This window comes from Myxine glutinosa, chromosome 1 (assembly GCF_964187855.1).
Source record: "Myxine glutinosa chromosome 1, kmMyxGlut1.1, whole genome shotgun sequence".
In the NCBI taxonomy this organism is placed as follows: domain Eukaryota; kingdom Metazoa; phylum Chordata; class Myxini; order Myxiniformes; family Myxinidae; genus Myxine; species Myxine glutinosa.
The window spans coordinates 348,917,621-348,989,709 of record NC_136261.1 but is presented as its reverse complement, the minus strand read 5'-3'; the positions used below and the strand labels follow the sequence as shown (position 1 = coordinate 348,989,709).

Genomic DNA, 72,089 nt, shown 5'->3' with positions numbered 1-72,089 from the left:
GTATCACAAAATGCACAATTCTTTTGAATATTTGGGCTAAGCCGCCCCACTAGATTAGAAGTTGGTACTTCGCTTATTTTTCAAGATATTCATCTCACAAGGTTAAGACATACATGGCATTAGACATACATGGCGGCGGCCATCTTGGATTTTGACGTGGGTTGCACCGACACACCAAATTCGGATGCACTCCTTCACTTACGCACGCACGCACGCACGCCCGCACTGAGGGGAAAGCCATAGTCCCCCTTTCGCTACGCTGTGCGACGGGGGACAATAAGGAGTAGGGCCCCATTCGCCATTTTGAAAGCCTCCCTCTCCAAGAGACGCCATTACGCGCCCTCCAGTCTGCCCCATGGCCCTCCCAAATCGTTACGCGCCTCGGCCAGCAGCAGCAGCCTTAGCTGCTCGCAACCTCGCTGGGCTTCCACCCAAACGCCGCCATACGCCACGAGGTGAGGCCTGAAAAAGGGGGCGGAGCGCCAGGAAGAAGGTGTGGCCACGTCAACCCACCATCAGGGCGTGGCCGGTAAGCGATGACCAGCCAACCAGGGCTGAAGTGACATCGCCGACAGGCGTGGCTTTTGGGGCTCGCGGAGCGATCGCATGGTTGAGTTATATAAGCGAGCGCAAAGCCCTTTCACAGGACTTGCCAGCGAGGACTTACAGCGGCAGCGTGTATTAAGAGATCTGGTTGGAAACGCGCTTTGCAACAGGACTGCGCGTAGAGGACTGTCGCCATTGCAAGAGAACTGGTTGGGAGAGCGCTCAGAAGGGAGGACTGTGAGGACTGCAACGAAGCGTGCTGATTGAGAGGACATTGGAGAGGGGGCGTTTGGCGCGAATAGTATGCATATTACGTACGCAGTGCACCAGCCTCCCCCCCCCCCCCACCCCCCCCCCCCCGCTATATAAATTGTCCGTTCGCGTTTCACTATACGCGAAGCTGCCTGCCGGGTTTCGTGCGTTGGACCGGAGCCGGGCTTGAGTCTGGACGCGTTGGTCACCATCAACCATCTACAATCCCCGTGTGAGTGTCTGAGACGGGCCTGTTTGTCTGGGGAATAGAGTAAGACTGTTTAAGGCTGCCCTGTGTGCTTCTTCTTCCTCTTCATATCCTGTACATTTCTTTCATTTCCTCTTCGCCTTCTTGTACATTGGTAATAAATTGCTTTGTTCTTCCTATTTTCTTGGTTTCCTCTACATCCGATCGCATCAGTCTTTTCTCCATTGGGTAAACGTGGCACGATCGGAACCGCCATAATCGGGTTTAGTTCTTGTTGACGGCCCGAATCGCGGCTCGCTTCGCTCGGCGTGTCCACTAACGCCGTGGTTCGGGCGGGAGTTATTTCCCCGATTCGCGGTCGGTGTTCGTAATTAGGTATTAGGACTAAGTTGACCAATAACCCTACCTAATACTGACCGGAAGGAGCATATAACTTCCAGGACTCGGGTCGGCCAGATAAAAGGACAAGGGGATTAACCCCCCCCCCTTGCCCCCTTGATAAGGGGAGAACCGACGTCCGAGATCCGCAACAATTGGTGTCAGGGAGTGGGATTTGGACCCGAACCAAATTTTTTATATCTGAACAAATTTGGTCAAAATTACGAGCGGCCAAAATTTTTATTAACATCTAAATTTTGAATCATGCCATGGATAGCCAAGGCGATCGGATGCCGGTGGGGGTAGATGAAGAGGAGTTAGAGGCAACCCAGGACCCCTGGGAAGGGGGACAATTGGGAGAGATGGAGGAGGAAATTCATGAGGATGCAGGAGTAGGGGTTGCAGGCGAGCAAGATGGCGGCGCCTCGCACATGGCGGCAAGGGCCGTGCCCGCTGAGCAAATGGGGGTGGGCGACATGAAAGCCTTCATGGCGCAAATCAAGGCATGCTTCATGGTGCAAAGTAAAGAAATAGATGAAAAGATGGACAAATCCAGGGAAGAAATGAAAGAAGGGTTAAATAATTTGGAGAACAAGCTGGGAGAAATGAGGGCCAATAGTGAGCAAGTGGGAAATCAAATTGGGGGATTAGACAGCAAATTTGGGGGATTAGACAGCAAATTTGGGGGATTAGACAGCAAATTTCAGGGATTAGACAGCAAATTGGAGGGATTAGAAAGCAAATTGGGAGGATTAGAGAGCAGATTAGGGGGCCAGCTGAAGGACGTGGGTGGCCAAGCCTGAGAAATAAATGAGTGGTTGGCGAGGGAGAAATCCAGGTATGAAATAAAAGCATTGGGGAAGGACAGAGACCGCAGCTCAAGCGGGAAGGGCACATTGGTATGCGACGGGGTAGCGCGGCTTGAGAAGCGCAGGTTAATCGAGTTGCAGCAAAGCGAAGTCACGTGGACTGGTATAGAAATCGCGACACAGGGGATAGAGAAGCCGACGACCGCAGAATTAGAAAATTTTATTTTATTAGCACCATCGGTCGTCGAGCTTAATGAAGAGAAGGACATAATTATAGTGGAAATTGGGATTCAAGAGACGGCGGACTTTGAAGAGCAATGGCGGGAGGAAAAGATGGAGTATGTACAAAGTCTGTATTCGCATCCTGATGCCGTACTTATTAACCCCAATAAAGATTTGCAGCTGCGTGTGGAGAAGAGGATCCCGAAGGTAAGCCGGGCTGTATATGGCGCGAAAAGGTTTGGCGCGAAAGGACTTTTCGCGCGCTTGGGATCCAGACGTCACCCGGGCGCTCGTAGAAGGTCCGTGGAGAGGTGTATGAAAGAGAATGGCGCGCGTGTGAGAAAAGAATGCGCACCGTAGCGCGAGGGTAGTACAGAGTGTGATAGTGAGAGTGAGTGTGATACAGAGTGAAATGGATGGAGAGAGTGTGCGAGGATGCACACCTGAGTTGGTTGTGGAGCGTGTGCGGGGATTCACACCAGAGCGCGTGATTGGGTGTGCAGCAGGGGATTGCACACCCATGGGTAGGTGTGCGCTGATTGGGTGTGCAGCAAAGGAGTGCACATCCATGATTGTTACAGATGATGTAACAGGGTGTGCGAGTCGTGTGAGAGCGCCAGGATGTGCGCGGGGATGTGTGTTAACGAAGTGTGGAACGGAAGGGTATGCACGAGCGAGTGCTGTGACTAAATGTGTGGGATGTATGGGAGGTGTTGGAGCGCCGCGCTTTGTAAGTGAGAAAAGGAACGCGTAGTGTGAGCATGCGAGTCGAGCATCGTCGCTGACCGGGCAGCGGTTAGTCTGACGGGTAGCCGATGCGAGCTCTCGGGGCGTGGTGCGCTTTGTGTGCTGCGGGGGCTGGCGGGGATCGTTTCCACGGCCCCCTTGCAAGGAGCGCCGTGCACGATTCGGGCCGGGCTCCGCACTGTATGGTCGGTGCCGCGTCGTAGCGGCGACCGGCACAATTCCGGGGGAGAAAGGCCAGGTCTGACCTTCGCCCCCTAGCGGGGGCGGTGTTCCGACCAGGGGAGGTTGGGTCATCAGGCCGGAGACCGCAAGGGTCCGCGCCGAGATGGACCGTGGAACCTCGGCCCGAGTATGCCTCCTCCCCAGAATCGAAAATTCCGGACGGACCCAACCTACAGGAGACTGACCATCGCATGCATTGCTCGGTTTTTCGAAGCCGAGCAGTAAGAATATATTCCCGCACGAGAGGCTCGAGGGTAGTGGACATTTGGTAGCAGTGATGATAGGAATGGTAGTTGTACCATTCATTGGGGGCACATGAGCTTTAGGATTATGGGGTTTGGCAGTGCAAACTAGCCAGGGAGGGCTAGGATAAATGTATGGGGACCTAGAAATGACTTTAGGAGACTTGAGTTAAGTAGTGACATTGTACAAGTAGTGGGGCCGTAGAGTAGAGTAGTTGGATGATAACGACGGGGGATGTGCGTAGTATAAGGGATGACAGGGAAAGCACCAGTATTAGGGGAAATAGATTAAATGATGCTGTGTGTATGAGCTTGAAGTTTAGGATGAAATGAGGCATTGCGAATGAAAGTTCTTGGTAGTGCTGGTGAAATGAGGCAATGCTCGTGAGAGATGTGTGTGTGTGTGTGTGTGTGTGTGTGAAAGTGTATGAGTGGAGTATTGAGGATGTGTGTCATTGTGTTAAGTGCATTGGCTTGCATGGTGGCCAAGTGGAGAATGGTTGGATGGAATAAATGGTGTGGAGTAAATGGTGTGTGTAATGAGTGGTGTGGAGTGCATGGTGCGAAGGAGTGAATGGGGGAAGGATGGACGCCTTCACGAATACCCGGGGAGGGTAGTTTAAAGTTGGGTAGAGGGAGTAGGTAAATTTTGCTTGGATTTTTTTTTTTTTTTTTTTTGTATACTGAATCGAGGCTCGTGGAAGAGCTAACATTTATTTCACAAACAAATCAACCAGACAAACAAAATATACAAAAAGAGGGAGCGGAAGACAAGATGGGGAGAGAAGGGGAAGCACACAACCACAACATTTGAGAGAAGGGAGAAGTGTGGGAGGGAGAGGGCTTGGGGGGAGGAGGCGTGGGAAGTGGGAGGGGGGAGGGGGGGGGGGGAGAGGTATAAAACACAAGGGGACCGAAATTAGCGGGGGTAGAAAAGATCAAGATTTTGGATGGGGGAGGATAAGAGATGGTGGTGAACAGCTGTTTTAAAGACCTGGGAGGGTGGAGTGGGATTGAAGAGAGTGAGGGAGTTTGTTCCAGAGGCGGGAGAAAAGAGGAATGAAGGAGTGAAGGTGAGCAGAAAGTCTTGATTTTGGCAGTTTAACCATAAGAGGGTTGCAGGCAGATCTTGTGCGACCTGCAGGAATATTTGGGGGACAGAGCCCAGAGAGAGCTGGGGGGGCAAGGCCAGAGAGGAGTCGGTAGAAGACTGAAAGACCACCAACCTGCCTGCGGTGAGTGAGTGAAAGGCCCTTGGAGTTAGCTTCATCGCGGGAGATTCCAATGATTCTGAACGCTTTGGTTTCAACAGCGTGAAGACGAGCTAGGTGTGAGGCAGGAGCACCAGACCAGAGGGGAGAGCAGTATTCCATAGAGCTGCCGATGAAAGCCTTGTATGTGGTGAGGAGCTCAGGTGTGCCAAGGAAGGACTTCGCACGACGGAGGATGCCCAGTCGGCGACTGGCTTTGGAGGCCAGATTTGAAATGTGGATTTCCCAGGAAAGATCATGGCAAATAGTGAGACCCAAAAGCTTGAGTGACAGAACTTCTTCGAGAGGATTATTCAGAAAGTGGATGGGAGGGTTGTCCAGTCGGTCTTTTCGGAGAGACATCGTAAGAGTGTGAGATTTATCAGGATTGAAAGACATGTTCCATTTGTTTGCCCAGTCTGTGATTTTGTCCAGGTCTGCAGAGAGTGAGGAGGCTGCAGACTGCCGATCTGAGGGATGAGGAATGGAGCGACAGAGAGTAGAGTCGTTAGCAAAGAGATAGAGAGGATATTGACATCTGTGATGCGAGGAGTAGCAAAGTATTGCTTGGATGGGTGCATTCGTGTGTGGAATGGCTGGGCGTGTCGCCTGTTGGCACGTATAGTCTAGTAGGAAGACTAGGTCCCCCTGCACCCCCCGGAGATATACTTCTAATCAGTGTTTCTAGATTGGAAAAAATGTGTAGAAAATGACTAGCTATGGCCCCAAGCTGAAAAAATGTCCCACATACCATTTTTATGCAAATTACTGCTGCAAATTTTATGCAAAATTATGCAAATTTTATGCAAATTTTTGATGAGGAGTAGAGTTGAGGGGTCTTTGAGGGCTTCATCGAGGTGCTCTCGGTTGCAAGACTGGGTCATTCTGAGAAGCACAGCAGGGTCAGAGATCATGATGTTCTCCTCCTCAGTGAATCTCTCCATCAACAGCCTCTCCATTGCCTCACACACTGTTTTGAGGCAAAAGAGGGACTTTGCGTAGGCCTTTCCACTGAGAACACCTTTGAGAGATCCACTTGTTACTAGTTGTGCCTCAAAGAGAATCTCTGCATATCCAGAACCACGCACCTTGTGTCCAGTGAGCATCCCGATGTAGTTCATGGATGTGTGGAAGGGTCCAATCGTTACTACATGACTAGCAAATTCATTTGGCCAGCGCCAGATGATGGGAAGGGCTTTCATGCAGACACCCAGATCAAATGTATTCAGGACCCATCTCTGACCCACCTCAGCAGTTGCTGCCTCGGAACGCTTCAGTAGCTCACGAACAACTGCGTTGTCTGTGATCGGTCTGTGCCTGGTGCCTGCATGGCATGGCAATGGCCTGCAGCCTGTGCCTGGGCTAGGGGGTTTCACCTCTGCAACTGGTTCTCCCCCACCCAGCAAATCAACAGTCGACTACTGCACGCCTATCCACCAACCGATCACAGACAACGCAGTTGTTCGTGAGCTACTGAAGCGTTCCGAGGCAGCAACTGCTGAGGTGGGTCAGAGATGGGTCCTGAATACATTTGATCTGGGTGTCTGCATGAAAGCCCTTCCCATCATCTGGCGCTGGCCAAATGAATTTGCTAGTCATGTAGTAACGATTGGACCCTTCCACACATCCATGAACTACATCGGGATGCTCACTGGACACAAGATGCGTGGTTCTGGATATGCAGAGATTCTCTTTGAGGCACAACTAGTAACAAGTGGATCTCTCAAAGGTGTTCTCAGTGGAAAGGCCTACGCAAAGTCCCTCTTTTGCCTCAAAACAGTGTGTGAGGCAATGGAGAGGCTGTTGATGGAGAGATTCACTGAGGAGGAGAACATCATGATCTCTGACCCTGCTGTGCTTCTCAGAATGACCCAGTCTTGCAACCGAGAGCACCTCGATGAAGCCCTCAAAGACCCCTCAACTCTACTCCTCATCAAAAATTTGCATAAAATTTGCATAATTTTGCATAAAATTTGCAGCAGTAATTTGCATAAAAATGGTATGTGGGACATTTTTTCAGCTTGGGGCCATAGCTAGTCATTTTCTACACATTTTTTCCAATCTAGAAACACTGATTAGAAGTATATCTCCGGGGGGTGCAGGGGGACCTAGTCTTCCTACTAGACTAGTATGGTTATTCAGCATTCCGCCACTGGTAGTCTGTCGGCCAGGTGAGGCCGCAGGTAGGCTCTGGGAGCCAGGTTAGAGTTCAGTAGAGTTCAGCGGGGCCTGAGGATCCTAAGGAGAGGACCCAGGTAGCCCAGTGCCATGGAGGGCAGTAGTGGGGTGAGAGAGCCAGGAGGGCCTTCGCCAGGTAGGTTAGAGTAGTGAGGAGCTAGGCAAGCTCGGGTGGCAACGTTCAGTGGCGGAGGTGCGCAGGTAAGTAGGACCTGCTAGGAGAGCCACACAACCCAGCCCCGAAATTGTGCGAGGGCACAGTATAGAAAAATCGGGGGAGTGAGACCCCAAATTGGTAGAGTGCCACAGTATGGTCAATGGGAATTGGTTTTTAGAACCACATAGAGTAAAGTGGCCAATGGATTGGCAGGGCAAGACCCCGGGTAGATTAAAGAGAGCTAATGTCAATTAGAGAATAGTTAGGAGAAAGCCTCTTCGCACCATCCGCATCCACTCACCGAGGTGACAGAACTCCACACCAGATTTTGTGCAAATGTTTGGAATGAATGACGCATCTTGACGTGGGTGAGACATTGTTTGTGATTCCATCTCTTCCTCCTTAGGAGGGATTGATGACGAATTTGGATTAGAGGAGATATGGGGGACGTGACAGTAGAGACGAATTAGTAAATTTGTAAATTGTGTAAATACGGGGAAGGGCAAGGATAGTGTCGGCTGACATGGGGGGTGACGTACGAGTCGGGACGAGCTTTCTCAGCTCGCTTTCCCGCGCCCTTCATGTCACATTGCCTTGTGATTACGTGTACCCTTGCGCTCTTGCCCCCTGCTAACCTCTGCTTTGTCGTCCTTCCCCGCTCATGGACCATGGTCTTTTGTGTCCGAGGGGAGTGTGCAGGTGCCCTGAATTGTGCTGCCTGCACCGGTACACCACTATGGACCACACGTTCTGTGGCCTGGCACCTATGGACCACACGTTCTGTGGACTGGCACTTATGGACCACACGTTCTGTGGCCTGGCACTTATGGACCACACGTTCTGTGGCCTGGCATCTCTGCTGGGACAGACCTTTGCTGCCAGCAGTATCTGGCTTGCAGACCACTGTGTTTTAAAGTGGCATCAATGCCATGCAGGTGGACCACCTACGTTGGCCCTGCTGGCCAGAAATAAAAAAGCGGACGCGGTTTGTGCCCTTTTTATTAAAAGAAAACATCAAGCAAGAAGATCAAGCCAAGTTACATCGGCCCAGCAGCACAGGAAGCAGAAGACATAATTTTATTATTTTTGAAATGTTTCCGTGCATTTTCATTTTGGTGCTGTTTTATGGTGCATTTTATTATTGGTACATATGGGTATGGTGTATCGGTGCAGTGCATTGCAAATGGCATTTCCTCTTTTCAAAACCATTCTGCTTGTTCCCACAAAAGACAGGTCCTGGGTTGTAGTGTAAATAATAGTAGTCTTGTAAATAATGCTCCCCACCGGCTCTATGTGTAGTTTGAAAACCATTCCGTAATTCGGTTAATTGTGGGCGTGAGACAGTTAGATAGGATGCAACGCAGCGGGGGGGGGGGGGGGGGGGATATCTAATGTTAAAACTGTCGCACTCAGGGTAGTAGGTTAAAAGTAGAGGGTAACTACACCTAAGTGTCACACGAATTAAAAGATAATCCTATTGTTTTGGCTCGGGACAAGCCTAGGAAAAGGGGGGTGCAGTGTTGCGGTTTTGAGAACCCACACTTGTAAATATGACATTAAAGGGTTAAAGGTTGCACCCCATAGTTAGGCCACAAGCAACACGTAGGTCACCATAGGACTTCAGTTATTTCATTAGTATGTGTTTACATAAGGCCGTGTTTCCAATAGTTGAATCTGCGTTGTGTCAATCAAATAAGGAGTCGGGCCCCATTCATCCATTTTGAAAGCCTCCCTCTCCAAGCGACGCCATTACGCGCCCTACAGTCTGCCCCATGGCCCTCCCAAATTGTTACGCGCCTCGGCCAGCAGCAGCAACCTTAGCTGCTCGCAACCTCGCTGGGCTTCCGCCCAAACGCTGCCATAAGCCACGAGGTGAGGCCCGAAAAAGGGGGCGGAGCGCCAGGAAGAAGGTGTGGCCACGTCACCCCACCATCGGGGCGTGGCCGGTAAGCGATGACCGACCAACCAACCAAGGCTGAAGTGACATCGCCGACAGGCGTGGCTTTTGGGGCTCGCGAAGCGATCGCGTAGTTGAGTTATAAAAGCGAGCGCAAAGCCCTTTCACAGGACTTGCCAGCGAGGACTTACAGCGACAGCGTGTATTAAGAGATCTGGTTGGAAACGCGCTTTGCAACAGGACTGCACGTAGAGGACTGTCGTGATTGCAAGAGAACTGGTTGGGAGAGCGCTCAGAAGGGGGGAGAGCGCTCAGAAGGGAGGACTGTGAGGACTGCAAGGAAGCGTGCTGATTAAGAGGACATTGGAGAGGGGGCGTTTGGCGCGAATAGTACGCATATTACGTACGCAGGACACCAGCCTTCCCCCCGCTATATAAATTGTCCGTTCGCGTTCCACTATACGCGAAGCTGCCTGCCAGGTTTCTTCGTCCGTTGGACCGGAGCCTGGATCGGAGCCGAGCTGGAGTCTGGACGTGTTGGTGACCATCAACCATCTACAATCCCCGTGTGAATGTCTGAGACGGGCCCATTTGTCCTGGGGTATTAAGAATAAGACTGTTAAAGGCTGCCCTGTGTTCTTCTTCTTCCTCTTTCTGTCCTGTACATTTCTTTCGTTTCCTCTTCTTTCTTTGTACATAATTAATACACCAATCTTTGTTCTTCCTATTTTCTGGGTTTCCTCTTATTCGATCGCATCCGTCTTTTCTCTCATTGGGTAAACGTGGTACGATCGGAACCGCCATAATTGGGTTTAGTCATTGTTAACGGCCCGAATCGCGGCTCGCTTCACTCGGCGTGTCCACTAACGCCATGGTTCGGGCGGGAGTTATTTCCCTGCTTCGCGGTCGGTGTTCGTAATTAGGTATTTGGGACTAAGTTGACCAATAAACCCTACCTAATACCGACCGGAAGGAGCATATAACTTCCAGGACTCGGGTCGGCCAGGTAAAAGGACAAGGGGATTAACCCCCCCTTGATAAGGGGAGAACCGATGTCCGAGATCCGCAACAATATATATATGTATATATATTGTTACGGTTTTTAGAACCTTCACTCGTAAATTTTAGTAAATGTTTCCCTTATAAATGATCCCCTGTAAATATCCCCATCAATTGGCTTTATTAAAGATCGCACCCTAGTTAGTCCATGTACAACACGTAGAGAACCAGAGGACCTCTCTGTAGTTATTTCATTATTATGTGTTTCAGTTAAGGATCTGTTCCCAATAGTTGAATCTGCGTTGCATTAATCAAATAAGATAGGCCCCTTTAAATTTTGCCAGTCATCTCTCCCGCTCGTCAAAGTGCAGTAACAGTAGGATAGCGTTCGCTGCCGTTTGCCTTGGGCTGTTTCCTGGCACCAATCCGCAATTACGCACGCGGTCTCAAGCCGAGGAAAAAAGGGGGTGGAACCACAAGAACAAGGTGTGGCACGTGAACTCGTCATCAGAGGTGGAGTCAGCGAGCCCTTGCCGGCCAACCAGCGCCGAGGTGAGCCGACCGGTAGGCGGGTCATCGGAGCCGGCGGCTTGATACCAAATCGGACATTAAAAGCGGCTGCGAGGGACTGCTTCGAGAGACGAGTGAGAAGGTACAGATGAGGTGAGGAGATAAGATGAGGTGAGGAGTTCGGGCCGATGAGCTGGAGCGGAGCTGAGAGTGCGCCAAGGACTGCTTTTGGTACGAGCTGCGCCACGAGCTGCGCCACGAACTGCTGATGGTAACGCACTGCGCAGGGGACCGTTGATGATACGAACCTTGTTCAAGAGAGAGAGAGAGAGAGAGAGCGTTGGCACGAGCCACATATTACATACGCCGTATCCCAGTTTCCCCGATATATATATAACATCCGCTCGAGGTCCATGATATGCGCTCGCTGCCTGCCCGGGGTTTCCCGCCACGACGCGAGTCCACTCCTGGAGCCATCTGCCTGGACCCTTCTCCTCCTTCCAGCCATTCCTTCCTGCCATTCCCTGTCGTGTAAGTCTGTTTGTTTGTCCGGGGTTCTAATATAAGACTGTTTTAAGGTTTGCCCTGTGTATCTGCTTCTTCCTCTTCACTGTACATTCCCTTTCGTTTCTTCTTTGGTTTTGGTGTACATAATTAATAAATATCTGGTATTCCTTTACTTTGGTTTCTTCTTCCCCCGATCGCTTTAGTCCTTTCCCGATTGAGTACCTGTGGCGCTATTTGGCCAAACGCTATAGTCGGGTTTAGTCTTTTGTTAATGGCCTGAGTCGCAGCTCGCTTTGCTCGGCGCATCCAATCATGCTGCGGCCCGGGTGGGAGTATCTCCTCGCTTACGGATTGGTGGTGGTAATTAGGTAGTAAGACGGGTTGGGCTTACAACCCGACTCACCACCGACTGGAAGTGACGTCATACCCCCAGGACCGGTCGGCTGGCCAGCTTAACAGGACAAGGGGATTAACCCCCCCTTGCTAACGGGAGTGCCGTCCCCCGGATCCATAACAATATGTATGTATGTATATATATATGTATATGTTTATGTATGTGTGTGTGTGTGTGTGTGTGTTTATATATATATATATATATATAAATTGTTACAGACACGGTTAAAGATGTTATTTACCGAGCGGTTTGGTATGACCACGTCTGCACAAGTTACCCGATTATACTCGAACGTTGACCAGATCGCCCCACAGACCTTCAATCGGGAAATCTCTAAAGCGACCGAAAGAGAAGGAAAAAGAAGAAGAAGAAGAATACGGAGGAAGAACAGGTTTTATTATACACGCACAAGCAATGGATGGAAGAAGCAGTAACACAGCGAATCCTTAACTTACACTATTCATTTTTACTTAGCCCCAACACAAACGAACAGGACAGGACGTTCACACTTACTCAGGGGATAATTGCAGGCAGGTAAGCTTGAGATCGATCGCTTGGTCGGGAGCGCGCAGTTCGCAATCCCTCGCGGTTGTGGCGGGAACCCCTCCGTCGGGTATCCACCGCGGTAGACGTCCCGCGCTGGTTCGGCACACCTGCTCCCCTTCTTGGGGCGGGGCCGTCTCCCTCCTTTCAGCGCGTCTCTCCAAAGCTGGTCTCCTTGCCGAGTACCTCTCCTCTTTGGCTTGGAGCGTTTCGCATCTCACCGCCTCCCTTTGGTGCAGCCTCGTTGCTCCTCTCCCAGGGTCAGCTCCAGCTCTTCTCCAGTCATCTCTCATCTCATCTCCTCTCCAGTCAACTGGTAAAGCAGTCCCCTGCAGTCGCTTTTATCACCTCCAGCGAAATCAAGCCGCCGACTCCGAGGGCCCGCCTACCGGGTCACTCACCGCGGTGTTGATTGGCTGTTAGGGCTGGTTCACTCCTTCCCTCTTACGACGAGGTGGAGACACGCCTTTCTTCCCCAACCTTACCTCGTGGCCAATGGTGGTTTGAAGAAAACCAGCCAAAATGCAGAAGGCAATTGGAAGGGAGGTTTTGGGGAAACTGGAAGGGCCTATGCTTATTTTGTTTGATACAATGCAAAGTCAATCTAGTGGGAAAACACATACTTAGCCTACATGGAATAAGGAAATACACTATTTAAAAGATATATCGTGACCTCCGTGTATATTTCATGCAATTAACTAGGACGCTGACTGCGACCATTATTTACATTACAGGGTGGTACCGTACGTTTGTAACGTTCACATTGTAACGTTTCCATTGTAACGTTTTCACATTCATTACACTTCCTCCAAAATTGTTACACTTCTCAAAACCCGTTACACTTCTCAAATTCGTTACACACTTCTCAAAATCGTTACAATATATATATATATATATATATATATATATATATATATATATATATATATATATATATATTGTTGCGAATATGGAATTTGGCCTCCATATCCGCTTGTAAATATTCCCCTATTTTCCCCAATACTCCCCAACTATCCCCAATCCCCCATTCCCTAGTCCCATTGTCTGTAAACAACAATCAGTAGAGCCGACCTTCCCCTTATTCCCCCATTAAATGTCGTGCCCAGGTCCACCGCACCACACGTAGACAACTTTCGGACATCTTGCTAGTTATTCTTAGTCTATGTCAGTTAAGGCCTCGTTTCCATTAATTATGACTCTTCGTTGCACCAGAATGTGATTATATGGCACCAGTAGTGAGTTTAGGACCTTTCCCATACCTCCTCCCATCTTCTTCCCCGTCTACAACAACAGAGGGGCACGGCGCTGCGCGGGGGGGAGTGTGCGTCCTCCCACCGGCTCGGTTCGCCGCCATCGACAATGCGCTCCAGACGATGCGCTCCAGACCATGCGCTCCACGGGGTTACCACGAAGGGGCTCCTTGTCAGCTCCTCGTCAAGGGCGGAGCCTGGTAAACCCCCCGCACGCACCCAATGAGAAGCAACGTGCCGATTCCACGAGGCGGAGCTAACGAGCCGAGGGCGTGTCACTCCCCGCCGGATATACGCGGCCACGCGCCGGATGTGACGTCAGATGCGCCCCCAGCTGGAGAAAGAAGGACCTGCGAGCGCTGAAACAGATGCGCCCCCAGCTTGAGACGAAAAGACGCCACTTCGAGCGCTGTGCAACCTTCCGCATCTCTGGACCGGACCGGGTCGATCCTGCCCTGAGCCCAGGAGGACCTGGAGCCATCGACAACCGCTTTCCTGCCATCAACCCCCGTGTGAGTCAGCCTTGTCCCGTTTGCCTGTCGTCTGTTGGGGAATAATATAAGATTGTGTCTAAGTGCTTGTCTTTCTATGTTGTACCTCTCGTCCCTGTAATCTGACCTTCCGCACGAATATAATCTCCTCCGGAGGTCTTGAGAACCGTATCCCTGGTGTCTGTCATTATAATTCAGCCGTGTGTCTTCTTTTTCCTTATTGAGCCAGCGTGGCGCGGCTTCGTCAACGTTCGAGTACAATCGGGTAATTTGTGCGGACACGACGGCCATTCCGCTCGGCCCACCTTAACATCAAAGTCGTGTCTGTAACAATTGGTTGTCAGGAGTTGGATTCGAACCTGGGACTAAATTTATTTAGCCCAAATTTTGGACACCAATTGTGTTAGTACGGTAACAATTGGTGTCGAGGAGTGAGATTCGGACCCGGGACTAAATTAGTTAGGCCCAAATTTTGGGAGGGAAAATCGAGCCGGAGCGCGTACGGCGCTCGACCAAATCGATCCGGAGCGCGGTCCCGCGGTTACTGCGCTCGACGAAATTATAACAGCAAAATTTGGATTGGTGTTACGAAACTCGAATTTTGAAAGTCGCGCTATGGCGGATCAAGACGGCTGGGGTCCGGTAGGGGAGAGTGAAGCAGGGTCGGTCCAGGACCAAATTGAGGGACATGAGGGACAGGAGGAGAGCGAAGCAGTGAGGACGGCAGGGTCGCAAAATAGCGTTGTCACGCACGAGGTGGCCACGGCGTCCACGCCCGCGACCGTAGCAGTGACGCTGGTGGATTGGAACCTTTTTTTTATACAAATGAAGGCCCTTATGGCCCAGACTAGTGAGCAAATGAGGGCTGATAGTGAGCGATTGGAGGGCCAAATGGGGGTAATGAGGGACGAAGCGAGGGGTACTGGTGAGAAGGTAGACAAAAATTTTGAGGGGTTAGACAATGGGATAAAAGAGGTGAGAAATGGGTTAATGGGGGTAGAAAACAGAATGGCCGCTCAAGAGAATCAAATGGAAGGGATGCAAAAAGGGTTAGAGGGGTTAGAAAACACCATGGAAGGCAAATTGAGGGACATGAGGGACCAAGCGGAAAGGGAAGTTAACCAAATGGGGCAGCAGATAGAGGGGGTCAGAATGGGGGTAGAAACCAAATTGGATGCTCACAGGGAGGAAATGGAGCAGATGAGGGTGGCATCTGGGCAGGAGATGCAAGTGATGGGAGAGGAGATCAGAAGAGGAGTGAGTGAGGAGGTCGGAGGAGTGCGCGAGGAGGTGAGGCACTGTGAGGAGCACATGGAAAAGGAGGTGAGAAAGGGGACTGTAAAGTTACAAGGGGGCATAGAGGACCTGACGCAGGAGGTGGAACAGCTGACGGAGGGACAAAAAGGACTAACGGAGCAGGTTCAAAGGAACACTGCAGTATTAGGAGGTTTAAAAGCGACACAAAACGACATAAAAAACGACTTAATAGCGACAAAGAGGGAATGTCAGATAGTACGTGAGGGACTGACAACGAGGTTGGACGAGGTGATAGATGTAATGGAGACGAAGGACCGGCAGGTGAGGACGCACATGGAAACGGTCAAGGTAGCCTTGGAGGACGAGCTTGAGGAGACGTACCGGGGAATAAAAGAGGTGAGGCACAAATTAGAAGAAGTGGAAGAAGGGGTGAGCGAAATTAAGAAGCGACGGAGAGGGGATAACAAAGAGATAAAAGAGGAGATAAAAGAATTGGTCCAAAGTCTGTGTTTGGATCGTGATGTGCTCGTTAACCGGATGAGGGATTCGCAGGTGATGGAGGAGAAGCGAAGAGGAAGAGGACCCGGTGTAAGTGGTGACCAATATGGTCGTGCGTATGATGCGCCAGGTGATTTAAGAAGCTTGGGGGTCGAGATGGACCCGGGTGTTCGTGAGAGGCCGTTGGTGAGGTGTGCGACAGGCCTGGTGTGCGAAAATGGAGGTGTGCAAGAAAGTCCGACTCTGGGGTGTGTGAGGAAAAAGTGCGTGCCAAGGAGTGAGTGTGCTGGCGAGAGTGAGTCGGTCGTAGCGCGTGTGCGAGGGAGCACATGGAAGCGTGGTGTGGTGAGTGTTACAGAGGGTGTGACGGGAGAGTGTGCGCAGGAGTGTGCGCAAGAAAGGTGTGTGACGGACAGGTGCATGGGGAAAGAGTGTGCTGTCAAGAGTAAGGGTGAGTGCGTTGTCACGAGTGGAGGTGAGAGTAGTGAGAGTGACAAGGAGAGTGAGCTGGTTGTGACAGGTGAGCGAGGATGTACACCTGGGATGGAAGGATGTACACCTGGAATGGTAGAGCGTGAGTGGGAATGCACGCTGGAGTTGGTGGTGAGGCACGTGGTTGGGTGTGCGAATGAGGGCACACCTGTGATTGTCACAGAGGAGGTGACCGAGGAGGGGGCGCGAAGCGGTGTATTGGTGAGGTGTGCGAACAACGAATGTGTGCCAAAGTGTTCGGTGGTCAGGTGTGTGACCAAGGCTGTGAGTGGAATGGGTGTACCTGGGTGTGTAAGGAAAGGTACGAGGAGCATGGGCACGGCGGGATGTGTGAGCAAGGAACGGGCTGCGGGGTGTAAGCGTCCAGGTGAAGCATCGACGTTAGACGGGAAAGAGTTTAGAACGACTTATAGCCGAATCGGGCCCTCGGTGCGTGCCGGGCCTCGCTTTGAACGGCCGCGTCCGTGCTCCACTAGGCGGAGCGGGCGGCTGGATAGGAAGGGTCGTCATGGCGACCACGTTGTGTTGAGACGTGCCGGCAGGTCGAGATCGGGACATTGGATGGCTCCACGCCGAGGTGATGCGTGGGATCTCGGCCCGGGTAAGCCCCCGTCCCTGCACCGAGTGCCGGACGCATCCAGCCGCTGGCACAAAACAACCAGCATCCATTGTTTGGCTTTACGAAGCCGGGCTTTGGACAGGAATTGGCGCACCGAGAGGTATTAGTGAGTCGACTGGGTGATGAGGTTAGTGTTTTGGACCCAAAATTAGAGAAAAACAAAATTTGATGATTGGCAAGGGATTGGCAGTAGTGATTGGCAGATGATGGGCAGTGATTGGCAAATTTTTAATTTGTTGAAATTTGATGTGCAAAATTGGTAGTGAGAGACCCCCGATGTGGTGGGATGGCAAATCCACCATCCTTCCCATGTGGGGGCAAAGGAGCAATAGCTTATGGGGTGTATGGCAGTGAAAACTAGCCCGGGTGGGTTAGGATATTGTGTGTAGGGATCTAGAGAAGATGACCTTAGGTAACGTTAAGGTTAGTTAGTGACTGATACCTGTAGCGGGGACGCAGGTAGATTAGTATGGATGATAATGACGTGGGAGCGCAATAGTTTAAAGGGACGACTGGGCAGCGCAAGTTTCAGAAGGGCGTAGTTAGCTGAGATGATGCTGTGTGTGTGAGAATTGAACAGGTGTGATTGCACAGGTGTGCAACTGGACAGGTGTGATTGCACAGGTGTGCAACTGGACAGGTGTGTGGAGCAATGGATGAGTAGTGAGTGTGGTGGATCAGCGCGAAGGCGCTTGGGGAGAGAAGGGTGCAGGTGGCACCAGGTGTGAGAGCACAGGTGTGCAGGTACAGGTGTGTGGAGAGAGTTGGAGTGAGTGGTACGGAGTGGTGTGCATGGTGCGAAGGTGTGGATGGGGGAAGAGTGGACCCCTTTCACGAGTACCCGGGGCGGGTAGTGTAAGTGTTAGGTAGAGGGTGCAGGTAAATTGTGGTTGGATATTGGCATTTGTGGTGCGGTTGCAGAATGGTATTGTGGATGGGTGCATTAGTGTTGTGGAAATGGCTGGGCGTGTAGCCTGTTAGTGTGTGTAGTTGGTTGGGCACTCCACCACTGTGAGGATGTCGGCCAGGTGAGGCCGCAGGTGGGCTCTGGGAGCCGGTAGTTGTGAGTGGGTGCCTGAGGATCCCGGGTGTGGATCGGGTAGCCCAGTGCCAGAGAGGGCACCGAGTGGGGAGAGCGCCAGAGGGCCTGCCCCAGTTAGTTAGGTTAGGGTGAGGAGCTAGGTAAGCTCGGGTGGCAACTGCAGTGGTGGAGGTGTGCAGGTGGGTAGACCCGCTGGGAGAGGTACACGCCGCAGCCCAGAAATTGTGCGAGGGCACCGGGAGATGAATCGGGGGAGTGAGACCCCAAATTGAAGAGCACCACAGTTTGGCCAATGGGAATTGGTTTTTAGAACCCATAGTGTAAGAGGGCCAATGGTTTGGCCGGAGAAAGACCCCGGGTAGTGTAAAGTTGTAAAGTCATTTAGGAAATAGTTAGGATTGATGAACCTGTCGCACCATACGCAGCCACTTACCTGTGGTGATGATGATGACTCCACACCTGTGTTTTCTTTGTTTTGTTGCAGGAGATGAATCGCTGTGTGGATTTGTGAGACGCATCACGACGTGGATGAGACATTGGGGTGATTCCATCTCTCCCTCCCTAGGAGGGACTGATGATGAATTGGTAATGGCAAATTATGATGTTGAGTTGGAGATGGCAAATTTTGATGAGAGTTGAAAATGGCAAATTTGATTGGTTAGGAGGGAGAGAAGACGAATTTGGTATATGGGAGGAACGGGGAAGACAGTAGGGATGTTTGTTGATTTGTAAAGTAGATGTTTATGGGTAGTGTTGTGTTGTGTGGATACAGTAAGGGGTAAGGGAGGGGCCATGTAGGTTACCTGGTGGGGGGGGGGGGCGTACGGTAGGAACGTACCTGTCTCACCTGGTTCCCATGTGCCCCCAGTGTGCATCACCTTACATTGCGTGCACTTTTGCGCCCTTACCGCCTTACTCACTTGTTTCTTCTTTTGTCTCCCACCTCCGAGGATCTGGCTTTGGGGTAGAGAGAGAGGAGAGAGAGGTACTGGCTACGCAGTTGTGGGCCTGCACTTTCGCTGTTCGCTGCCTGGATCGGTACACCATATGGACCGCAATGTTTGTGGCCACCCACAATGGACCGCAGTTCGTTTGCGGCCAAGCACCACCCGTTGATGGACCTATGGGTCAACGTGGCACCTATGCCATAAAGGTGAACCACTGTTAATTAACACCACTGAAGGCCACACGAAGAGCAAGAGACACCTGCAGGGTTAGGGGTTGTCGAATTTATTTTTATTCCAATGAACAATGGTGACTGCACCGATTGGTGGTGGGGTGGTGCTTTTGATGCTCGGGAAGGGTGCTCTGCACGTTATTAAAGGCCGTCGGCCACAGAGCACTCGTGGGTTGGTGTATCGATGCTGGCAAGCGCGCTCTCTCTATGCATAACATCTGCATGTGTTCCTCCAAAAACAGGTCCTGGATCGTAGTGTAAATAGCAGCGTAGTCGTGTAAATAATGCTCCCTACCGGCTGTATGTGTAGTTTGAGAATTCTTTCCGGATTCGGTTATCCTGTGGGTGTGTTTCTGTGAGGAGAAGAGTGCAACGTCGCAGGGGGACATATTTACTCATTTGTGAACATCTGTAAAACTGTCGCACTCAGGGTAGCGTTAATAGTAGAGGGAACTACATTGCGTGCCACACTAAAGTAGGTAAAAATTTATCGGGTCGGGACGCCCCGAGGGTAGAGAAGGGTGCAATGTTGCGAATATGGAATTTGGCCTCCATATCCGCTTGTAAATATTCCCCTATTTTCCCCAATACGCCCCAACTATCCCCAATCCCCCATTCCCTAGTCCCATTGTCTGTAAACAACAATCAGTAGAGCCGACCTTCCCCTTATTCCCCCATTAAATGTCGTGCCCAGGTCCACCGCACCACACGTAGACAACTTTCGGACATCTTGCTAGTTATTCTTAGTCTATGTCAGTTAAGGCCTCGTTTCCATTAATTATGACTCTTCGTTGCACCAGAATGTGATTATATGGCACCAGTAGTGAGTTTAGGACCTTTCCCATACCTCCTCCCATCTTCTTCCCCGTCTACAACAACAGAGGGGCACGGCGCTGCGCGGGGGGGAGTGTGCGTCCTCCCACCGGCTCGGTTCGCCGCCATCGACAATGCGCTCCAGACGATGCGCTCCAGACCATGCGCTCCACGGGGTTACCACGAAGGGGCTCCTTGACAGCTCCTCGTCAAGGGCGGAGCCTGGTAAACCCCCCGCACGCACCCAATGAGAAGCAACGTGCCGATTCCACGAGGCGGAGCTAACGAGCCGAGGGCGTGTCACTCCCCGCCGGATATACGCGGCCACGCGCCGGATGTGACGTCAGATGCGCCCCCAGCTGGAGAAAGAAGGACCTGCGAGCGCTGAAACAGATGCGCCCCCAGCTTGAGACGAAAAGACGCCACTTCGAGCGCTGTGCAACCTTCCGCATCTCTGGACCGGACCGGGTCGATCCTGCCCTGAGCCCAGGAGGACCTGGAGCCATCGACAACCGCTTTCCTGCCATCAACCCCCGTGTGAGTCAGCCTTGTCCCGTTTGCCTGTCGTCTGTTGGGGAATAATATAAGATTGTGTCTAAGTGCTTGTCTTTCTATGTTGTACCTCTCGTCCCTGTAATCTGACCTTCCGCACGAATATAATCTCCTCCGGAGGTCTTGAGAACCGTATCCCTGGTGTCTGTCATTATAATTCAGCCGTGTGTCTTCTTTTTCCTTATTGAGCCAGCGTGGCGCGGCTTCGTCAACGTTCGAGTACAATCGGGTAATTTGTGCGGACACGACGGCCATTCCGCTCGGCCCACCTTAACATCAAAGTCGTGTCTGTAACAATATATATATATATATACATATATATATATATATATATATATATACATATATATATATATATATACACACATATATATATATATTGAATTTTAAAGCAAAAAAATGGCACTTAGGTGGAATTTTTTTTGAAAGCCATTAATTAGATGTATTGGCCGATGTATATTCCAAGTTTAAGCTAGTATCAATGTATAGCCTTTGAGATATGAGCGCCAACACATTTTGGTCGGACGGATGGACACCAATGGGAATTTGAGGGTTTTCTAAATAAAACTCAAGAATGCATAAATGGATATTGCGGAAATTTAGAACATATTACCTCGATGTACAAAGCATTTACATCTGAAATTTGCAGCCGTTTTCATCAAGTCGAAGCCAAGAAACGAAATGTCAGTCCATATGTTAAAGTTGCATACAGATAAACGATCCCTTATATAAAAGGAGGAGCGCTTTGCACCTCCCTTGATATAGCATGATACTGCATTTCAAAAAGTTACAGACAGATTTGAATAATGGGTGAATGAGTTGGGTAGGTGACAAGAACAAGCTGTTTGGACTTTAGTTCAGGTCCGGATCCAGATCCAGCCTATCAGTGGGATACAAAACGTAAACCGGTCAACATGGTGGAGGTATGCGCTCTACCGAGTGTCCTTCAAATTTTATGTTGAAATTCTAAGAACGAGACACCAGGTTAATCACCAGTTATCCAGGTTAACCAGGATGTATTGACATCACCAGTGAGGAGCCAATCAAAGTGCATCTGGCCTCACACAGCCAATCAGCAGTTTCATATATCTGTATTCAGTATGATAAATTCCCAGACAAAGTAAGTGTGAACTATCACAAGACGCAGTTCACGCTTGCTTTGTCATATAATTTATCAATCTGAATAATGAAAATGTTTTTTGTCAAAAGAATTTTTTTTGACCCTGCACTGCCTGGGACCTTTGTGATTAACATGGTACCATTTTCAACTTTGTGTGGAAAGATGCAGAAATGACACAGAAGTTGGATGTTATCTTACTATAATTCACCAAATGTCCGTCCGTCTGTCTGTCTGTCTGTCCGTTCGAAGGTTCGAAGGTACTGCAAAAATGGCTGAACCGATCACAACGATATTTTGGGTGGGTAATCCTAGGACCCCCTGGAATAAAATAGGCTATATTGTTTTCCAATTTTTCCAAGTTTTCCAATTTTCCAGTTTTTCCAAACACGGTGGAATAACATTTACCGATATGAACAGTGATATGGCTTTTGTTGAAATGCTACATACCAGAAGAGAGTAGATCGACTCCTAACTAACTCTTCCTACATAAACGTGCGGCTCTGAAGTAAGACGGCAGCGTGTGCAAAGCGACTGAGAAACAGGTGTAGCGGCCACTTCCGTGTTACAGATTCGGCGCACACTCTTCACACATAAACGTGCGACTGAGAAAGACGTGTAGTGGCCGCTTCCGTTTTGCAGAATTCAATCTTTTTTCAAAATGGGCGCCATGTACTGTTTAGATTTTGATGATTTGCGTGTGATATGATTCAACGTATGTTTATATCGATCGTTTAAAATAAAATTAAAAGCCTTCAATTTCTGATATTTTGCCTTTTCATTTGGGCTTCCCAATTGAAGCCCCACCAGTAGGGCAGGTACCGTTGCTCGTAATATAAATAAGACACCCTAGTAATATCTGTGCTTGCCCCACTGTTCTCATTCCCACTCCTCCACATCTCCACTCCGAGTGAATTTAAATTAATAAACTGGTAGATCGAATTGATGTGGTGGTATAGATGAACCACATGTTTGATGGGCCACATGGCCGGCTCGTGTCCAAATTGTTTGTAAATCTGTGTCATAAATAATACGACTCCTTGCTTAATCCCCGTAGACATAGAGCAAATGCTTCCAAACGTCCCAGGACTCCACGCTCCAACACAGATAAAGTGCACGCGCACCGACACGGATTAAGTGCACGCGCACCGACACGGATCAAGTGCACGCGCACCGACACGGATTAAGTGCACGCGCACCTACACGGATTAAGTGCACGCGCACCTACACGGATTAAGTGCACGCGCACCTACACGGATTAAGTGCACGCGCACCTACACGGATTAAGTGCACGCGCACCTACACGGATTAAGTGCACGCGCACCTACACGGATTAAGTGCACGCACACCTACACGGATTAAGTGCACGCACACCTACACGGATTATGTGTACGCGCACCGACACGGATTAAGTGCACGCGCACCTTCACGGATTAAGCGCATGCACATACACAGATTACGTGCACGCGCACCTATGCGGATTACGTGCACCCGCACCGACAGTTGTGGCCAAAAATATTGGCACCGTTGCACATTTTTCAAATAACTCACAATTTTCTCGAAATATACGTTGAAATTGACAAAAGTATTTGGTCTCCAGAATACTTTATTTCACTGTTAATATTACAGAATTTTTATTTTTGATTCAGAACTTAATATATCCTTTAAAATCAGAAAATAAAAAGAAATGGCATTGACAAAATTATTGCTACCCGAGACTTGATATTTGGTAGCACAGCCTTTGGACAAAATAACTAGTCAAGCGCTTCCGAAAGAAATGAATGAGCTTCTTACACCTCTCTACTGACAGTTTGGCCCACTCATCTTGGGCAAACTGCTCCAGTTATCCCAGATTTGAAGGGTGCCTTCTCCCAGCTGCTGTTTTCAGATCTCCCCACAGGTGTTCAATGGGATTTAGATCTGGACTCATTGCTGGCCACTTCAGAACAGTCCAGCGTTTTATCTTGAACCATTCCTGGGTGCTTTTTGAAGTGTGTTTGGGGTCGTTGTTCAGCCGCAAGACACATGACCTATGACGGCGACTCAGCTTTCTGACACTGCGTTGAACATTGTGCTCCAAAATGCCTTGGTAATCTCATGATTTCATGAGGCCATGCACACATTCAAGGCACCCAGTGACAGAGGCAGCACAGCAACCCCAAAACATCACTGAACCTCCTCCATGTTTGACTGTAGAGAAGGTGTTCCTTTCTTTGAAGGCTTCATTTTGTTTTCTGTAAACATAGAGATGATGTGCTTTACCAAAAAGCTCTAGTTGGTCTCATCTGTCCACAGGACATTCTCCCAGAAGGGTTTTGGCTTGTTGAGGTGTGTTTTGGAAAACTCCAGTCGGGCTTTCTTATATCTCTCTCTCAGCAGTGGGGTATCCTACCATAGAACCCCCTTTCATCAAGTTGACGACGGATGGTGCGAGTTGAAACTGTCATACCTTGTGTCTGAAGGTCAGCTTGAATATTTTTGGCAGTTGATCGAGGTGCTTTCTCAACCATACAAACAATCCTTCGCTGCAAATTTCAATCAAGTTTTCTCTTGCGGCCACGTCTTAGTAGGTTGGCTACAGTGCCAAGGGCCTTAAACTTCCTGATAACATTGCGTACAGTGGACAAAGGAACATCAAGGTCTCTGAAGATGGACTTGTATCCTTGAGATTGTCAATGCTTGGCTTCTATCTTGTGTCTGACCTCCTCAGACAATTCCCTGGTTACCTCTACCACCAAAGGTGGATGGAGGTTACGTTTTCACCCCTGTCTGTTTGTCCGTGAACAATATATCTCAAAAAGTTGTGGACAAATTCAGACCAGATTTGGCAGAGATGTAGTGTATGTCACAAGGACTAAATGATTAGATTTTGGTGAAGATCCGGATTCGGATACTATAATTTTTAAAGTGATTCTTCACCATTGGGAGATAGGGCCAAAAACGATACATACAGTCACGTGAAAAAGTAAATACACCCCATTTAAACTTTTGGCTTTTTCAACATATTTCAACATACAGCTATTTGATCTTCATTTCAACAATATTGATAGATAAAGGTGATATAATACAACAAATATCATGAAACATTTACATCTTGTAGTCCATTGTATAATTTAAATAAACAAATGCAAATTTCGCATGTGGAAAAAGTAAGTACACCCCTGCATTTATCACGACTTCAAATACCTAAAATTAGAATCAGGTGCACCAGCTCAGGTGCAAATGATTAGAACATCGTTAGAGATGATCTTGGAGGAACCTGTATTATTTAAACCTCAGACATTTAGTTTGGTTTGCTCTTTGTTGTTGAAGTGTGCGGCATCACCATGCCGAGATCAAAAGAGCTCTCTGAGGCCTTCAGAAAGAAGGTTATAGATGCCTACGAGTCTGGGAAGGGATTTAAAAAGATCTCCAAACAATTTGAAATCAATCATTCGACTGTCCAGCAGATCATCTACAAGTGGAGAAGATTCCAAACAACTGCCAACTTGTTCAGGCCAGGCCGCCCCAGCAAGTTCAGCCCGAGAGCAGACCGCAAGATGCTGAAATAAGTCTCTAAGAACCCCAGAATGTCATCACAGGCCCTACAGGTAGCTCTTGCCATTGTTGATGTCAAAGTGCACGAGTCTACCATTAGAAAGAGGCTGCACAAATTTGAAATACATGGGAGGTGTGCCAGGAGGAAACCTTTGCTGTCCAGAAAGAACATCAGGGCAAGACTAAAGTTTGCCAATGAAGACCTCGGCAAAGACAAGCACTTCTGAAACAATGTGCTCTGGACAGATGAGTCAAAGGTAGAGCTATTTGGCCACAGTACCAGAAGACATGTTTGGCAAAAACCAAAGACAGCATTTGACCACAAGAACCTGATACCAACTGTAAAGCATGGTGGTGAAAATATTATGGTTTGGGGCAGCTTTGCTGCATCAGGGCCTGGGCAGCTCACCATGATAGAATCCACTATGAATTCTTCATTGTACCAGAGGGTGCTTGACTGCTTGCTTGAGGATAATGTGAGGCCATCTGTCGGAAAGTTGAAGCTCAACCGAAGGTGGACCTTCCAACATGACAATGACCCTAAACATACCAGTAAATCCACCAAGGAATGGCTGAAAATAAAGAAATGGAGGGTTCTGGAATGACCAAGTCAAAGCCTGGATCTGAATCCCATCAAGATGTTGTGGGGGGATTTGAAACGAGCTGTGCATGCAAGAATCCCCTCCAACATCGCACAGCTGAAAGAATTCTGCATGGAGGAGTGGGCAAAAATTTCTCCCAGTCGATGTCAGAGACTGGTAGACAGTTATAAGAAACGCCTACTTGAGGTTGTTTCTGCCAAAGGGGACAATACCACCTATTAGAGCCAAGGGTGTACTTACTTTTTCCACATGCGAAATTTGCATTTATGTTTATTTAAATTATACAATGGACTACAAAATGTAAATGTTTCATGATATTTGTTATAATATATCAACTTTATCTGTCAATATTGTTGAAATGAAGATCAAATAGCTGTATGTTGAAATATGTTGAAAAAGTCAAAACTTTACATGGGGTGTACTTACTTTTTCACGTGACTGTAGCAGGATATCTCAAAAAGTTATGGATAGATTTGGAAGCAACATGGTGGACAGGTTGTGTGTGTGACAAGGAAGAATCGATTCGATTTTGGTGAAGATCTGAATATGGATTCGGATATGATAATTATTTAATTTTTTAAGTGATTCTTCACCATTGAGTGATATGGCCAAACAGGCGGCGGTACGTTCTCTACTGAGTGCCGTTGTAGTTTTCCTTCTTTTTCTCCATGCTCATTGCGGTACACAGTGACACACAACAGCAGAATGACTTTTTCTCCATTCAAACTGGTTGAACGAGTGATTTTTATATTGCAGGGACTTGCAACTTACCACAGATGAGTTAAATTCCAAAGTAAAGGCGAATCACCTGCTTGAAATCTAAATTATTTCTAGCAACTTATAATAGGTAGGCCTGGTGTTGGCTTAGTGGTTAGGGTGCTGGCTTGGGATCCTCGGATCCTGAGTTCGAATCCCGGTTGATTGTTGAATTAATGCCAGGGGGGTTGACTCAGCCTGTCATCCTTCCGAGGTCGGCAAATTGAGTACCAGCTTGCTTGGGTGAATGTGCTGGCGTGGTGTGCCCCAGTTTAGAATAGGTACACTGTATCTGCGTTTCGTAAGAGGCGACTAAAGGGTTGGCGTCAGGAAGGGCATCTGGCCATAAAAACATTGCCTCAAAAAGGGAACCATGATGATTTTCATGGGGCCCGCAAGGCTCCAGCAGGGAAAATGGCCTTAAAAAGGGACAACTTCCAAAAGGTGCCAATATTGTCCGGCCCATTTTAGGATTTCTGATGTGGATTAACCTAAGATTTCGTAATTTTTTCACCTTTTTATGTTTTGTTCCACTACAAACAATAGAAATACATATGTGGATACCAAAATGTTTTTTTATTTCAACAATTTTCTGCAATATGCAATATTTTGCACGCTCACCACGCTGCAATATTTTGCACGCTGCAATATGCAATATCTTTCTGCAATATGCAAGAAAAATGGTGCAATATTTTGGCCACAACTGTGCGAGGATTACGTGCACGGTCACCTCTACAGATTATGTGCACGCTCACCTCTATGGATTAGATACACTGCAGTATAATACACACGTCGAATAACAAGGGGAGCAGGATGGCCTAGGCCCTACAGGTATGCACACTCGCCTCCAAGCTGTCTAACCGGGGTTCAAATCCTGACTGAATTATCAACTGTCATCCTGAAGTTTCACATGCAGGATGATTCATCAAATGTGTGTGCCATCCCTCAGTGGACCGACCCATCTACAGGCATTAGTTGTTGGACATCAACTATCCCACATGTGTGGATGGATGATAAATAGTGTTGGGTGCAGCATACGGATAATGGACCGAATGGCATCCTTCTGCACCAAACTTCCTTGTATGTCAGTCAATTCGAGACCGTTTTTAATCCTTTCAAAAAAAAGGATCGACATCTGCATCTAAACCTACAATTCACAAGGAATAAAAAGAAACGGAGAGCATTCCTCCACCATGCTGAACAATTTACATGAACCCCACTGATAAGCTGCATCTGGATTCGGACCTGAACCAAAATCTAATCGGTATGTTCTAGTCACCAGCAGTCGTGGCCAAAAATATTGGCACCCTTGCACTTTTTTCAAATAACTCACAATTTTCTCCAAAGAATAAGTTGAAATTGACAAAAGTATTTCATCTCCACAATTCTTTATTTCACTGTTAATATTACAAAACCTGTTTTTGATTCAGACGTTAATATGTCCTTTTAAATCAGACAATAAAAAGAAAAAAACCCTCTTCAGCAACCCTCTTCTGGTGAAACTGCCAAAATCAAGACTCTCTGCACACCTACACTCTTTCATTCCTTTCTCCCGCCTCTGGAACAAAGTTCCACATTCTCTTCAATTGCACTCCTCTATCCAGGTCTTTAAAACAGCTGTTCACCACCATCTCTTATCCTCCCCCATCCAAATCCTTGATCTTTTCTACCCCCGTTAAAACACCCCAAATCCACCTCTTTCAATCCCAAACTTCTTTCCTGAAATTGCTCGTTGTGATATTCCTAGTAGTGTTCATTTGCTTTATATCATATACCCCTTCCACCTCCCCAGCCCTCCCTCTTCCACAGATCTACCGACATCCCTGTTCTCTACTGTTGTTGCGCGTGTGTGCTTTTCTCTTTCTCTCTTTCTCTCTTTCTCATATTCTCTCTTTGTCTTTGTCTTTCTCATATCCTCTCTTTCTCTTTGTCTTTGTCTTTCTCTCTGTTTCTGTCTCCCGCTCCCTCCATTGTACGTTTTATGTGTCTGTGCATGTTTTCATGTTCAATGTACGAGCCTCGATTCTGTATCCAAAAAAAATAAATAAATAAATTGGCATTAACAAAATTATTGACACCCTACACTTAATATTGGTGTCACAGCCTTTGGACAAAATAACTGCAGTCAAGCCCTTCCTATAGCCATGAATGAGCTTCCTACACCACTCTACTGGTAGTTTGGCCAAATCTTCTTGTGCAAACTGCTCCAGTTTTCCCAGATTTGAAGGGTGCCTTCTCATAACTGCTGTTTAATGGGATTTAGATCTGGACTCATTGCTGGCCACTTCAGAACAGTCCAGCGTTTTGTCTTGAACCATTCCTGGGTGCTTTTTGAAGTGTGTTTGGGGTCGTTGTCTTGCCGCAAGACCCATGACCTTTGACGGAGACCCAGCTTTCTGACACTGGGTTGAACATTGCGCTCCAAAATGCCTTGGTAATCTCCTGATTTAATGATGCCATGCACACATTCAAGGCACCCAGTGCCAGAGGCAGCACAGCAACCCCAAAACATCACTGAACCTCCTCCATGTTTGACTGTGGGAAGGTGTTTTTTTCTTTGAAGGCTTCATTTTGTTTTCTGTAAACAGAGATGATGTGCCTTACAAAAAAAATCTCAATTTGTCTCATCTGTCAACAGGAAATTCTCCCAGAAGGATTTTGGCTTGTTGAGGTATGTTTTGGAAAACTCCAGTCAGGCTTTCTTATGTCTCTCTCAGCAGTGGGGTCCTCCTGGGTCGCCTACCATAGAACCCCCTTTCATTGACTTGGTGACGGATGGTGCGAGTTGAAACTGTCGTACCTTGTGTCTGAAGATCAGCTTGAATCTGTTTGGCAGTTGATCGAGGTGCTTTCTCCACCATTCAAACAATCCTTCGCTGCAATTTTCGATCAAGTTTTCTCTTGCGGCCACATTCAGGGAGGTTGGCTGCAGTGCCATGGGCCTTAAACTTCCTGATTACATTGCATATGGTGGACACAGGAACATCTAAGTCTCTGGAGATGGACTTGTAGCCTGGAGATTGTCCATGCTTTGCTACAATCTTGTGTCTGAACTCCTCAGACAATTCTCTGGTTTTCTTTCTTTTCTCCATGCTCATTATGGTAACACAGTGACACAAAACAGCAGAATGACTCCTTTCCTCCATTAAAACTGGTTGAAGGAAAAAATGAATGATCGTTTTAAGGCCATTTTCCTTGCGGGCCCCATGACAATCATGGTTCCCTGTTTGAGGCAATGTTTTTATGGCCGGATGCCCTTCCTGGCGCAAACCCTTAGTCACCTGCAGGTACCTATAACACACCACAGGTGAGTTCAATTCCAAAGTAAAGGAGAATCATCTGCTTGATATCTAATTACTTTCAACAACTTCTAAAAGGTGCCAATAATATTCTCAGGGCCATTTTAGGATTTCTGTGTGGAATAAGCTAAGATTTAATACTTTTTCAGATTTTTGTTTTGTCCAACTGCAAACCAAAGAAATACATATGTAGATACCAAGATATTTTTTAATTTCAACAATTTTCTGAAGGAAATGGTGCATTATTTCAAAAAAGTGCAAGGGTGCCAATATTTTTGGCCCGACTGTATCCAACTCCACCACCTAGTTTTGTTATAATCCGTCCATAACTTTTTGAAATATAATGCAATTTATCATTTTCGGCCTTTTCACTCAATGGTGAAGAATCACTTGAAGATCAAGAAAAAGCTCGTATCCGGATGAGGATCTTCACCAAAGTCAAATCAATTCATCCTTGTCAAATACACACAACTTGTACACCAAGTTTGGCCCGAATCCATCCATAACTTTTTGAGATATCCTCTTCAAAGACAGACAAACAGAAAAACAGACAGACAAGGGTGAAAACATAACCGACAGCCACTTTCGGTGGCAAAAGTAAATAAGACACAGGAAGCGGAAATTCGGCACATCATGCCTGCGCTGCACCAACCCCGCATTAAATAAATCGGTCAAGATAACGAATTATCTTGGCGGGTGGGAGGTGGGTGGGAGTGGGGGCGAAGGCGGGTGGGAGTGGGGGCGAAGGCGGGTGGGAGTGGGGGCGAAGGCGGGTGGGAGTGGGGGCGAAGGCGGATGGGAGTGGGGGCGAAGGCGGATGGGAGTGGGGGCGAAGGCGGATGGGAGTGGGGGCAAAGGCGTGTGGGAGTGGGGGCAAAGGCATGTGGGAGTGGGGGCGGGTGGGAATGGGGGTGAAGGCGGGTGGGAGTGGGGGCGAAGGCGGGTGGGAGTGGGGGCGAAGGAGGGTGGGAGTGGGGTCGAAGGTAGGTGGGAGTGGGGTCGAAGGTAGGTGGGAGTGGGGGCGAAGGTAGGTGGGAGTGGGGGCGAAGGTAGGTGGGAGTGGGGTCGAAGGTAGGTGGGAGTGGGGTCGAAGGTAGGTGGGAGTGGGGTCAAAGGTAGGTGGGAGTGGGATCGAAGGTAGGTCGGAGTGGGGTCGAAGGTAGGTGGGAGTGGGGTCGAAGGTAGATGGGAGTGGGGTCGAAGGTGGGTGGGAGTAGGGACGAAGGCGGGTGGGAGTGGGGGCGAAGGCGGGTGGGAGTGGGGGTGAAGGCGGGTGGGAGTGGGGGTGAAGGCGGGTGGGAGTGGGGGCGAAGGCGCGTGGGAGTGGGGGCGAAGGCGGGTGGGAGTGGGGGCGAAGGCGGGTGGGAGTGGGGGTGAAGGCGGGTGGGAGTGGGGGTGAAGGCGGGTGGGAGTGGGGGTGAAGGCGGGTGGGGGAAGGGGTGAAGAATGCGCAACACCGACCTTGAGGAGCTGTCTCACAGAAACATCACAGATGTACACAATCACCCGTCCATACTCAAGCTACGTACAAGTCCTGCCGACATCCATGCACCCCTTCATCTCCAATCCTTAAACGGACCAATCCAGTTAAAAATTCCATTCTATCGTAAACCTGATTTCCTCGTCCATATGATCTGGGTCAGTTTTCTGACCGATTTATTGATCCCGAAATATTATTATTATACAAATCACAACCTAAAATCTCATAAAACTCACGAGATGGAACTTATACACATTTTTCTTGACAAACTAAAACAGAATTCTAGTTGCTTAAATACCGGTATATATTATATATCTTCAGATTAGCGATGTTACGTTTCAATCTGAAAAGACTCTTGCACGGTACATCGACGTAATCTACCACACATATCAACAAAGACGGCTGCAGACACTTACATGTAAACTTAAAATAAGACAATTGAACTGACGTACCGAGAGATTCCATATTTCCACACGGATTACTGTTGACGCGCTCTGTAACAAAAGGCCCTAAACCGTCCGCCATGATAGTCACCAAGTCGATCAACGCATGCGCAAAAAGAAAACAAAAACAAAAGAATTCGTTAGATTTCAAGCTAATGATATTTTCAGGTTTTATAAAAGACATGAATGGAGATAAAACAGCATTGTGAATGTATAATTACTATTATCAAATAATTTTAGGGGGGAAAAAAAAAAAGACCAGCAGCCGTTTTTTATACACCGCATCAACAATTCTCCATTCTCAGGTATACGCATTCAATACATATGATAAACCGGCTCTCTGATAGTCTGATTAAATGCTCAAGACAGAGAAAATAAAGCGAGACGAGGAGGTGTTTATCGCTCCCCATTTATCCACATCATATCCACATGAATGCTGTTTCTCTTCAGCTTAGAGGCGGATCAAACTCAAAGCCGCCGCCATGTTGTTAATTGGAAACAATTCCTCCATGTAAAGACTCTTGAAGTTGATCGCTGCAACCACTTTCCCCCATAGCGAATTAAATTAACTTTCCTCTCCAAACCCTAAATGATGCCCGAACGAACTCGTTTTTATGAAATTAATCGTTTTTATCAGTAGTTTTATTTTTTGCAGGATTTAAAAAATGCAAACGTTCAAACAAGAAAGACGTCATGCAGAGCACGACGTCATTGAGATTAAAATTGACCATCTTAATCAAAGTTCAGTTCAATCGGATTAAAATTGATGAGACTGAAAATATTTGGTTTCCCGGTCTCGTGACTCAACATGCAAATGCTCTTAAACTTTCAAGTCAATCGGGTGTAAAATGACAATTTTCACAACTTGACCTCAATATGACCTTTGACCTCAAAATCAATAGGCTTCTTTCTCGTGACCAACTCTACCATCTGGTGAAGTTTCGTGCAGATCTTTAAAAATGTGACCTGTGGGCGATTGACAGACAGACAAACAAACAAGAAGACGTCAATCAGAGGACGATACTTGCAAAATCCACCCCCCCCCCCCCCTCCTCGCACTCCCCTCCCTTCCCTCCCCCTACTCCCCCCTCCCTCCCCTCCCCAAAAAAAAGGTTGCCATCAATCCATCAAATTGTCCATCTCATCAAGATGAAAATTGACGATCTGATCAAAGTTCGGATTAATAGGATGTAAAGTGACGATTGATATGAAAATTGATGATTTTAGAAGTTTCACCTTGAGTTGACCTTTGACATTATCACCTAAAAAATAGGATAGTTCGTTTCTCAATTCAGTGAAGCACTATGCAAATGCTATAAAATTTTAAGTCAATCGGATGAAAATTGACGGGTTTTCAAATGAAAATTGATGATTTTGTAAATTTGACCTTGAGTTGATCTTTAACCTTTTGACCTCAAAAATAGCTGGCTTCCCAATTCAGTGACTCGACGTAAAAATGCTGTTCAATTTTCAAGTCAATTGGATTAAAAATTGCGATTTTAGAAATTCGACCTCCAGATGACCTTTGACCGTTGACCTCAAAATTAATAGGCTTCTCAATTGTGACGACTTCTACAACTTGGTGAAGTTTCGCGAAGATCGGTTGAAAATTGTGACCTGTAGGCCACTGACATACAGACAAACAAACAAATGAAAAATCACTCATAGAGCGACACTTGGCAAAGCAGAACAAAGTAGAATGGCACTCAATAAAGCATCCTTTTGACCTCAAAAATAATTTGTGGTAGAATTGAGTGACCTGATATGCAAATCGTCTTCAAAGTTTAAGTTAATTGGATGAAAATTGAGGATTTTAGAACTTTGAAAAATGTGGTCGACCTTTGGCCTATGTTGACCTTTTGACCTCAAAAATATATTGAATTTTGTCGGACCACGAACTCCACCATTTGGTGAAGTTTCGTGAAGATCGGTTTGAAATTGTGACCAGTAGGCAAGTATAAGTGAGCGGACAGACAAACACACACACAAACCGCAGTGATCAACATACTTGTCCAAAAAAATTATTTTGCCATGCAACAAACAGACAGACAGACAGGAAGAATAACACACAAGACCAACGAATATGCTTGAAAAATCTTCGATTTTGCAAGTAAAAAGAAGACATCATGCAGAGCAGGGTACAGTACAGGCACTTGCAAAATCCACCCCTCCCAAAAGAAAACGTTGCCATAGATACATCAAATTGTCCATTTCATCAAGTTTAAAATTGACGATCTTAATCAAAACTCAGATCAATTGGAATAAAATTGATGATTTTTCAGATGAAAATTAATATTAGAAGTTTGACCTTGAGTTGACCTTTTGACCTCAAAAATAGTTGGATTTTCAATATAGTGACTGAATATGCAAATGTTGTTCAATTTTTAAGTCAATAGGATGGAAAATGGTAATTTTTGAAATTTGACCTCAAGATGACCTTTGACATCAAAATCAATATTCTTCCTTATGACCAACTCTACCATCTGGTGAAGTCTCGTGAAGGTCAGGTTAACATTGTGACCTGTACTGTCGGCAATTGACAGACAGACAAATAGACAGAATGAAAAATCACTCACAGAGTGACACTTGGCAAAACAGAACAAAGCAGAATGGCACTCAGTAGAGCATCCTTTTGACTTCATAAATTAATTGGTGGTTAAATTCAGTTAGCTGATTTGAAAATCCAATTCAAATTTCAAGTCAATCGGATGAAAATTGAGGCTTTTAGAAATTTGAAGAAAGTGGTTCACCTTTGGCCCATTTTGAACTTTTGGCCTATGCTGATCTCAAAAATAGTTGTTGGTTGAATTCAGTTCACTGATATGTAAATCCCATTCAAATTTAAAGCGAATCAGATGAAAATTGAGGATTTTAGAGATTTGAAATTGTTGTTGACCATTGGCCTATGTTGCTCTTTTGGCTTATGGTGATCTCAAAAATAGTTGGTGGTTGAACTCAGTTTGCTGATATGTAAATCCCATTCAAATCTCAAGTGAATTGGATGAAAATTGAGGAATTTAGAAATTTGAAATGGTTGTTGACCTCTGGCCTATGTTGACCTTTTGGCTTATGCTGATCTCAAAAATAGTTGGTGGTTGAATTCAGTTAGCCGATATGTAAATCCTTTTCAAATTTCAAGTCAATCGGATGAAAATTGAGGATTTTAGAAATTTGAAATTGTTGTTGACCTTTGGCCTATGTTTACTCTTTGGCCTATGCTGATCTTTAAAATATTTGGTGGTTGAATTGAGTTTGCTGCTATGAAAATCTCATTCAAATTTCAAGTCAATCAGATGAAAATTGAGGATTTTAGAAATTTGAAATTGTTGTTGACCTTTGGCCTATGTTGACCTTTGGGCCTATGCTGATCTCGAAAATAGTTGGTGGTTGAATTGAGTTCGCCGATATGTAAATCCTATTCTAATTTCAAGTTAATCGGATTAAAATTGAGGATTTTAGAAATTTGAAAAAAAAGTGGTTGACCTTTGACCTTTTGACCTCAAAAATATATAGGATTTTGTCGGACCACGAACTCTCCCATTTGCTGAAGTTTCGTGAAGTTCGGTATAAAATTGTGACCTGTAGGCAAGTATAAGTGAGCGGACAGACAAACGCACACACAAACACACACACAAACCGGTGATCAACATACTTGGAAAAAAAAAAGAAGTTTTCCAAGTAATAATGCACAAGAAAGAACAACCAATATGCAGTACAGTACAGTACTTTAAAAATCTTAGATTTTGCAAGTAATGAATAAATATCGGATTTGGCGCATAATAACATGAAAAGTGAACCTGATGAAAAAAGATATTACACCACTCATAAAGCTCGAGCAAAATCGAATTTTAGGTCTACAATCGGAAATAATGCAGCACATTATTTGTTGCGTCTCACAAAAGCAATATAAATCAGTGTTTATTGATTTTAAAACGGATACTTGTGCAAATAATACAAGGAAACACTGTGCAAGGAAGTTCAACGCATGAGGTCATGACGTCCATCATTCCCATGTATAAAATGACTTTTCTTGCTTGGCGCTCAGCATTGATCAGTATCGGTTCTGAATTAATCAAACTGGGTGGTAATAATATTTTAATGGTTTCATTTTTATTTATTTGTTATTATTTTAGTGTTTATTTTTTAAATAATTCTAAGCGGAAGTGTGTCACTTTTGAATCGGAAATGCGTAACCTCAGATCCGCCTCCTGCCCTGCGTCCTGCCCATAAATCGTGAGGTGAAAACAGCAGCTTATATGTTGCTAATGTTATAAAGGTTTTGCTTCACTTTTTATCGTATTCTCCGGCCAGAAATGCTGACAAACGTGGTCTCGGTGGCGCCAAAGGTGAGTTTAAAACTAAAAGAGCCCCGGATATCGGCTTCGAATGTCTAATTTTCTGCAAATAAATGAAGTACAGTACACAGTGTAGACAGTAAAGGTAATTTTTGGTGATTGAAAGCAATTGGCTGCATTACTCCTTTATTATTATGAAACATTATTAGTACCCGACTGCAAAGCCGCAATGAGTCAGCGAAGCCAAAGCCTCTTGCCACTATTTTACCCATCACTATGGTATCAGTAGCGTAGGTTAGGTAGTTGGTAGTAGGTAGGTGTAGTAGGTACCCTACCTAGTTCAAAATGACACCATTTGCATTCTGGATGAGATTAAAATTTATAAAATTTCCTTCTTGATTAATTTGGTGAATTCCGTCTCAATTTAGGATAATTCCGGCCGTGAAAAACTATCCCCTATGGCCGCGAAAAACTATCCCCTACGGCCGCGAAAAACTATCCCCTACGGCCGTGAAAAACTATCCCCTACGGCCGCGAGATTTCTAAAAAATAATTCTTCGTCAATTTTAGAATATTTGACGCCGTTTTCACCCTCCGAAACGCGTAATAAGCTTTTTTGAAATAATTTTTGAAATGCTCGAATCTCATTGGTTCCGGTGTTTGGTGACGATTTTCGTTGAAGATAACCAGGCCCGTGCGGGCCGAGGTTGGTCTTAAAGTATTGTAATTACAAATTAGAGGTGCATAAGATTGTGAATCAAACAAAGACGGGTGAAACAAACTCATATTGAACGTTTTCTCAATTTCTTTATGCATACTTCCGCATCCGGACGATAGCGGCCTCCATTGAGTGATTTGGTTTTAGAAATATTTTTTCAAATGCTCGAATCTCATTGGTTCCGGTGTTTGGTGACGATTTTCGTTGAAGATAACCAGGCCCGTGCGGGCCGAGGTTGGTCTTAAAGTATTGTAATTACAAATTAGAGGTGCATAAGATTGTGAATCAAACAAAGACGGGTGAAACAAACTCCTATTGAACCTTTTTCAAATTGTTATGCATACTTCCGCATCCGCAAGATGGCGGCCTCCATTGAGCGATTTGGTGCGTCACAGCTTCGGAATTCTCAAGCCAAGGGATCCAGCATAATCTGGTTTTCAACATAATACGTACGCGTTTATTCACAACACCGGCTTCGCCGGCTACTAGTACCGACTGCAAGGCCGCAATGAGCCGGCGAAGCCAAAGCCTCTTGCCACTATTTTACCCATCACTATGGCATCAGTAGGTTAGGTAGTTGGTAATAGGTAGGTGTAGTAGGTACCGTACCTGGTAAGACTTGGTAAAAGAGAAGAGCAGAGAGTCCTCCCCAATGGCAATACCTGCATACAATAAATGTCACAAGAAGCTTAAGGAAGTAACTATGCGATGTGCTAGCTTAGGGCCTATTTTAAGAAATTTTAACTGGGCTTAACATACGTTTTCACAGTACCGTATGTGTGTCGTCTTCTAACTTCAGTCGCTGTCAGGCGCCAGGGCTGGTTCTCTGACTCTCCGGGCACGGCAGCTTCCTCCACCAGAAGACGTTAGCTTGCAGTGATTAATTCGGTGAATTCCGTCTCAACTTCGGATATTTCTGGCCGTGAAAAACTATCCGTATTTCTAAACTAAATATGTAAACCGCTTATACCATATTTCTGGCCGTGAAAAACTATCCCATACGGCCGCGAGATTTCTAAAAAATAATTCTTCGTCAATGTTAGAATATTTGATGCTGTTTTCACCCTCCGAAACGCGTAATAATATTTTTTCAAATGCTCGAATCTCATTGGTTCTGGTGTTTGATGACTATTTTCGTTGAAGATAACGAGGTTGGTCTTAACGTATTTTAATTACTAATTAGAGGTTTCATTAGATTGTGAATCAAAGAACGACGGGTGAAACAAACGCCTATTGAACTTTTTCGCAATTGTTTTATGCAAACTTCCGCATCCGGTCGATGGCGGCGACCATTGAGTGATTTCATTTTAGAAATATTTTTGCAAATGCTCGACTCTCATTGGGTCCGGTGTTTGGTGACGCGTTTTGTTGAAGATAACCAGGCCCGTGCGGGCCGATGTTGGTCTTAAATTATTTTATTAATACATTGGAGGTGCATTAGATTGTGAATCAAACGATGACGGGTGAAAGAAACTCCTAATGAACGTTTTAAATTTGTTATGCATACTTCCGCATCCGCAAGATGGCTGCGTCCACTGCGTTCGGAATTCTCGAGCCAAGGCATAATCAGGTTTTCAACATAATACGTACTCGTTTATTGACAACACCGGCTTCGCCGGCTATAAATATAACTGTACCTGAGAAGGAGGTCAACCCACCTGATGTTATTTAACGACACGATAGGCTCAAACTCAAGACCCGAAGACCATAACCCAGGCTTTTAAGTATACATTTAAATGAATGAAGCGTTGTACTTTGCCTCATACAAACCTTTTTTGGATACACGATGGAGGATCCTGGAAGAGCTAGAGCAGATTGGAAAAGGGGGGGGAAACACCAACAGCAGAGTAGAAGTGAGAATGAGATCAAGGGGAGGGGGGGAAAAGGACACATGGGGTTGAACAATCTAACCACACAAGCTGAATGAAGTACAGGAAAAAGAGGAAGGGGAAAGTGGAGATGAACCAGGAAAAGAAGAAACCAACAGACAACTTTGGAAAAGTTTGGAAATTGGACATTTGGGGTGGAAGAGATCATAAGCATGCATGGAAGATAGTGGGGAAGAGCTGTCTTGAAGCCCTGGAGGGAAGAATTGGACTTAAAAGAATGGTGAAGTTTGTCGCACATGTGAGAGAAAAGAGGAACAAATGACTGGAGGTGAGCAGGTAACCTGGATTTTGGGAGTTTAAGAAGAGGGTTACTGCCAGACCGTGTGTGCCCTGCAGAAACCTGGGAGAGACAGAGGACAGAGGGAGCAATACCAAAATGAAGACCGTAGAATGTAGAGAGGTCACTAACCTGTTCTGCAATGAGTAACGATGAGAGAGAAAGAGAAAGGCCTAGACACTCAGCTTCGTCGTGCGAGATCCCAATGATTTTGAGGGTCTTTCTTTCCATACCATCAATAAGGGCAGGGGCACCAGCTCAAAGGGGGAGAGTACTCCATAAAGTGGTGAATGAAGGCCTTGTAGGTTGTCAAAAGTTCAGATTGGCCAAGGAGAGACCTTGCATGATTAAGAATGCCCAGTTGGTAGGTGGCTTTGGAAGCCATTTGGAAATATGGTCTGCCAAAGAAATGTCCTGGCTGATCGTGAGGCCCAAAAGGTCAAGTGACTTATTTGAAAAGTAGATGGGAGTGTTTGCCAGACAGTCCTTTTGGAGAGAAGGGGTGAGTGTGTGGGATTTGACCAGGTTGAAAGACCTAGTCCAAGTATTGTACCAGCTACTGATTCTATCAAGTTCTACAGAGAGGGAAGAGGATGCTGCTGCCGTCTGAAGGATGGCAGAGGGTGGAATCATCACCAAAGAGATATGCTGGATTTTCCAGGGAATCAGAAATATCGTTGATGATGAGGAACAAGACTTGGCCCAAGGCACTATCTTGAGGCACTCCAACCTTGACAGGGAGAGGAGATTAGAGGATCTCATTAAGAGCCGCACATTGAATACGGGTGTGGAGGAAGTAATCCATGACAGGAGGTTGGCTTGGATGCAATAAGCAGAGAGTTTGGAGATCAAGGCGGGCGCAAGACTGTATCAATACCAAATAACATTTAATTTTTAGCTCACCTGGAACGAAGTTCAGGGGAGCTTATGCGATGGTGCGACGTCAGTCCGTCCGTCAGTCAGTCCGTAAACACTTGCAACTTCTTCTCTGGTACCGCTGATGGGATTGTGACCAAATTTGGAACAAATTATATTTGTTATGTTTTGATTAAAGTTTGTTCACGGCACTAAGAAAATCAAAGACTGTGGGGTCTACGGTGGGTTGGGGTGGAGGGGTGGTCAAAGTGGATCCAGGTTTGACCCCCCCAAAATAGATATTTGCTTTCTTCTCTGAAACTACGCACACGATTTTGATTAAACTTGACCACAACCTTCACCACCCATGCTGTACCAAAGTTTGTTCACGGCATTAAAAAAAGCTGCCCCTTTGGGGGTTTACGGGGGGGTTGCCCCCCAAAATAAGTATTTGCTTTTTTTCTCAAACTACACACGCAATACTGATGAAACTTGACCACAACTTTAATCACCTGTGATGCACCAAAGTTTGTTCCCAGCATTTAAAAAATCGGGTCTAAGGTGGTCTATTGGGGTGGAGGGAAGGGTGGGGGGGTGGAGGGAAGGGTGGGGGGGAGGAGGGAAGGGTGGGGGGGGTGGAGGGAAGAGGGGGCTTGCCCTCAAAATAGGTGGTTTTTTTGTTTGTTTAAAGTCTTATGATTATGTTAGTATGATTCTACATGCTGCCCTGTCTTCTCGCAACCATTGAAATTCGTTTAAAATACCGTTAGTCATTGCAGTATACAGTTTATTCTACCAGGTGAGCGCCAGGGGTATTGCCCCTATGTTTATGGCTCCCAGAGGGAGGTATTAAGTGTTTTGTGTTTTTGCTAACATTGATTTTTACAAATAAACTACCGCTTATTTATGTATTAAGGTTTGTTTTTCTTTATTCTTACCTCTCCCCTCTGCCACGTTCCTGAATCGTCAGCTTCGCCTTGCATTTGGAAGCCGGGCTGCTTTAAAGCAGTTGTACACACCTGCAAGAAAACATGGGGTAATTATTTTTCAGGGTGCATGCTGGAACCCACATTATGCTGAGTTAGTTATTTACTTATTACCTATGCATTGCGGTGGGTGAGGGTTGGTGTCGGGCAGGGCATTGAGAAGATGAAGAAGAGGAAGAAAAGGAAGGATGATAGCAGAGCTAAATGAGGGTAGCGGAGTGCTGCTCACCTCCACTCAATAGTTCCTCTTTTCTTTTTTTCTGCTGTAGAAACGACTTCCATAATCTTGTTCTTCCCTCCATGTCTTCAAGACGGCTGTTCACCACCATCTTTAATCACCCCCACCACCCATCGAAAACCATGGTTTTATGCCACCATTAACCCTCCCCAAGTCAACTTCTTTCCAGTTTTACCTTCCTGAGAGTTTGCTTCTGTATCCATCTTGTCCAGCCAGTGCATCCTCCCCTACCCCTCATTCTTCCACACATCCAACTACTTTGTCCCTCAGTCCTGCTGTTGGTGTTTCCCTCCCCCGATTCCAACCACTTTCAGCTGTCGCTTTTGTTCCGTTACATCCTGATCCGTTATATGGTCTAGCTCCTCCACGAGCCTCGACTTTGCATATAAAAGATGTTGGAAGGAGTAGGAAATGATAGGAAAGGAACCCAGTGCCATTCCCGGTGTTTTTCTGCAGCAAACAAAAATTGCTGCCTGTTTTGCTTGTGGAGAATGCTTTTAGTGGAGAATACCTGTAATCGTTGACAAGATTTGATTGTTGACATGGAGGTAAAATTATTGCTTGCTGGTAAAACCTTTATGATGCTTTTGTTCATTAAGCTTCTCACACACATACTCTCTCTCTCTCTCTCTCTCTCTCTCTCTCTCTCTCTCTCTCTCTCTCTCTCTCTCTCTCTCGCTCTCTCGCTCTCGCTCTCTCTCATGCTCTCTCTCTCTCTCTCATGCTCTCTCTCTCATGCTCTCTCTCTCTCTCATGCTCTCTCTCTCTCTCATGCTCTCTCTCTCTCTCTCATGCTCTCTCTCTCTCTCATGCTCTCTCTCTCTCTCTCATGCTCTCTCTCTCTCTCTCTCTCATGCTCTCTCTCTCTCTCATGCTCTCTCTCTCTCTCATGCTCTCTCTCTCTCTCATGCTCTCTCTCTCTCTCCCATGCTCTCTCTCTCTCTCATGCTCTCTCTCTCTCTCTCATGCTCTCTCTCTCTCTCATGCTCTCTCTCTCTCTCTCATGCTCTCTCTCTCTCTCATGCTCTCTCTCTCTCTCATGCTCTCTCTCTCTCTCATGCTCTCTCTCTCTCTCATGCTCTCTCTCTCTCTCATGCTCTCTCTCTCTCTCTCATGCTCTCTCTCTCTCTCTCTCTCTCATGCTCTCTCTCTCTCTCTCTCATGCTCTCTCTCTCTCTCTCTCTCATGCTCTCTCTCTCTCTCTCTCTCATGCTCTCTCTCTCTCTCATGCTCTCTCTCTCTCATGCTCTCTCTCTCTCTCATGCTCTCTCTCTCTCTCATGCTCTCTCTCTCATGCTCTCTCTCTCTCTCATGCTCTCTCTCTCTCTCTCATGCTCTCTCTCTCTCTCTCATGCTCTCTCTCTCTCTCTCTCTCTCTCTCATGCTCTCTCTCTCTCATGCTCTCTCTCTCTCTCTCATGCTCTCTCTCTCTCTCATGCTCTCTCTCTCTCTCTCTCATGCTCTCTCTCTCTCATGCTCTCTCTCTCTCATGCTCTCTCTCTCTCTCTCTCTCATGCTCTCTCTCTCTCTCATGCTCTCTCTCTCTCTCTCATGCTCTCTCTCTCTCTCATGCTCTCTCTCTCTCTCTCTCATGCTCTCTCTCTCTCTCATGCTCTCTCTCTCATGCGCTCTCTCTCTCTCATGCGCTCTCTCTCTCATGCTCTCTCTCTCTCTCTCTCATGCTCTCTCTCTCTCTCTCTCTCATGCTCTCTCTCTCTCTCTCTCATGCTCTCTCTCTCTCTCTCATGCTCTCTCTCTCTCTCTCTCTCTCTCTCTGTCATGCTCTCTCTCTCCCTCATGCTCTCTCTCTCTCTCATGCTCTCTCTCGTTCTCTCTCTCTCTCGTTCTCTCTCTCTCTCGTTCTCTCTCTCTCTCATTCTCTCTCTCTCTCGTTCTCTCTCTCTCTCGTTCTCTCTCTCCCTCTCTCTCCCTCTCTCTCTCTCGTTCTCTCTCTCTCTCTCGTTCTCTCTCTCTCTCTCGTTCTCTCTCTCTCTCTCTCGTTCTCTCTCTCTCGTGTCCCCCCTCCCTGCCCCTTTTCCCCTTCCTTGAACCAAGTCTCATCAGAAAGCCGTGCGCCGGGTTACAATGATTCCTGGAGATGGAGTGGGACCTGAGCTCATGCTGTCGGTCAAAGATGTTTTCAAGGTCATCAATCCTTCATAGACATGATGAAATGTTCTCATGGCTAATTGTTTTATGCAAGTCTCTAAGTGGGAAATGTAGAAACAAAATTTGTAGTTGGAACTTAATCTTTACTTCTCTTCTCTTCCTTGTAAAGTGCTTTAATGTAGTTTCAAATGAAAAGTGATCCAGAAGAAAGATGATTCATCAAAATGGGATGAAACAAAATGTAGGGTGAACTATTAGACACTCACAAACTCATCCGCACATTTTTATGCCTCCGCCGACGAAGTCGCCGGAGGCTTTATGTTTTCTGGTTGTCTGTCCATCCGTCCATCTGTGATAGGTTTTCTTTACCGTGATAACCTAAGCACAGCTGAAGGGATCCAAGTCAAACTTTATACAGGTGTGTATAATGATGTAAAGATGAACTGATTAGATTTTGGGGTCAAGATGTCAAAGGTTAAATGTCAGCCGTCCCATTAGGTAAAAATTCTGTTACCGAGCAAACTTGTGAACCAGTCATGAGATTTTCACCAAAGTTGGTATAATTGTATAATATGATGCAAAGATGAACTGTTTAGATTTTTGGGGTCAAGAAGTCTTAGGTCAAAGGTCATGTGAAGTAAAAAATTATGTTACTGGGCCAACTTATGAACTCGTGATGGGTTTTTAACAAATTTGGTATAAGTGTATATGATGCAAAGATTAACTGATTGTATTATGGCATCAAGTGGTCTAAGGTCATGTCAGGTAAAAATGTGATAACTTTAGAACAGCTGGAGGGATTTAAACCAAACTTGGTACAAGTATTATAATGATGTAATAATGTGGGCGGACTGCGGAGGCATATATTGTTTGATGTCGTGATGTCGAAGAGTGTCGTTCTAGTTAAATATTGACGTCCTGCTTATGGAATTTTTCCACTTGTGGAATATAACGCGTTTCTTCCACTACCACTGAAGATGGATAGAGGTTGATTTCACCCATGTCTTTGTTTGTCTGTCTATCTGTGAACAGGATATCTCAAATAGTTTTGGCCGAAACTTGGTGGATAGGTTGGATGTGTGACGAGGACGATTTGATTCAATTTTGGTAAGGATATGGATCCGAGATTTTTTGTTTTCGGATCCGAGAACAACTTCCTGTACCAATGCTGGCAAGTGATTCTTCACCATTGAGCGCTGGGGCTAAAAACTATACATAGCACGATATCTCAAAAAGTTGGAGACGATGATGGAAACACGAGGTAGATGAGTTAGTTAGGTGAGAAGAACAAGCCAATTAGATCTTGGTTCAGGGCCGGATCCAGATCCGGCCTATCAGTGGGATGCAAAATGTGAACTCCAGCCTGGGGGAGGTATGCGCTCTACCTATAGAAAAGTAAGCCTTTTTATCTGGAATAGTTAAACTATGAGTTTGCAGATCCATCGTGCTGGAATGGCTAAATATGAGGGTGATGCGTGAATTGGTGCAGGCTGCAGACGTACCAGTGGAGTTTGAAGAGCATCAGCTGAGTGAAGTGCAGGGCACAGCAACACAAGAGAAACTGGAGAAACTATTGCAAGACATGCGAGCCAACCGAGTCGCCATAAAAGGTGAAAATGAGTGCTTTTGAAAATCTTATCATGATACAAGAGACACCGTTTCACATTTTTGATGTACAACTAGTAAGAAAATATAACAATGTATATACATGTATAAAATGTCCCTCATTATGTTTGAATGTGCTGTGTCTTCGAGTTTCTATGCCTCTGGCATCGGAGCATTGTTTTCAGGTTGATTGTCCAGCTGTGTGAACGTCTGTACTTGCATAGCAGATTTTTGTTACTGCGATGACTTCTGAACTACTGAAAGGATTTTGACCCGACTTGGGACAAAATGAATTGATTGGATGTTTGGGTTCAATCGGTCAAAAATCAAAGGTTACATGACCTGTAATTGAAAAGCTTCATTACCAAAATAAGTTGTGAATCATAGAAGGGATTTCAACCGAACTTAGCACAAGTATGGACTGTGATTCAAATATGAACTGATTCAATTTTGCGATCAACAGTGCCCTTTGAAAATCATTTTGCAAAGCTTGACATGTTAGAAGCAGCATCTGTTGTTGTCTCCTACTTATCTCTTTCTTTCTTAGATCTCCCTCATATGACTCACAAAGCTTATAAAATAAGCTGTAAATATTTGGAATAGTACCTGAGAGAAAGGGACTTGCCTTTACACAACAAAAGAGTTGGAAAACCCTGTTGGCTCACCCAAAGGTCTGATCTCGCAGCTTTCCGTAGTGCAAAAACTCCTGACGATGTGGGTCGGTGCAAGCCCCGAAGGATCATATGTGGGCGCGTTCCACCCAAACCCCTGACCACCCCTGCCAGTGAATGGAGTTGGAACCTTGTGTGCCTCTTGTTACGTGCTCCTCCCCAAACCCCGGTCACGCTGTACCTCCGAGCCCCGAGAGGAGTCACGGCAGAAAGATGTGTTATTCTGTATGTCAAAGATCAATGGTGAAACCACACCAATTGTTACCAACAAAGAAGTATTGTATTAAGATCACACAAGAATAACAGTACAACAACAATAGTAATCAAATTGTACAACCAATATATATTTCCTATGATGGTACCATCAGGTTCGTACAATATAACTCACTGTGCTCCAAGTGAGCGAAAAGAAGAACATTCCCAATGTCTCTATTCCCGCATCAAGCCAAAGTCGATCCGCTCCAGTAATCGTCAGAACGATGTCTAATCGAGACCAGAATCCCGTTCGGATGACAGTCACAGTCACGCGGCCAAAGCTGTGCAAAGGCGCCCTCAAGGCGACCGGGAAATCACACCCTCGGGTATGGACGTTCCACGGCTCCAAATCGGCGAACCGCAGATTTCCCACTCAAAAGCCACGTTGCACATACACACACCAGATTAACGTCTGGATGCAATGAGAATGGTTGAAGCGAAGTGAAAAACCTTGAGCGATGTGCAAAGCGCGTGAGTCAAAATGGTCGACGGCCCGTTCTCGTGGCGTAACGGCACTCCGATGATTCTCGTCGGAATCAACCGCAAAACCTGTCACGCAGGTTTATCTGTCACAGCGATGACAACTCTGTTGCAGGAATCCCTTTCCCGGGAAACCCAAAGTTGACACGTGACCCACGTTCGCTCAGGACCTTGAAGCAGCTCGGCTTCTTGTCCGACTCACTTGCTCCGCCTTCTCTCCTCTTCTCTTCGTCGTTGTCCGGTTCCGGTTTCATTTAAAACATTAACTTTTTTACCTTTTGAAAATAGTAATCTCTATCTCCCTTAAACGACAACAATAATAGGACATGGAATCAAAAATGTTTACAGTGGATGAAAACCACAACAACGGAAGTGACGAATCCGTAACACTTCCCCCCCTCAAGAAAGAAAGTTTGAACATTGTGAAAACTTTCTTTGCAGGAAAAAACTCTTAACAAACAAAAGTAAAACTCACACCCAAATTATCAATTCACGTGAGCAACTACAATTAATATTCCCCAAAATAAAGCAACAAAACTTCCAAACAACCTACAGAAATTTCCAGTTAGTTCACTCTGGACAAAGCATCATTCCCCAAAATAAAGCAACAAAACTTCCAAACAACCTACAGAAATTTCCAGTTAGTTCACTCTGGACAAAGCATCAGCATCGACATTGTCCATGCCCTTTACATGCTCAATTTCCAAGTTGAACTCCTGCAAAGCCAAACTCCATCTCATCAACCTCTGTTTTTTTTTTTTTTTTTTTTTTTGTTTTTTTTTGAGTGAAGGTTAAGGGTTGTGATCATAAATCCAAAGCAAAGCAAATCTATAGCACTTTTTGGAGGCCGAGCTGAGAGCCAGGTTTCATGGTGGTTGGGTGGTGAGGCCTGGAAGTATTCACTGCATGGACGCATTTAGGAACGTGGAGTTCACGGGTTAATCCGTGTAGGAATCTTGGCTCGGCTGCTCCTGAGCACTCGGTGCTTCCAACTCTTCTCTTGATCATAAAAATCATAATCACGGTTGTAGAGTCGGGCTGTAGTCACGTGAGTAGCGCTCCCCATCTCGGCTACCACCGTAATAGTCATCCCGTCGAGAGTTGACAAAACTGCGCTGCTGCTGCTGGGAGCCTCCGTAGTAATCACGACTGCGGCCGCCACCAAAACTACTACTCCCACCCTGGGAGCCATAGCCACCTCTGAAACTACCTCCACGTTTTCCTCCTCTGTGGCCCCCTCGATGCCCATGGCCTGCCTTCTCTACTGTTATGGTCCGACCATCCAAATCCTTGCCATTCAAATCCTGTTCTGCATCTTTGGCGTCCTTTGTGTTTTCAAACGTGACAAAGCCAAACCCTCTCGACTTTTGCATCTCCCTGTCTTTTATCAGCAGCACTTCCAAGAGTGGTCCATATTTGCCAAAGATAGAGTCCAGAACATCTTCGCTTGTGTCAAAGTTCAGTCCACCTACAAAGAGCTTGCCAACATTTCCTCCATCCATGACTTGTGTGTGCTGACACTTAGTTTCAGGGTACTCGACAAGAAGTGACTGTGCAAAGCGTGACGTCAGTACCTTCTCCTTCTCTTCGGAGCGCTTCCCACCCATAGCACGAGTCGCGGCACAGGATGGAAAGATACCCGGAATCTCCTGCTCTAACTGGGCGGTGTTATTTTCCATACTAGGCTTTTCAACAAACATCGGGTTACCAGAAACTCGACCACTGGCCAAATCATTCCCGATAACAAAAGAGATTCCCTCGACAGGAAGAGTGGCTTGTAAACCTACGGTGACCGGTCCTGACACCAAATCAGACTTCAAATGGATGACATGAAGTGGAGCTTTAACATAGCCACCAACCCCCTGTAAAAGAACACTAACACCAGTTGCCGTCTTCTCTGACAACAGCAAAATGCCCTCAAGCATCAAAGATTGACGTGCTCCTGTGTCCCTCAATACCCCAACAGGTCTCTGGTTCGTTAAGTCTCCATCCAGTGACACAAACCCCTCTGAAATAAAAGGTTTGTAACCCTCTTGAACAAGGTCGTTCTGTGATGCCGTAACTTTGGCATGGGAACCTTCACAAGGCACTGTCCTCCAAGGACGATTTCTCGCATTGGCCAATGCATTCGGAGTTGTACTAGTCTGACTCCGCTCCTGATTTTTCCTTTTCAGGGCGTAACATTGGGACATCAAATGCCCAGGTTTCTTTCAAAAAGCGCAAGTAGGCCCGGAGGAAAAACTCGAGGTCTGCCTCGGGCCCCCCAGAAGATAAGTCTGTGTTGGAACTGTAGTCTTCTGATCCCTAAAAGTCGCGGTATCAGATTTGTCCCCATAGTCATCTCTAGGCCGCCTCCAGGAATATTTGTTCTTCGCCCCTGATTTACCATAACTCCCCTGGCTATCTCTAGGCGGGAAGTTAGGTTTGTGGAACCCCATCCTGTGTTTCAAGGCATAGTCATCTGCCATGGTTGCTGCCTCATACAACTCTGGTTTTCTTTTCATCCAGATGTACTTCAATGTCTGCGAGGACACACTGTTTGAATTCCTCCACCAAGATCAATTGTCGCAACAGGTTGAAGTCTTTCCCAATCCCCTTTGAGTCACACCACCGATCAAACATGGTTTCCTTCATTCTGGCAAACTCCACATGGGTCTCACTCCCTCTTCCTGGCATTCCTGAATTTTTGCCGGTAAGCTTCAGGGACCATTTCATCGGCTTTGAGAATGGTTTTCTTCACTATCTCATAATCTGCACATTGGTCAATCGGTAAAGCCGAATAGATATCTTGAGCTTTACCCACCAGAACACTTTGCACTAACATAGTCCAGGACCCCACAGGCCATTTTAGCATTTGAGCCACTTTCTCAAAGTGTAAAAAAAACTTGGCTACCTCCTTTTCATTGAAGGGTGGAACCAGCCTCACATGCCTACCAACATCCCAAGTGTTCTGACTAGTTGTCGAACTAGCCGGCATGTATACTACTTCTCTCCGTTCCCTCAGTAATTCCAGCTCCTTGAGTTTAAGTTCCTTCTGATACTCCATGTCACGTTCCTTTAACTCCCTTTCGGCTCTCCTTTCCTCTGCTCTTTCCTCTGCTCTTCTTTCTTCTTCAGCTCTCCTTTCCTCTGCTCTTCTTTCCTCGAGTTCCTTTTCAGCTCTCCTTTCCTCTGCTCTTCTCTCCTCGAGTTCTTTTTCAGCTCTCCTTTCCTCTGCTTTTAACCTTTCCTGGCTCTGCAGTTGCATCTCCATTTTCCGGAGCTCCACATTTTCTTTTTCCTCGGGTAACCAATCCGAGGCTACCTCTTTCCATGTTCCTTGTCCCACCAGAGATTCTACCACCAATGTCTGCATCTCTGCTTTCTTCATATTAACTCGGACCTCCAAGTTAAAATATTTGGCCAATATCAAGAGTTCCGATCGTTTTAACGCTTGGAACTGTGCCTCATTAGGGGACGGCACAAACTTTTCTGCATCAAACACCATGGTGACTATCAGTTAACACCTGTTAACCTTCACACAAAAAATTTCACTTTTTTTTTTGAAAAATTTGGGAATGTTAGAAAAATTCCAAATTTGGGAATTTTAGGAATGTTAGGGAATTCTATCCCAGACGAGATTTAGGGAATTCTATCCCAGACGAGATTTAGGGAAATCTATCCTGGACGAGATTTAGGGAATTTAATCAGCAAAGACGAGCCCCCAATTTCTGTTACGTGCTCCTCCCCAAACCCCAGGTCACGGTGTACCTCCGAGCCCCGAGAGGAGTCACGGCAGAAAGATGTGTTATTCTGTATGTCAAAGATCAATGGTGAAACCACACCAATTGTTACCAACAAACAAGTATTGTATTAAGATCACACAAGAATAACAGTACAACAACAATAGTAATCAATTGTACAACCAATATATATTTCCTATGATGGTACCATCAGGTTCGTACAATATAACTCACTGTGCTCCAAGTGAGCGAAAAGAAGAACATTCCCAATGTCTCTATTCCCGCATCAAGCCAAAGTCGATCCGCTCCAGTCATCGTCAGAACGATGTCTAATCGAGACCAGAATCCCGTTCGGATGACAGTCACAGTCACGTGGCCAAAGCTGCGCAAAGGCGCCCTCAAGGCGACCGGGAAATCACACCCTCGGGTATGGACGTTCCACGGCTCCAAATCGGTGAACCGCAGATTTCCCACTCAAAAGCCACGTTGCACACACACACACACCAGATTAACGTCTGGATGCGGTGAGAATGGTTGAAGCGAAGTCAAAAACCTTGAGCGATGCGCAAAGCGCGCGAGTCAAAATGGCCGACGGCCCCTTCTCGTGGCGTAACGGCACTCCGATGATTCTCGTCGGAATAAACCGCAAAACCTGTCACGCAGGTTTATCTGTCACAGCGATGACAACTCTGTCGCAGGAATCCCTTTCCCGGGAAACCCAAAGTTGACACGTGACTCTCGTTCGCAAACGTTCGCTCAGGACCTTGAAGCGGCTCGGCTTCTTGTCCGACTCACTCGCTCCGCCTTCTCTCCTCTCCTTTTCTCTTCGTCGTCGTCCGGTTCCGGTTTCATTTAAAACATTAACTTTTTTACCTTTTGAAAATGGTAATCTCTCTCCCTTAAACGACAACAATAATAGTACATGGAATCAAAAATGTTTACAGTGGATGAAAACCACAACAATGGAAGTGACGAATCCGTAACACTCTTTTGAACATGGCAGACTTGATTATTTATTTAAAGGATGTCTGCCATTGGAAACACTTCCCTGAGGGACACTCCATATCTGGTTTGAGTGTGTATTAACAGCAATGGGAAGATCATATCTGGGGCTTGTGAATGCAAAGGGTAAGTTTAAAACTAATTTGCTTTAATCAATGTTGGGATGGGAGAGGAGAGGTGGAGGTGGAGGTGGAGTGGGGTGCGGTGGGGTGAGGTGAGGGGGTTTGGCCTGAGCGGGAGCTGTGAGGGCTGTTATAAATATATCGTCTGTGTGGTTCCACGGCCACAAGAGGTGTGTGTGTGTGTGTGTGTGTGTGTGTGTGTGTGTGTGTGTGTGTGTGTGTGTGTGTGTGTGTGTGTGTGTGTGTGTGTGTGTGTGTACACGCATTGTTCCACTGCTGCCATTTGCTTGTATTAACAGAAAATGGTAGTAGCAACTCTGACACCTCACATCCACTGATTTTTATTTATTTTAAATTTTGTGAGTCCGATTTGCATTCAGGAATACAGCAATTGTGGCGACACATTCTGAAATTGCCACTCTTTTGTTTAAATTCTGAAAATTATGTTAAGACTATTTAACTTGCAGATTTTGCCATAGCGACGGCAGGTTAAAATGCCCCAGTTAGTGGAAGCGAATCACTGAAAACACACACACAGTTTATGCAAATCTCAAGCTGTTATAAATTGTTATGGAAGCCATTTTATTCTTTTCCAGTTCTAAAACTGTGGTTGGGCGTGTCTCACAAGGAAAACTGAATGCTCCAATGGAGGTCAAAGGAGAGTTGAATTCGTATGAGATGGAACTGCGGTGAGAATGGGGTGGAGGGTTGGGGAGGGGATGAAAAGAGTGGGTAAAGCATATAGGAAACTGTTTGTGGGTGAGAGGAAAAGAAGGGTACATGTTATGTCGGAAAATGTGCAGAACATGACTTGTTTTTGCTGAACAGGCGTCAGATGGACCTTTTTGCTAATGTTGTTCGCTGTAAGTCTCTGCTTGGCTGTGCAACACGTCACCCTGACTTGGACTTGGTGGTCATCAGGGAGCAGACGGAGGGAGAGTACAGCTCACTTGAGCACGAGGTGGATGGCACGGCGTGATATATATTTTTCTCCATTTTATCACATGCTTTTCTTTAGTATAAGATAACATAACATTTCAGGTGCATGTATACATGTGTGCGCAACACCAAGGATAAAGACAAATGGGCAAATAAAAAAAATACAGCACCAGCAGTAAGTCGCATGTGCAATGTGCATCACACAAGACTTCCTGGCAATGCTGGCAAATTTTAAAATGAACTCAATTGGCACAGATATAAACCAATACAATGGGAGATAATTTTAAAATGAACTCAATTGGCACAGATATAAAACAATACAATGGGAGATAATGGTGGGAATGGTGTCGCTACATGCTGATCCACTGCAGGTACAGGAGGCTGGTAGGGAAGGACAACAGGCTCATCTTTTTAGCACTTGGTGATAAACCAAGAGCCTCGTCTTTTTACGGCGTAGCCCATAGGGCAAAGCCGTCTAGAACAGTGTGTGTCTTTCTGTCCGTATGTCCCCTCAAACATATACCAATCGGAGCTGAGGATTTGGTCACATGACAGGGTGATGTGATTACGACTGATATCATTACGGTGGTATGGCGGCTGACTCTCCAGTCTCCACACTCCGGCATTTTGATTCCAATTTTGTGCAGGCCGAACATATTGTCGAACCTGTCATATATCACAATCGACATGCTCTGCCTTTACGTTTTTCATTCAGTGTGAAACACAAACAAATCGATTGTTAAAATGACCATCAAATATCGAAAGCATTGGCGTTACGTCTCTTCCAACAATATGGTAACGTATAGGCCTTAGGCTTCATGCCTCACCTTCGGACCGCTTGGGACAAATTAAGCCCATGTTTCTTAATACAGTAGTGTATCGTTTCAGTAGTATCGTTTTCATAATAGTAAGAATAATAATATTGTAAATATAACCATAACACTTTAATACCAATGTCGTGAATACAAAGTTAATGTATTGAAGCAGTGTATGGTTCATGAATCAATGATAAGAGGTGTACGGTACTAACAACTGCGGAAGTAAGGAATTCGCCTCGGTTTTTTTGATAGCATGATATTAACCCAACCTTTGTGGGGTATATAGATTACAGTTGATCTTCCCTCAGTTCTGTAAGTAAAACTTACCTCATGTCGGGATTCCTCCAAATTTCTTTGTTTAATGTTATAAACAACATTAGTGACTGTTTAAAAAGCTAATCATATATGTGTTTGTGGTTTATAATATTTTACAAGCCCGGCTATGCCGCTATTAGACTTTCGGTCTTGTTTTTCTTTTCTTTTCAACACCTTCCCAACGCTCTCGATCTTGGCAAACTCAATCCTGATTTGTGATCAGGGGAAGGAACAGCAGGGGGTTTAGAGGGGGGCAGTGACAGGAGGGGAAGGGGTAAGGTGAGAGGAGGGAGGGGCAAGGGGTGAGGGAGAGAGGGGCAGATGGGATAGGGGAGAGCGAAGCCTCTACACATGGCACTATACTGGACCCTCCATGAGGGATGGGTGTGGGAGCGAGGGAAAGAGAGGAGGAGGGATATGAGGGGGAAGATTGCAAGGGGTGGAGGGTGTGGGAGAGACGGAATGGGGTGTGGGAGAGATATAAAAACCCCGCTTTCGATTCTTGCCAACCTGTTTTCCGTCACCTTCAACTTGCCACATACACATTGTTGATCAGACGTGTGTGGACACCATGGGGCTGACACCGCAGGACTCTCTCAAAATACCGCCCGTCACTCACAAATTTAACCTGTCGCTTCACTGAATATGGAGAAGGAGGGATCTTCATCGTCTTTTTATGTTTAATGGCGTTTTCAGAGCGGTGAGGCTCTCATCGTCCCCACACGTTTCCGATGAAAGAATTCTGGGTTTTTTCCCCAGGTTTTTTTCAAGGTAAAATTTTCATTTTTCAGGGTTACATTTTTCTACAGAAATTACAATGAATACGTTATTACCATCAGTTTTCCAGGTTCATGGCACAAACAGTAACACACAATATGATAACATGTTTATGCACCAGAAGAGGTTGATGCCGAGGCACACTTTAACATTAACAGTTTGAAGTATTGTTACTGAGATAAATGCTTATACAAGGTAAAACAATGCCTTGTTTTCATCCAAATCTAGCTTAGGCTCGTTTCTCTGCTTTAAGTGTGTCTTGGCCGAGCTGTTGATGCTAATCCGCTAAGATAAAACAATACACATGACATAGGCTTGATGCACTTGATGTAATGCATACTGCGTGTATTATTAAAAACGGCGACATTAAATAAAGTGCCAAGATCTGAGTAAATGCTGCTCAGCTATAAAGGTTTACCAAGTTTAGCCAAAAATAATTCTCATTAAAACGTCAAATCATTGCTCTAGCAGCCTAGCCTACATATCTTCCAACACAATGTCTAAGCTTGGTCGGTCTACACACTCTCTCAAAATACCGCCCGTCACTCACAAATTTAACCTGTCGCTTCACTGCTCTACCGAGTGCCGACCTCGAGACTTCGGGGTAAAAAATGATCATGGGAAATGATTAGCAATCTTAATCGGCCCCCTTCCATAGTCATTACTCACCTCACCCACATGACTGCCCTGGACTTTGCGGGTTGCCGATATTCCCGTACCGTATGTCATTATAACAACCGCGATAACAAGATTATGTGGCGCTTAAAATATATAGTTGCGTCAGCAGTCAGCTAATGCCAACCTTTCCACCAAGGTACGAAGACCTTGAGGATGAGCCAAATGTTTAAAGGAGGCGATCTCTAAAATACTGACCTGGCGGTGCACTCGTGGGATGTGGAGAGGAAGGACCTGTGCTTAAACTTGGGATTAACAATAATTTATCTGTAATAATAAGTAAGGAATATGGGATATTGGGGAACATGACAGAGGTATACTGACTGTATAAACAGAGACATTTAAATGTGAATTGAAGAGATTGTATGAAATTTAATGCAAATTGTATTTAAAACACAAACTCACCGTGTGATTTTAATGTGTATCCACCGTATCAAAACGGACCGTCCCCGGGCTGAGTTTCTTTGTAATGCTTTCCGAGCTTGAAGAAGAAGAATTATCAAAAGCAGACTTTCTCCGTAACGTTTTCAGAGTTTGAATACAAAATTTCTCATTGAGTTTGAAGAAGATATGGGAGGTGTATGTTTCCAAAAACACGAGGAGTAATTTAAAAAAATAATTTATGTTCATGTTTTGAAAATCTCATTAGTAGCTGAGTTTCTCTGTCATTCTTTGAAGAAGAAAAAGACGCGCTTATGCTTTGTTCATGCTGTTTCTTCATATTCTGTTTGTTGACGATCACAATAAGGAAATTATGACAAATGGGAATAAAGCTGAAGCATTTTGCAACTTGAAAAAAACACCTTATCCTATGGAGGTATGAATTAAGACAACAGTGCAGAATGAGAACAGCCTTGCTTACATAAATACATTTAGTTATACAAATGCATCATGTTAACTTTTTCAGATTTCAATAATTTTCAAGTTTATAGGATCTGATTCTCAAATCGGAATACCAGATTTCGATGATATGCTTGAATTAGTCTGTGAGAGTAGATAGTGTTTCCAAAGTTGAGGCATGCTTCGATAAGCCGAAACAAAATGGTAGCTTCAGAACCCAGCGATGTCACAGAGGGCTGACAAAGATGGTGTACCGCCATTTTGATAAGCCCTATTTTGTTTTTTTGTTCTGATCACTCCATTAATCATCTTCAAAATGGGTGCCTTAATGCACTCAAACATCCAGTTCATCCATGCACTCCCTTGGACTTCGAGAAGTATGCTTGCAAAGTTTGGGGCTGCTCGGTTTCATGGTTTTGGAGTTATGGAGGAAACGCACACACACTGACACATACTGCCTTTTATTATTATAGATATAGTGTGCTCATTTTAGACATTTACAAGTCCTCCATTTGGTTTGGCCTCTATATTACGAAATACGATTATTATTTTTTTCCAATGCAGGCTGTTGATACAAGTTTACTTGTGCTGATTTTTCCTTTTTTTACCCATTTTCTTGCAGAGCGTGAGCGGGGTGGTGGAATGCCTGAAAATAGTGACCCGGAAAAAATCTCAGAGGATTGCAAAGTTTGCGTTCGACTATGCGACACGACATGGCCGTCATGCTGTCACAGCTGTCCACAAGGCCAATATAATGTACTGAAAATGCAATGTTATCTATTCCAATTACTGTAAGATGACACTGTGGACTTGCGCCAGTTCAAGTAAATATTTTACACTGACGAGTACAGTTGTTGAGTTGACAATTAGAATTGGTGAGATTTATTGCCTCCGCCACCGTAGGTGGACCGAGGTTATGTTTTCACCCCAGTCTGTTTGCCTTTGTCTGTCTGTGAGCTTGATATCTCAAAAGGTTGTGGACGGATTCGGACAAAAGTTGGTGGACAGGTGAGGTGTGTGACATTGACAACCTTTTTCAATTTTGGTGAAGATCCGAATCCTGGTCTGGATATGAGGATTTTTTTTTTCATTTTCAAGTGATTCTTCACCATTAAGATATGTGCCCAAAAATGATATGTCGCACAATATCTCAAAGTTATGGACAGGTTATGACAAAACTTGGTGGATGAGTTGGGTGGGTGACAAGACGAGACAAGCTGATTTGATTTTGGTTCAGGTGTGGATCCAGATCTGGCCTATCGGAGGGATACAAAAGGTAAACTGGTCAGCCTGGCGAAGGTATGCGCTCTACCGAGTGCCGTTGTAATTTGTGTTCTGTATTTTATTTCTTCCACGAGCCTTGGCTTTATACACAAAACGCAGATGTGAGGATAAACGTAGGGGCAGTACCTCTGGCGCTCATCTGGTAGAATAAACGGTATACTGCACTGACTACGGGTATTTTAAACCAATTTCAATGGTTGCTACAAGACAGGGCAGCATGTAGAATCATACTAACATAATCATAAGACTTTAAACAAACCACAAAAATCCTTTTTTTTAGGGGCAACCCCCCCTCCCCCAACCACATATACCTCCTAAGACCCCAATTTTTATAATGCCTTGAACAAACATTGGTACAGCATGGGTGATTAAGGTTGTGGTGAAGTTTCATCGAAATTGTGTGTGTAGTTTCTGAGAAGAAAGCAAATACCTATTTTGGGGGGCAACCCCCCGTAGACCTCCAAAGGGGCAGATTTTTTTTAATGCCACAAGCATACTTTGGTACATCACAGGTGGTAAAGGTTGTGGTCAAGTTTCATGAAAATTGTGTGTGTAGTTTCAGAAAAGAAAAACTACCTATTTTGGCGGGTCAAGCCTGGATCCACTTTGACCTCGGTAAACCCCCTTAGACCTCGATTTTTTTTTTCATGCTGTGAACAAACTTTAGTCACAACTCAACAAATATAACACTGTTCAACAGCCAAATTGGTTCTGACTTATTTTCAACTGTTTCTAACTAATTTGGTGCCCACGAATCCGAATCTGACCTTAAAATTTCGCTATCACGTAACCTTGACGTAGTAAATCATAAGTGTAGAAAAAATCTTGAGCATGCGAATTTCTTGATTAAGTCTCAATAAGTCTATTTATTGTCACAAAAAATAATATGAACTTAAAGTTTTTATTTACATCACATAAAAAAATGTAAATCTCCAAACATAATATGAACTTTATAAAATATCACAAAAATCACGAAAAAAAATGTAAATCTTCAAAAAATAATATGAACTTTAAGTTTTTATTTACATCACATTAAAAGTGCTTCTGAACTGCGTTTGTAGGAGCAATCACTTTCACGCTGTAAAGTCCAACAGTAGTCGCCCATCATGTTTGGATTGAATCGGCCTTGATATCGAGTCTCCATGATGGCAATTTCCTGGTGAAACCTTTCTCCATGTTCATCACTGACATCGCCAAGATTTTGTGGAAAGAAGTCCAGATGTGAAAGGAAGAAATGTATCTTGAGTGACATTCGAGCACCGAGTGCCTGGTAACTCTTCAACATCTTGTCCACAAGCTCTTCATAATTTGGTGCTCCAAAATTTCCAAGGTAATTGTTAGCAAGAGCCACAAAGCTATCCCAAGCAATGCTTTCCAGCTCAGATAGTCTCGTTACAAAGTCCTGATTAGTGAGTACAAGACGAATTTCCGCTGTGGCTGATATTCCTATGGTATACTGGTTCTCAAAAACTGGATGTGCTAGTGAGAATTGGATATCTTAATCGAAATCTACAGGTTCATGTTGGTTAGAATCGCCTCAAAATATACTAGAACCATAAAACTTCTAAAATTTTGTTAACCAGTGTAATTTGTGCCAAATTTGGTCGCAACCCCATTAAAGGTTTCGGAGAAGAAGTTTCAAGTGTTTACGGACGGACGGACTGACGTATGGACAACGCGCCATCGCATAAGCTCCCCTGAACTTCGTTCCAGGTGAGCTAAAAATGATAATTCAGAATTGAATAAACAAAAATAATAAAGTTGTGAGTATTATAATTGGCACGAGTCCACTGTAAATATAGACATCAATTAGGACTCTCCCATCAATTAGGATTAGGACAAATTAGGGCTCGTTTTACTTGCTTCCTTTCCTAACTATCGCCATAATGTGCTGTCCATACCCCTGTCTTTGGCTGCATGACAGGAAGTTGGGGGATGGTCTCTTCCTGCAATGCTGTGAAGAAGTATCTCAACTCTATCCCAAGGTATTGTTTTAACCACTTGTATTTTAGGAAAAGTTTGGGGAACGTGGACAAAAGCTTCATGGATGACATTCCTCGCTGAAAAGCAAAACTAGAAAGCATCTGAAAATGCAAAGCCTGTCCACGTCCGCTTTGTATTTAGACTTCTTCTTCTTCCATATGCTTAATATGACGAAAACAGCTAAAATAGACCAGTGACACAATGTGCAAAGCCTGCCCAATTTTCAAGTCGATCGGATGAAAATTGACGATTTTATGCAACTTTTGATCTAAAAGAAACAATCGGTTTCTAGCTTTTAATTGGTGTACCAATTCAGTGACCCAATAGGCAAAATCTTAAAATTTCAGATAAATTAGATGAAAACTGATGATTACAGGTGATGCTGACCTTTAACTTTTTGATATGATTATTAATTTGTCTTCTCCATATTCTCATAATAAAGCTTTCGAAAATTTGATGATAAAATAGTGGGGGGGCCAATGTTTTCCCGTTGAATTCAAATGTTAATTTGTGGACACTGGTTGGGTTGTCTTTAGGGATGATAGAAGTTGTAGAAAAAATATGTCTCCATTTTTTTCAAGTTCTTTATAGCGGCCATTTTGGATTATCAAAATGGCGTTTGTTGAAAACCGAAATTGTCATTATCTTGGCTTCTAAATGACCTAGAGTGTTAATTTTGGTGTCCAAATGTACATATTTGCGGATACTTAATCCAATAAACACACATTTATACACCTACATATGATCAAAAGGGTTCTTATGGCAGCCATCTTGGATTTTCACGCACTTATGCCAACACATATATATATTTTTTTCCATCATTTTCACTTCTAAATCACATAAAGGCTGGACTTTAGTGTTCAAATGTACACTTATAATGTCTTTGTGCAATATTTTTAGTTGGCAGTGTTCATTGTTACATTGAAGGATCTCCATCCTCCTCATCATCAGTGTTATCGATTCCCATGGGGCGCTCCTGACCCGTGCTACCACACACCTCTTCATCTGCCCCACACATACACATCTCAGAAGACTGCTGACCATGCAGTTGATTTGCTGTGTCTGTTTCAAGACTGTTATCAGTGTTTGCCATTCATGGGCTGGTGCTGCTACCAATGGCAGGGCGTTGACCTCTGTCAGAGGCTTCGAAGAGGAGAGCAGTGAGTTGTAGGCTGTCCAAGTTGGGATATCGTGATGCTTGATCCTACTGCCAGGTGGTTGTTTTGGATCGTGGACGAGTGACCCAACAGGGTCAGCATGCTGGGGTTCTGCAGCTTGCAGCTGGTCATCTGGTGGGATGATGTCGTCTTGTACGTCCTCAGCTTCAGCTGTTCGCATGATTGTGCGTGAAAGTAGCCACACTGTGTCCGTCGCAGAGTACGGCTTGGTGACATCTGGGTTTGACCGTGTCTTGAAGCTATACGTGGTACCTGTGGCAGATTGTTTGTTTGGTGCTTGGCAAGGAACAAAGTCTGGAGCAGTCAGAACCTTGAGTGAGCGGTGTCTGGCCTTTCGGTCATGTAGTGTCAGTGTTCTATGTTCATCTGTGGAGGGTGCATGTTCCCGTCGTTGGTAGAGTGCCCAGGCTGTAGCATGGAGTGTCCGCTTCCCATCAGGTGTGTCTTCATTGAAGTCACTGTTGTCCACTGCAAAGAAGACAAACGTCCCTATGCGCATGGTTCTTGGAAAGTATACACCCTGTTCTGTCGTAGACTCTATGACTGAGTTGGCCAGCTGTGTCTCCAACCGCAAGATCCGACTATAATCAACAGACAGACCGAACCCATGCAGGAAATCCAGAAGCTTCTTGTTTCTGGTGGACTGATGGACTACAATGGCAACGGCAAGCTGCTGTGGCCATTCTAAGCGATGGCGGAATGGTGCATCTGGCTCTTTGGGCTTGTACGTGACTTGGCGTTTTGACTTGTAGCCGTACATGATGTTCTGACTGATGGTTATAACATCTCGATGAATAGTGGCTGAGCGCATAGTCTCTGGCTCAATGCTCGTGGCTGGTCCTTCCAGTAGCCAGCGGAGGAAAGCATAGAGTACTTTGGGTACATGCTTTTCAGCATCATCAGTGTTCATTTCTCCTTCAAATTGCCATGGGTGCTTGTTCTGACAAGCAATGGCACTGCGGAGAACAGAGGCACTCTCAAACAGTTGTTCGATGTTTTTTTCATTTGTCTTCGTCATTGCATCTTCGACAGCTGCATCACGCACGGCAGTGGAGAATACACAGTCTGACTCGTTTCGACGTTTTGGTTTCATGAAGTGAACGTCATCAATGTGAGAGTTGATTTTCTCCTTCATGCCTTGGGTAGTAGGTGATGGGACATTGTGCACACCATTATTGTCAAGAATCCTGGAGTAAACCGACTTCAGGTCAGACATGTTGAGAATTTCACCAGCTTGGAGTAGAGAGCGAACAAGGCTGACAAACTCAATGTCTGCGGCTATTTTGATAACATTAGTTTCTTGCAGTATGTGTTCTTTGTCATCACTTGATGTCCCACTCTTGGGAGCACGTTGGACATTCTGCACCCAGCATGGGAGATGATACTTGACGTCGATCGCATGAGCATCATGTGCACTGATGGCAGCACTCAGCTGAACTTTCCACTTGTGGTTGCTGCCTTCTTCAACAGCTTTCTTCAGCTGTTTACCTGCGTTGAACGTGCATACAACATGTACACTTTCCTTAGTGACCTCTTGACAGAAGAAACAAAGGTCTCTGTTGAATGGAGTTGATGATGAACGTGTGAAGCGAAGAGTCTCGTCTTGCGTAGAACCTGAGGTACTTGCAGCGGCAGGTGCAGAAGAAGGACGTCCACACCTCTTATGAAGATGCTGGGTGTCGCCATGTTCGCAGGCTTTCTGGTGGCGAACTCTAGCACGCTCCAGGTGAGCAGTGTTGCATGTAGATCCATAACATGCCCGGTGCCACTTTGCTTTATTGTTCCTCAAGTCAGTGGCAGTGAAACAGCTTAATCGTTCGCTGATCTGTTTGAAGTCGGCATCACCATATCGTGCCCTCTCCTGGATGAACTGGAGAAACTTTGCATATGAGCCCAGTGCTGGCTCAGTCACTAGTGCACCTTGGGGATCCTGGCACTGAATGCAAAGTGTGAAATCAGTTTCTTTCTTGGTTTTCTTGCTTTTTGGCTCCATCATAGCTCAGGGTCACGAATCTGGAACATACAAATAACAAATAACAATTAAGATAGATGTGCATTAAGTTAGATTTTGGACACTGGTTCGGCTGTGCCATAAAAACCTATTTTTATCCCTTGTAGGTTATTAAAGAAGGTTTCATTCAATTCTCTATCCCCAAAAATGTACAACTGGACACCAGAATCGAAACTCTAGGTCATTTAGAAGCCAAGATAATGGAATTTTACGTTTTCGACATCCGCCATTTTGAAAATCCAAAATGGCCGCCATAAAGAACTTGAAACAATTGGAGACATATTTTTTCTAGAACTTATATCATCCCTAAAGACAGCCCAACCAGTGTCCAAAAATTAACAAGCAATTTCACCGGGCATTTCAATCTGCTACATTGGCCCCCCCACTAAAAGCTCAATTGGTTAAAAAAAAAAAAAAGGTTACGGCCCAGCGGACACACACACACACACACACACACACACACACACACACACACACACACACACACACACACACACACACACACACACGTGGGAGATGCTCAGGAAGGAGAAAGAACAAATACAGCAATTCCAAAGAGGAAATCAAAGCCCAAAACTAAAGAGGAGATTACAAGAAAATAAAAAAATACGCCGAGGATAACATGAGAAAACTAGGTTGGATGCTTGAAAACAACCCGAAAAGATTCTACCGTGAACGAGGAAAACGGAAGCTGAATGTGTCATCCCCTCCTGAAAAGATGAACTGGAATGATTCTGGAACTGAATTTATGAAGATCGAAAAGAACATAAGGAGGTGGAGTGGATCCTAAACCTGGAGGAAAAAAAGCAACTTCTTGAGGAAATGCCCCCAGTAATAATTGATGCAGAAAAGACAAGACGACAACTTGCAAAGATGGCAAACTTCAAAAGCCCTGGCCCAGATGGGATCCCAAACTTCTGGTTAAAGCAATTTGATGCTCTCCACGTTCACTATGCTCGAGCATTCATTGAACTTATCCAAGGGGATCAGGAAATGTATGAATGGCTCACAGAAGGTAACAACTTCCTCATCCCAAAATCTGAAGAGACTCAACTACCCCACAAATACCACCCACAGGTTATTACCTGTCTACCAACAACATGCAAACTTCAAAATGGAATCGTCACAAAAACAGTGTACCACCACCTAAGTCCTAAGACAACAAGGAGGCCTGGAGGCAAAACAGAAGGGATGCAAGAGAGGATGTTATGGAACAATTGACCACCTATTACTAAACAAGGCCATTCTCAAAAATTGCAATACAAGAACCAAATTGTCTGCACAATTGATCGGGCTTCAATTTTTCGATTTCGGACCATGGGCACGCTTGAGGGAAGGGGGTGTCGTGGAAGGGTGTCCACTAATAGAATGTCCACACCTCAAGAACAATGTCAAAGATTTAATTCAATGGAGAAGAGTCAGTTGGTACAACAAGAGAATACAACGATAGCCAGCACCAAAACACATCAAGTTACACAGCCAAGAAACACAGTATGACATCCAATGATCTCTTCTACTGTCTTAGCTAACTTAGGTTCTTTTATAGTATAATGAAAGAAGGGTTGGGTTGTTTCTGAAGCTGCAAGAGGTAGGGAAGATGGAAAACGGAGGCAGAAGAAGCTGAGACATTCAGGTGCCAATTCACATCTGTTTAACAGACCATAAGAGATAAGCACTTTGGAAAAGTAGTCCTGACATTCCACTATTTCTGGAACCAGAATAGCTTCATGGTCTTAAGAAATATTTCATTTCATCTTTGCACAGATTAATCAATGTGAACTTTATTCCTGTAAGTCTTTCTAAGCATAGTGAATGCACAAGTTCTATAATTCATAATGTAGATTACTCAAAGATTTATCACTAATTATACTCTTGACCTTTATTGGCAATATACATTTTGAAGATTATAATGATTGGTGTCATGAGATGTGTTTATTAAAAACAACTAGTGGAAGATACCATCATTCAAAATTATCCATCGTCTTTAAACAGCAACGACAAAAAAACATTTATTACTCCTGAGAATTAAAACATGATAAAACAACTTTGAAACAGGAAGAAGAAGAGAAACATCTCACTGCAGGTGGGAGTCGAATCGGACTCACACAGGGGCAAGGGGGTCAAATCCCCAAACTTCAGATCCCTACTCGTCCCTTATTTACCAACCGATTGCTCTAAACCCTAATACAACCATTCTACTCGATGGCCCGCACAATCGCCCAGGCTTCGATTTTGGACCATGGGAGCTCCCAGGCTGGGTTACCCCTGCAATTTCGGATCCCTACTCTTCCGTTATTTACCCACAGATTGTTCCGAAACCTGATACATCCATTCTACTAGATGGTCCGCAGGATCGTCCGTCCTTAGATTTTTCGATTTCGTATCGGGGTCCCCGAAACAGAAGTGGTCTAAATTACAACCTCAAGAGATTACAAGACATTAAAGACATTACTTAAAGACATTAAAGACATTAAACATTAAAGAAAGACATTAAAAGAAAGACATTTCTTTAAGACATAAAAGAGATAAAGAAAGACATAAAAGAAAGACATTAAAGACATTAAAGACAAGACATTAAAGATTACAAGACATTACTCAAGACATTAAATTACAAGAGAGGCAGCCCACTCGGGCTATTTTATTTGTATAATTATGCCTCACTGGTGCATTTATTTTTTAACTGACATTCCAAGAATACTTTAAAATGTATCTTTTCCATTCTCTCTCTCTCTCCCAACTCCACCTGTCATCGCCTTCAAGATAAAGTTTAACAGCATGATCGTGGATAACTGCTGCATGCAGGTGACCCTATACTTCCATTTATTTCATCAACATTGTCCCCCATTTCCAATTTGGACTCGTCCTGACCTTTTCTCTTCTCAAACCTGCATTCCCATCCCATCAGCTGGTTCGAAACCCATACCAGTTTGATGTTCTCCTTACCCCAAATCTCTATGGCAACGTGCTAGACCACGTGGTTGCTGGCTTGGTTGGTGGGGCCGGTGTTGTTCCAGGAGAAAGCTACAGTGCTGACTATGCTGTCTTTGAGACGGTGAGGGATTCATTTTATTCCATTGTCACCAGGGGCCTTCTTGCCTCTTGGCGGACCGATCTTTGAGACCGAAGGAGGATTTGTTCTGCGCTTGGACAATTTATTTTCGATATATGTATTGCATACTTCGATATATGTATTTCGATATAAAACATTGCTTCAAAAAGGGGACCAAAAAAAAAAAAAACAACAACAACCACGGTCCCCGAAAAAGGCCAACCCCCGCTTTGCGGGGAAAAATGGCCTCTAAAGGTGGTTATTTTTTTTTATTATACTTGAGCATGACTTTTAATGAGATACTTCATTGCGCTTGTTTGATTCCGCTGTTTTTATGTTCGCCAGGGAGCTAGACACCCATTTGCTCAGGCTGTGGGGAGAAACATTGCTAATCCTACTGCCATGTTGCTGACTGCTGCCAACATGCTGCACCACCTCAAGTATGCTTGCCAGTCCTTTCATTCCCTCCGATGCCCAGAACATTTACTTTCCCTCTGCCACTGAAGGTGGATGGAGGTTATGTTTTCATCCCTGTGTGTGTTTGTCTGTGAGCAGGATATGTCAGGATATGTTGTGGACCAATTCGTATGAAACTTGGTGGAGAGGTTGGGTAAACAAGGACAAATTGATTCGATTTTGGTGAAGATCGGAAAATGGATTCGGATACGAGAATTATTTAATATTTAAGTGATTCTTCACCATTGGGAGATCGGGCGAAAAGCGATATATAACATGATATTTAAAAAAAGTTATGGATGACATGACTAAACTAGGTGGACGAGTTGGTTAGGTGACAAGAGCAAGCTCCTATTTTGAGTAAGGTCCGGATGCAGATCCGGCCTAGCAGTGGGATACAAAACGTAAACTGCTCAGCATGGCGGAGGTATGCGCTCTACTGAGTGTCGTTCGAGTTCTCCACTTTTGTACACCGCTCCTTTCCTATGCCATCTCCAGGCATTGCAAATCGTCATTGCCGGGCACCAAAGGGGGCTCGGCAGTGACGCACGCTGAAAGAGAGTACTCAGTTTTCACTCTGGTTTCTTTCTTGTTGTACACCGCTCCTTTCCTATGCCATCTCCAGGCATTGCAAATCGTCATTGCCGGGCACCAAAGGGGGCTCGGCAGTGACGCACGCTGAAAGAGAGTACTCAGTTTTCACTCTGGTTTCTTGTTTGTTTGTTTGTTTGTTTGTTTGTTTGTTTTCTTTCTTGGTTGTCCGGACGATATCTCAGCCATCCTTTGAGCTAGGAAGCTGAAATTTCGGCACAGTCGTGAGCAAGTCCTTTGTCAAATACGGTATTTTTTGTTTTTTGAATAATCAATTAATTGAGGAGTTATTTAATTATTAGCGTTTAATTAAGTACTTATTTAATTAATTAAATTTCATTTCTCTTCTGACCATTATTAACTCAGGCACCTTTTGAGTTAGGAAGCTGATATTTGGACATGCCAATGACCAGGTGATTTGGCTGCAAAGGATATTTTTGATTTATTAATTAATCAATTAATCGATTAATTATTTAATTATTCGATTAATGACCCAAAAAATTTTTTTTTTTAAGTTACAGATTCTGATGAAATAGTGGTAGTTTATGTGTTCTCTGACCAAATTGATTACCAATTTAATTTTTTTATGATTATTATTTATTTATTTTCATTATTAATCATTTATTTATTTTCTTTCTCATTTGGCCAATATCTCAGGCACCTTTTGAGCTGGGAAGCTAATATTTGGACATAAGTGACCAAGTGATGTGGCTATCAAGGATATTTTTGATTTATTGATTAATCATTTCATCTATTAATTATTTATTGATTAATCGATTAATTATTTATTGAGTAATCAATTAATTATTTAATTTTTTATAAATGACTTATTTAATTAAATTTCTAAAAGATACATCTTCGGATGAAGCACTAGTGGTTTAGTTATGCGATTAGCCAATTGATTATGAAAATATTTTGTGATAATCTTTTATTGATTTTAATTATACAATTAATCAATCAATTAGTGTACACCTCTCCCTCCCAATGCAGCCTTAATGAGCTGCACTGCGGTATTGCCGGGCGCCGGAGGCGCCCCGGCAATGCCGCGCTGCAGCATATTTAATTATTTGGCATGGGGCGGTGTACTTTGAATGTATGTGTACTTGTTTGTTTGTTTTCTTGGTTGTCCGGACGATATCTCAGCCATCCTTTGAGCTAGGAAGCTGAAATTTCGGCACAGTAGTGAGCAAGTCCTTTGTCAAATACGGTATTTTTTGTTTTTTGAATAATCAATTAATTGAGGAGTTATTTAATTATTAGCGTTTAATTAAGTACTTATTTAATTAATTAAATTTCATTTCTCTTCTGACCATTATTAACTCAGGCACCTTTTGAGTTAGGAAGCTGATATTTGGACATGCCAATGACCAGGTGATTTGGCTGCAAAGGATATTTTTGATTTATTAATTAATCAATTAATCGATTAATTATTTAATTATTCGATTAATGACAAAAAAAATTTTTTTTTTAAAGTTACAGATTCTGATGAAATAGTGGTAGTTTATGTGTTCTCTGACCAAATTGATTAATAATTTAATTTTTTTATGATTATTATTTATTTATTTTCATTATTAATCATTTATTTATTTTCTTTCTCATTTGGCCAATATCTCAGGCACCTTTTGAGCTGGGAAGCTAATATTTGGACATGAGTGACCAAGTGATGTGGCTATCAAGGATATTTTTGATTTATTGATTAATCATTTCATCTATTAATTATTTATTGATTAATCGATTAATTATTTATTGAGTAATCAATTAATTATTTAATTTTTTATAAATGACTTATTTAATTAAATTTCTAAAAGATACATCTTCGGATGAAGCACTAGTGGTTTAGTTATGCGATTAGCCAATTGATTATGAAAATATTTTGTGATAATCTTTTATTGATTTTAATTATACAATTAATCAATCAATTAGTGTACACCTCTCCCTCCCAATGCAGCCTCAATGAGCTGCACTGCGGTATTGCCGGGCGCCGGAGGCACCCCGGCAATGCCGCGCTGCAGCATATTTAATTATTTGGCATGGGGCGGTGTACTTTGAATGTATGTGTACTTGTTTTTGTTTCTTTCTCTCTCTGCAGCAATCTGTTTATGTTCTTTATTTCTGCCCCATTGGTCTAGCTTGAACTTCCATGCCAAGATGATATCTGATGCCGTGAAGAAAGTCATTGAAATCGGAAAGGTGAGTGAAGAATCATTTGTTTCATTCAAAATCGATGATTCCTTTCTTGTTACCTGACTTTTCCCAACTTCCTCTTTATGATTGAAGATTCTTGGAAGAGCTTGCTACATAAATCACATACAAACTATTTCTCCCTTCCGTAGGTGCGCACCAGAGATGTGGGCGGCTACAGTACGACTACTGACTTTGTGCAAACAGTTATCGATAATATGAGTCCTAGCATTAATTAGCTTCTGACTTCCTTAAAGTGCCTCTTACATTGCGCAAAGAGGAAACTGAGGTTTTAAAAATGTACTTATCTCTGTCGGTGGTGATTGAATGCAAATGCATCTGTAAGAATGAACAGAGTAAATTATTGAATGAAGAAGCAAAATTGTAAAGCCCCTCATCCCCAAGAATAATTTCACAAAGCGTTCATCCATTATGAAGTTTGTGCTTTGCGTCCACCCTCATTTACACTGTGCCTCGTAATCCTCATTATGTTTGTACATTAAAACATCAGACTAATTTCTTAGTGCATTTTATCAGTTCAATGCTTGATATAAAACCATTATTGAGATGTGCTTCTTTGTTTTACACCGCCCCTTTCCTATGCCATCTCCAGGTGCTGCATGACGTCATCGCCGGGCACCGAAAGGGGCCCAGCGATGACGCGTGCTGAAAGGGAGTACTCGGTTTTCACTCTGGTTTCTTGTTTGTTGTACACCGCTCCTTTCCTATGCCATCTCCAGGCATTGCAAATCGTCATTGCCGGGCACCAAAGGGGGCTCGGCAGTGACGCACGCTGAAAGAGAGTACTCAGTTTTCACTCTGGTTTCTTGTTTGTTTGTTTTCTTGGTTGTCCGGACGATATCTCAGCCATCCTTTGAGCTAGGAAGCTTAAATTTCGGCACAGTAGTGAGCAAGTCCTTTGTCAAATACGGTATTTTTTGTTTTTTGAATAATCAATTAATTGAGGAGTTATTTAATTATTAGCGTTTAATTAAGTACTTATTTAATTAATTAAATTTCATTTCTCTTCTGACCATTATTAACTCAGGCACCTTTTGAGTTAGGAAGCTGATATTTGGACATGCCAATGACCAGGTGATTTGGCTGCAAAGGATATTTTTGATTTATTAATTAATCAATTAATCGATTAATTATTTAATTATTCGATTAATGACAAAAAAAAATTTTTTTTTAAAGTTACAGATTCTGATGAAATAGTGGTAGTTTATGTGTTCTCTGACCAAATTGATTAATAATTTAATTTTTTTATGATTATTATTTATTTATTTTCATTATTTTCTTTCTTGTTTGTTTGTCCGGACGATATCTCAGCCATCCTTTGAGCTAGGAAGCTGAAATTTCGGCACAATCGTGAGCAAGTCCTTTGTCAAAAACAGTATTTTTTTTTTTTGATTAATCAATAAATTGAGGAGTTATTTAATTATTAGCGATTAATTTAGTACTTATTTAATTAATTAAATTTCCTTTCTCTTCTGACCATTAACTCAGGCACCTTTTGAGTTAGGAAGCTGACATTTGGACATGCCAATTACCAGGTGATTTGGCTGCAAAGGATATTTTTGATTTATTAATTAATCAATTAATCGATTAATTATTTAATTATTCGATTAATGACAAAAAAATTTTTTTTTTTAAAGTTAAAGATTCTGATGAAATAGTGGTAGTTTATGTGTTCTCTGACCAAATTGATTAATAATTTAATTTTTTTATGATTATTATTTATTTATTTTCATTATTAATCATTTATTTATTTTCTTTCTCATTTGGCCAATATCTCAGGCACCTTTTGAGCTGGGAAGCTAATATTTGGACATGAGTGACAAAGTGATGTGGCTATCAAGGATATTTTTGATTTATTGATTAATCATTTCATCTATTAATTATTTATTGATTAATCGATTAATTATTTATTGAGTAATCAATTAATTATTTAATTTTTTATAAATGACTTATTTAATTAAATTTCTAAAAGATACATCTTTGGATTAAGCACTAGTGCTTTAGGTATGCTATTAGCCAATTGATTATGAAAATATTTTGTGATAATCTTTTATTGATTTTAATTATACAATTAATCAATCAATTAGTGTACACCTCTCCCTCCCAATGCAGCCTCAATGAGCTGCACTGCGGTATTGCCGGGCGCCAGAGGCGCCCCGGCAATGCCGCGCTGCAGCATATTTAATTATTTGGCATGGGGCGGTGTACTTTGAATGTATGTGTACTTGTTGTACACCGCTCCTTTCCTATGCCACCTCCAGGCATTGCAAATCGTCATTGCCGGGCACCGAAGGGGGCTCGGCAGTGACGCACGCTGAAAGAGAGTACTCAGTTTTCACTCTGGTTTCTTGTTGTACACCGCTCCTTTCCTATGCCATCTCCAGGCATTGCAAATCGTCATTGCCGGGCACCAAAGGGGGCTCGGCAGTGACGCATGCTGAAAGAGAGTACTCAGTTTTCACTCTGGTTTCTTTCTTGTTTTCTTGGTTGTCCGGGCGATATCTCAGCCATCCTTTGAGCTAGGAAGCTGAAATTTCGGCACAGTAGTGAGCAAGTCCTTTGTCAAATACGGTATTTTTTGTTTTTTGAATAATCAATTAATTGAGGAGTTATTTAATTATTAGCGTTTAATTAAGTACTTATTTAATTAATTAAATTTCATTTCTCTTCTGACCATTATTAACTCAGGCACCTTTTGAGTTAGGAAGCTGATATTTGGACATGCCAATGACCAGGTGATTTGGCTGCAAAGGATATTTTTGATTTAGTAATTAATCAATTAATCGATTAATTATTTAATTATTCGATTAATGACCAAAATTTTTTTTTTGTTAAAGTTACAGATTCTGATGAAATAGTGGTAGTTTATGTGTTCTCTGACCAAATTGATTACTAATTTAATTTTTTTATGATTATTATTTATTTATTTTCATTATTAATCATTTATTTATTTTCTTTCTCATTTGGCCAATATCTCAGGCACCTTTTGAGCTGGGAAGCTAATATTTGGACATGAGTGACCAAGTGATGTGGCTATCAAGGATATTTTTGATTTATTGATTAATCATTTCATCTATTAATTATTTATTGATTAATCGATTAATTATTTATTGAGTAATCAATTAATTATTTAATTTTTTATAAATGACTTATTTAATTAAATTTCTAAAAGATACATCTTCGGATGAAGCACTAGTGGTTTAGTTATGCGATTAGCCAATTGATTATGAAAATATTTTGTGATAATCTTTTATTGATTTTAATTATACAATTAATCAATCAATTAGTGTACACCTCTCTCTCCCAATGCAGCCTCAATGAGCTGCACTGCGGTATTGCCGGGCGCCGGAGGCGCCCCGGCAATGCCGCGCTGCAGCATATTTAATTATTTGGCATGGGGCGGTGTACTTTGAATGTATGTGTACTTGTTTGTTTTCTTGTTTGTTTTCTTTCTTGTTTTCTTGGTTGTCCGGGCGATATCTCAGCCATCCTTTGAGCTAGGAAGCTGAAATTTCGGCACAGTAGTGAGCAAGTCCTTTGTCAAATACGGTATTTTTTGTTTTTTGAATAATCAATTAATTGAGGAGTTATTTAATTATTAGCGTTTAATTAAGTACTTATTTAATTAATTAAATTTCATTTCTCTTCTGACCATTATTAACTCAGGCACCTTTTGAGTTAGGAAGCTGATATTTGGACATGCCAATGACCAGGTGATTTGGCTGCAAAGGATATTTTTGATTTATTAATTAATCAATTAATCGATTAATTATTTAATTATTCGATTAATGACAAAAAATTTTTTTTTTTTAAAGTTACAGATTCTGATGAAATAGTGGTAGTTTATGTGTTCTCTGACCAAATTGATTAATAATTTAATTTTTTTATGATTATTATTTATTTTTTTTCATTATTAATCATTTATTTATTTTCTTTCTCATTTGGCCAATATCTCAGGCACCTTTTGAGCTGGGAAGCTAATATTTGGACATGAGTGACCAAGTGATGTGGCTATCAAGGATATTTTTGATTTATTGATTAATCATTTCATCTATTAATTATTTATTGATTAATCGATTAATTATTTATTGAGTAATCAATTAATTATTTAATTTTTTATAAATGACTTATTTAATTAAATTTCTAAAAGATACATCTTCGGATGAAGCACTAGTGGTTTAGTTATGCGATTAGCCAATTGATTATGAAAATATTTTGTGATAATCTTTTATTGATTTTAATTATACAATTAATCAATCAA

The 72,089-nt window shown here is 44.2% G+C and overlaps 2 protein-coding genes across 8 annotated transcripts in view; one reads left to right on the top strand and one right to left on the bottom strand.

Moving 5' to 3' along the window:
- Window positions 1–31,595, bottom strand: part of PRPF39 (pre-mRNA processing factor 39) — a 94,688-nt gene extending 63,093 nt beyond the window's left edge. For all 6 annotated transcript variants that reach the window (XR_013621815.1, XR_013621816.1, XR_013621817.1 and 3 more), the window contains exon 1: window positions 31,496–31,595. Coding sequence is in view for 2 of the 6 variants with exons in the window: in XM_068098704.2 (XP_067954805.1) it covers window positions 31,496–31,568 (73 nt within the window). In the remaining 4 variants the exon portion in view is untranslated. The remainder of the gene's footprint in view (window positions 1–31,495) is intronic.
- A 4,061-nt stretch (window positions 31,596–35,656) lies between these two features.
- IDH3B (isocitrate dehydrogenase (NAD(+)) 3 non-catalytic subunit beta) lies at window positions 35,657–68,379 on the top strand. Of its 2 annotated transcripts, XM_068098689.2 has the most exons (13): window positions 35,659–35,832; window positions 40,491–40,556; window positions 42,800–42,889; window positions 44,343–44,463; window positions 51,339–51,399; window positions 51,539–51,671; window positions 55,697–55,830; window positions 58,283–58,343; window positions 64,291–64,332; window positions 64,436–64,582; window positions 64,925–65,019; window positions 67,756–67,816; window positions 67,960–68,379. In XM_068098689.2, the coding sequence occupies exons 1-13, from the start codon at window positions 35,800–35,802 to the stop codon at window positions 68,044–68,046; spliced, it is 1,131 nt and encodes a 376-aa protein (XP_067954790.2). In that variant the 5' UTR covers window positions 35,659–35,799; the 3' UTR covers window positions 68,047–68,379. The 2 variants fall into 2 exon arrangements, with proteins under 2 accessions (XP_067954797.2, XP_067954790.2); XM_068098696.2 differs by lacking the exon at window positions 42,800–42,889 and having other exon boundaries at window positions 35,657–35,832; window positions 67,960–68,323.
- The last annotated feature ends 3,710 nt before the right edge of the window (window positions 68,380–72,089 follow it).

Bases quoted from the DNA above. Each gene is read 5' to 3' on its own strand.
- IDH3B (XM_068098689.2), top strand. From the start codon at position 35,800: ATGCTGACAAACGTGGTCTCGGTGGCGCCAAAG. The intron at 35,833-40,490 runs GTGAGTTTAAAA...CTGAATCGTCAG, and splicing joins TGGTCTCGGTGGCGCCAAAG to CTTCGCCTTGCATTTGGAAG. The intron at 40,557-42,799 runs GTAATTATTTTT...CCTTGAACCAAG, and splicing joins CACCTGCAAGAAAACATGGG to TCTCATCAGAAAGCCGTGCG.